Source organism: Toxorhynchites rutilus, chromosome 2 (genome assembly GCF_029784135.1).
Source record: "Toxorhynchites rutilus septentrionalis strain SRP chromosome 2, ASM2978413v1, whole genome shotgun sequence".
NCBI lineage: Eukaryota > Metazoa > Arthropoda > Insecta > Diptera > Culicidae > Toxorhynchites > Toxorhynchites rutilus.
Genome location: NC_073745.1, coordinates 192,142,983 through 192,215,071, shown reverse-complemented (window position 1 = coordinate 192,215,071; position 72,089 = coordinate 192,142,983). Strand labels below are relative to the sequence as shown.

General features: G+C 37.6%; 4 protein-coding genes across 6 annotated transcripts; all 4 read right to left on the bottom strand.

Moving 5' to 3' along the window:
• Nucleotides 1-9,028: 9,028 nt before the first annotated feature.
• Nucleotides 9,029-17,687, bottom strand: LOC129767842 (uncharacterized). 2 transcript variants are annotated; one of them, XM_055769081.1, is made up of 4 exons: nt 17,555-17,687; nt 17,058-17,160; nt 9,184-9,437; nt 9,029-9,122 (listed from the first exon to the last, which is right to left on the bottom strand). In XM_055769081.1, the coding sequence occupies exons 1-4, from the start codon at nt 17,567-17,569 to the stop codon at nt 9,072-9,074; spliced, it is 423 nt and encodes a 140-aa protein (XP_055625056.1). In that variant the 5' UTR covers nt 17,570-17,687; the 3' UTR covers nt 9,029-9,071. The 2 variants fall into 2 exon arrangements, with proteins under 2 accessions (XP_055625056.1, XP_055625057.1); XM_055769082.1 differs by having other exon boundaries at nt 17,091-17,160.
• Nucleotides 17,688-23,618: 5,931 nt separating this feature from the next.
• On the bottom strand, nt 23,619-24,603 carry LOC129770271 (uncharacterized). The gene is made up of 3 exons (XM_055772989.1): nt 24,365-24,603; nt 23,879-24,020; nt 23,619-23,820 (listed from the first exon to the last, which is right to left on the bottom strand). The coding sequence occupies exons 1-3, from the start codon at nt 24,380-24,382 to the stop codon at nt 23,702-23,704; spliced, it is 279 nt and encodes a 92-aa protein (XP_055628964.1). The 5' UTR covers nt 24,383-24,603; the 3' UTR covers nt 23,619-23,701.
• A 10,066-nt stretch (nt 24,604-34,669) lies between these two features.
• Nucleotides 34,670-36,929, bottom strand: LOC129769353 (uncharacterized). The gene is made up of 3 exons (XM_055771570.1): nt 36,764-36,929; nt 35,046-35,994; nt 34,670-34,969 (listed from the first exon to the last, which is right to left on the bottom strand). The coding sequence occupies exons 1-3, from the start codon at nt 36,779-36,781 to the stop codon at nt 34,956-34,958; spliced, it is 981 nt and encodes a 326-aa protein (XP_055627545.1). The 5' UTR covers nt 36,782-36,929; the 3' UTR covers nt 34,670-34,955.
• Nucleotides 36,930-38,238: 1,309 nt separating this feature from the next.
• On the bottom strand, nt 38,239-71,184 carry LOC129769352 (uncharacterized). Of its 2 annotated transcripts, none has more exons than XM_055771569.1 (6): nt 70,933-71,184; nt 70,512-70,567; nt 48,089-48,293; nt 46,976-48,019; nt 46,698-46,918; nt 38,239-40,724 (listed from the first exon to the last, which is right to left on the bottom strand). In XM_055771569.1, exons 4-6 carry the CDS (start codon nt 47,975-47,977, stop codon nt 38,513-38,515), a joined length of 3,435 nt encoding a protein of 1,144 aa, XP_055627544.1. In that variant the 5' UTR covers nt 47,978-48,019; nt 48,089-48,293; nt 70,512-70,567; nt 70,933-71,184; the 3' UTR covers nt 38,239-38,512. The 2 variants fall into 2 exon arrangements, with proteins under 2 accessions (XP_055627544.1, XP_055627543.1); XM_055771568.1 differs by having other exon boundaries at nt 38,240-40,724; nt 69,797-70,567.
• Nucleotides 71,185-72,089: the final 905 nt, after the last annotated feature.

The window sequence follows — 72,089 nt, the reverse complement described above, 5'->3', positions numbered from 1 at the left end:
GATTTCTCGATATTTTCCCATGTCTCTGAAACTGCGGTCTTGAGTTCATCAACCGTGGTGTATTGCTTTCCCTCAGCGTAGATCCTACGTACTAAGATCCCCCAAAGATTTTTAACAGGATTCAAGTCTGGAGAGCGAGCCGGTCAGTTTAATAAGTCGATGTTTTGTTCCTTAATCCATTGCTTAGTTTCCTCGCTGGTATCAACAGCGACATTGTCTTGATGGAATGGGAATTTTTTGCGACGATATCTACGCAAAAATGTATTTGAATTTGATTTTGAAGTATGTGAAATCTATCTTGAGTTTTCCAGTTGCACAGAATCCCGCCCAAACCATGCACAAAACTCCAGAAGACATTGAATCAATTGTAATCGATCAGAAAATAAAAGCCATCATTGAAGACGCACGCATCGTTTTTTTACGCTCTTCTAGGAAAGATTTCCAGAAGAAAAGTCGGAAAAGTTACCAAATTGTATCGCGTAAATTGAAGAGAAAGTGTCCTCCAAGTCGCCGTGAGCGAATAACTACTCCATTTTAGGTTTGTGAATAACAGAGTGTATGCTTCATTTTATAAGTGTGTGCTTGTAGTATGGTTTCTCTAAATTGATTTTGAATCAGTTCACAAAATGACAAAGCAAGAGAAGCATTGTTTGAGAATTTTGTTCGCACAACGTGAGAATCTAAGCTTTTTACACACGAAATTGGCAAAATCGCATTGACAAGCTTCTGAGATAAGAGTTTTACAACAATTGACATCTTCAAGATCATGTAGCTCTCGTAGGGCATTCCTTGAGGTAGATCTGCCCGTTTACAGTCTTTTTAGTCACGAACAGCACACTCCGTTTGTCATATGAGTAGATCACTTGCCAAATCATGTGTTCCTTGGCAAACTTGGCAAAGTTTCTGCGTCCTTACTTTCTCCGGAACGTCAAACTTCTGCTGGGCGGTGAAGAACAGTAGCTCCGGAAGCTGCTGGAAGTCCGCCTTGACGTAAGTCCATCATCCATGATGAGACAATGAGGCTTCGTGAGCATCTGATTGTACAGTTTCCGGACCCGTGACTTTCCTACCGTATTTTTGCGTTCGTCGCGATTTGGAGCCTTGTGTACATTGTACGTATGCAGTCCTTCCCGGTCTTTGGCTCTCTGAACGAAAGACTTGGACAGATTCAACCTTTTGGCCACATCCCTGACCGAAGCATTGGGATTTCGCTTAAACGCTTTCACAGCACGCTTGTGAACATTCATTCACACCGCATGTCTCCTTCCGTTTAATGCTCAAAGTTTTGTATTAACGTTTAATCACACGACTTACCGTTGACTGCACAAATCCGAGTTGTTTTCCGAAGTCCCGATGAGAGAGTTGGGGATTTTCCAGTAGCTTGCGCAAAATCAATTCGCGACATTGCTTTTTGGGTGACGCCATTTTTTCCAATTTTCAAAAATCTGACGACAACGATAAAAATACAGTGTAGACAATACACTCTGAATTATTTCTATCCAAATTTTCAAGAGAAATTACCCAATGGGTAATTTTCTACAGAGTTTTTTTTCCGTGATCTAATTTGATGTGGGACACTCTTTAAGCTACTGCGTGTTTTTTTTTTCATTAGGCTACCTGAGAATCCAAAACATCTTAACTTTGAAAAATTATAACTCTAAAACGGAAAAAATGCCTTTCTGGTCTTTAGATATGTTATGTAAAAAGCCCTCAACTTCCAAAAAATATAAAAAATAGAGCGCATTCCCGAGATCATGTAGACCATGAAAAACAAATATAATAAATAATTATGACAACCAAATAAATTTTTTTCGCTAGTGTAACAGTTTCTTTTAAAGAACACTAGCTCATTCAAATTGAAGTTCCGATCATCTAAATCAGTCTCGCAGCTCAAAAGTTATGACAAACTTTTTCACCCTAAAATGCAAATGGACACCCTAATAAGAAAATAAAAAATATGGGTCTAACATTTTGCGATAAGGAGAAAAACTACCACTTTTCACACGAAAATCACGAATCGGTTTGGCATGTAGGGTAACACGGGGTGAGTTGGACATACGGGGTGATTTGGCCCCTTTATCTCAAAAAGTACGGCTTAACTTGGATTTTTTATAATGTTATTTTCTTTTATTATTGAACCGTATGTAACTAACGTAAGAAAACTTTGGTAAAATTCTACAAGTGGAAGGAAACGGTAGCATGAACACAACAAGCGCTTTGATTGTCAAAAAATGTGAGTTTTCCGATCGTGGTTTTAAGGTTTTTCCCGCTGATTGAACAAACTTTCCTACAGAAAAGGAACAATTTGATGTAGCGACACTGTAAGTTTGATAACAATAAATGAAATTAATTGCATTTTAATTTTTGCATGTTGTGTGGGGTGACATGGGCACGTTTCTGTGGGGTGAATTGGTCCAACAGGTTTGAGACTTTTCATTGATCTAATTGATTCCAGATGTCACGGAATTACAAAAAGAGGATGGGCAGACAACGTTGGAAGAAAGAGGAGCTTGAAAGAGCAACTCAGGCCATCTAGAACGGATTTTCTTTGACCAACAACGTAAGTGTTTGAAAATGCTCGAACAACAGTGAAAAGATTCATGCAGAATTCGAGATGGTGTCAATCCAATTTTTCTGGTCTGGAATCTGGACGAGACACCTGGTATCGATCCCAGAAAACTGTTACTGATTGTTAAATTATCCCAGAATACTTTACATAAACAAAAGTATGTTTTTTTTTCTACGAAACACACAGTGGGCCAAATCACCCCGCATCAAATTTTAATGTCCAAAAATCATCTCTTTTATTTTATGATATATTTGGGAGTTTGAAGCTTGATATAATGTTCAAACATTATTGGTTGAGAGAAAACAAGTGTAGCTCAGTATACAATGTGAAATTTTTGATTCAGACCGTATTGGTTTGGAAATATTAGGCGATTTGCTTAGGTGGTCCAAATTCCCCCCTTTTCCCCTAATGGCTGAAACATAATATGTACCAATGTGTAACATGCGTTACGTCCCATAGAGCTGAGGCTTATTGTTTACGCCTGAAAGGCGATAGACTACCACGACAAGTAATTGTAACAGATTCAATATTATTATTCGTGATGACAGAGGAATAGTGTCGCCGTTTGGTGGCCATAATTTGGGTTCCAAACCCGTTAGTATGATCCCTATCAGATAAGAAGACACGAATCCACTTATAATACAGTAGAACCCCGATCATCTGCGAAATTGTCTGGCCAGGTCATCGCGGATAACGACTAAAAATGAGGTGTGCACACGAAATAAAGATATCTCAGCATGAAAACTGTTTCTTTATTTTTATAGAGACTTTGCCTGATGTGGCATTTGCCTCTAACTATGTTTTACCGATACAGAAATCACTGAACTATCTATCTGTAAGGTCGTGTGCACCAGTGGTCAGATAATATGAAAACCATGACCAAAACGAAAGAGCAAGCGCTTACGTCTCACTGACAAACTTTGGGAAGCTCTATAGAATTACTATGGAACTGGCTTTCGCGGATAATCGAGGTTCCACTGTATAAAGTTGTCTTCAAAAATAATTTTCGTACAAGATTAGCCTGACGGGGCCGGGAGTCCAATACTTTGACAATGTTTGTCTTAACATAGTTGTAAGACAAAAATTGTCAAAATATTGGACTCCCGGCCCCGTCAGGCTAACGCCACATGTGCCTTAATAAAATATATATTTTGGAAAAAAAAAGATTTTTTCGCACCTTAAAAAAAAGTTGAAGCAAAGTAGAATACTAATTTGGTCATTCATTTAATTTTAAAAATATGTTCATTCCGCCTGGAAATCAATCATTTGTTGACGCTCCCCTAAACTAGTAAACGAAGCTCAATGCCGTCAACGCGGATACAGGGAAAATTCCATCACTTGGGGTATGTGGGGGCAAGATGGACCATGGAGGGATTTAATAAAAATCCGATTGATTCGTATAGTCCGTTGTGAATGTAATGTAATTTTTACGGATCCGATATAAGGCATGTTTAGTGGTACAATTATAAAAGTAAAATTGGTTTATACTGGTTATAGAATTCATTTTTGGTTATATCATGGTATGTAAATTATCATCAAAGCGATATTAGGCATGTACCGAAAATTTGTCATAGGAAAATTTAAATTAAGATACACCGGGATAAGTTGAAACGGTTTTTACTTGAAAGTTGAAAGTTATCTTTGAAAAAACTTAAATATCTAAATTTAATTCTGGCAGATGACTTTCGATAAAAAAAAATGAGAAACACACTGCACAATGGCCCAGGAAGTTCATTTAAGTGGAAATTAGCATTCAGAGCTCGACAGTTTTTCTCTAGACAAAAACTGTTTTCGACAAAGTTGTTACATATGATAAAGCGCTTATTTTGATGTTGTCAAAAATAGAGTTATCAAAATTTTCGATGAAATAAAAATCTAACTTTCTTATCTTTTTAGATAGAGGTGGATATGGTTCGACAATGTTTTAGCCTCAGTTATTTTAAGCAAATGTGTAGAACAAAGTTTTTTTCTATCTCTTGAAATAACCTATATAGTTCGCTTTTTTTCTAAGTTGCGTTAGGGTCATCATGAAAAAAATGGTTTTTATGATCTAACTTTTGTATTGAAAATTTTACATGCAAACTGTCTGCAGAAGACTTTTAGAGCTTACTAAGACAAACATTTTGCGATGCAGAACTTGTCAATATCTCAATTCTGCTCAAAGTTAATGATATTTCTTCCCAAAAAATATGCTCTCTTCATTCGCTTGTCATTCTTTTTGGGGCAAACATGAAAAATGTTTGTTGATGGCATTTGAAAGAGCATACTCGAAACTATATAATGTGGCATTTCCAAAACTATGTTATTTTTTGTATTTGAGTAAACTAAAATTGAAATAATGAGTTTTTGGGCGAAAAAGATAATAACTTTAAGTAGGATTAAGATATTGACAAGTTCTGCATCGAAAAATATAAGCTCTAAAAGTCGTTACACTACAATTTCGCTGTAAGATTTGAAATATAAAAGTAAAAGCAAAAAATGTGTTCTTTCAAGGTCACCCTAACGAAACTTAGAATAAAAGCGCTATATTGGATATTTCAAGAGATACAATAAAACTTTGTTCTACAGAGCTGCTTAAAATAATGGAGGCTACAAAATGGTCGAACTATATTTGCCTCTATCCATAAAGACAAGAAAGTTAGATTTTTTATTTAATCGAAAATTTTAGTCACTCTATTTTTGATGACATAAAAATGAGGGCCCTATTTTTGATGACATAAAAAAGAGAGACCTATTTTTGGTCCTATCATATGTTACAACTTTGTCGAAGACAGTTTTTGTCTAGAGAAAGTTGTTTTCTATCTATGTTGCGTTAGAGTCACCATGAAAAAACGGGTTTTTTTGCTCTAGCTTTTATGTTTCAACCTCTACATAAAAATTGTCTTGGGACGACTTTTGGAGCTTATTGTGACCAACATTTAGCGATGCAGAACTTATCAATATCTTAATACTACTCAAAGTTATTGATGGATTTTCACCCAAAAACTCATGATTTCAATTTTAGTTTACTCAAATACAAAAAATAACATAATTTTGGAAATCCCACATTATGTAGAGTCAAGTATACTCTTTCAAATGCCGTCAACGAACATTTTTTTATGTTTGCCCCAAAAAGAGTGAAAGGCGAATGAAGAGAGTAGAGTTAAGATATTGACAAGTTCTGCATCGCAAAATGTTTGGCTTAGTAAACTCTAAAAGTCTTCTGGAGACAGTTTGCATTTAAAATTTGTAATATAAAAGTTAGAGCAAAACCGGTTTTTTTTTAATGGTAACCCTAACGCAACTTAGAAAAAAGCACTATATCGGTTATTTCAAGAGATAGGAAAAAAATTTGTTCTAAAAAGTTTTCTTAAATAACTAGGGCTATAACATTGTAGAACTATGTTAACCTCTATCTATCAAGATAAGAAAGCTAGAATTTTTATTTCATCGACAATTTTGGCCACCCTATTTTTGACAACATCAAAATAAGCGCTCTATCATTGCAACAACTTTGTCGAAAACAGTTTTTTGAAAATTGTCGAGCTCTAAATGCTAATTTACACTTAAATGCATATCCTGGACCATTGTGCACTGGGTACAAAGTACCAACTTTTAAAATGTTATTATGTAAATTATCTTTTGTTACGTGTCATGTAGTGAAGGGGGAGAAGGGAAATAGTAGAAATTTGCGTTACGTAATATAGTTGACCCGCGTATTCTAGAACTTGCCTCTCAGAATGCATTCAAGGCGTGTTATTTGGCATAGAAATTCCAATTAAGTACTAATGAAAATGAGTTCTTGATAGGGTTTTGATCTGGTAACCAAGTTGACTAGTCCACAATCTGGAGCCCCTATTCAATAAACCATGCCTTGACTTTCCGGATGTTATGAATTGATGCCAAATTACCCAATTATCATGGTGTTTTTGATGCGAAAACAGCAGTAAATGATTCTGAAGTATTTTATTGCACTTCTGACTGTACATTGGTGTTGGTTGGGAAAAGCTATCTGAACCAGGCCGTTTTGAAAATATTGCAATTCGGGGGTATTTTTGTTCGCACCGTGCTGTGTTTCCCTAACACGTACCTAGGGGGAATCCGCTTTGTCAAAACATGCAAGTCGGGGATATTTTTTTCCCACTGAGCTGTGTTTCCCTAACACGGGCTTCAAAATTAATGTGCCTTGGGGGAATCCGCTTTGCAAATAAGAGACGAATGAACTCTCAGATTTTAAAGTCTCTTTAATTCAAATACCTACCTACCTTTGCAAATACATGCGAGTCGGGGGTGTTTTTGGGTGTTGAGTACTTTTGTACACGCTTGTCGTTGTGCAGACCGGAATATGTTTCCCTAAAACGTACTTTTAAACTGAGAAGCCTGGGGAAATTGTCATTTCAGATACTAGAGTAGAATGAACTTTCGCGGTTCGAGAACTATGTAATCATGAGATGTGCAATAATTTCAGAGGGAAATGTAAAATACAATGATCGTTTGACAAACCTTCCGTTCACATATTTTGGTAGTACTAGGCATCATATCAAACGTAAAGGGACGTTCATCAAATCTATTTGTAACGAAGAACATAATCTATTACAAAAATTTCGATGCGTTCTAAAATAATATTCGCAATGGTGGATTGCATAATATAATTGCGTAGCTCTACGTCGAAAATATGCGGTCGTGTCCTAGATACAACCCTTTACAATTTTTATCAGAAAAGTTCTCCTGAAATAGTGAAACCCATGGGATTAGCTTCCACATTAGTTTTTGAACCCGCAGCTTTGGAGATGGGATTATTATGGTTTGGGGAGTATTTTCTCAAAAAGTCTTGGTTTAGGTATCTTACCATCAACACAAATGAACAGTCAGAAGTGCAACGAAGTACTTCAGAGTCATTCACTGCCGTTTTTATATCAAAAACAATGTGGTAATTGGGTATTTTGGCTTCAATTCATAAAATCCGGAAAGTTCCTCTAGGAATGTTAGCGCCATTTGAGAAGAAGAAAATAGTTGAGCCATAGTTTCAAAATTAACAAATTTGACTTATCTCATGTCTCTGTCGAGTACACATAAATTACATGGAGTATACGTCTTATATATTGAATTTATTATCATTCATGAGTACAGAAAACGTTTTCATAAGTTTCAGTAATAAAAATATCTTGAAAATAATGTCCGGCACTATTAATCGCTGTTTCAACTTACCCCTCTCTGTGCATCTCAACTTACCCCAGGCTTGTGAAAACATGGGATATGTTGAAATGCTCAGTGTTCTATATGGAAAAAAATTATCAGTTCAGTTTTCAGAATCATTACACTTGATTATTACTATTTGATTACCTGACGTAGAATTCTGAGGATATTTTTAATGAAAACCAGTTTTTTCCTGGACAGCCTAGGAGGCTAAAAGCCTCTCAAATAAAGAATAAACAAAAAGTCTTTTTCTGAATCGCCGAGGGACGATGAACCCATCTACCTTATTGCTCAATTGGAAATATGTTTTGTTTCTTACAGCAGTTTTTCTGTCATCATAAATAAAAAATCATTCGGGCGCTTTCGTTCATTTCAATTTTCGTCGTCAAATGAACTTCACGACATATTGAGATGACTCCTCTTTCAGTCTGAATTCTTTTCTCTCTCTAATTTGCAAATTGTGGATGAGTTACACCATGAATGGATGGATCGATTGTTTACCCACCAAGAAGAAATGTATCAAAAGTAAAGTTTCTCCTCATATGGACGATGTTTTCTTGTTTTCGAAAATGTTGGATCCTAGCTGATCAGACAAATGATGAGAGGGAGAGAGAGTGAAATTATTTATCTCGCGAGCGATAAACTTCTACACGTTTGTTTAATTTTTTTAACATAATAAATGACGTCCATGTTCTACGCTTTCACGATCCTAGACCATCACGATAAAATATATTTCAAAACGTACTCCCATCCCATTTCCATCGTTCCATCAGGTGCAATACGTTGGGCATCACATGCCTTGTAATGGCAACAAGTTCCGACATGCAGCACAGCGAATTTAATACACACATAGATAATTTTTTTTTTAATTTTCATCCCTTATTATAGTGACGTTCAACACTTTGGCTGGTTCGTCACATCACTTCCATTTCGGAAAAATGTCGGGAGTGAGAATTGAACTCGTGACCTTTAGCGTGAGGGGTACGGATGTTATTACTACGCCAACAATGTTTTTTACGTTTGACATTGATCCACTGATCAAGCAATGCTTTCAATTCAGCATCTTTGAAAGGATCTCTATCACGCGGTCATCAATATCGGTACGTTGGCGTTGTGCGTTGTGAATTACTGAAACTGTCAATGACAGTGTTAACCGAAGACAACTAAGGTGATGAAAAATTATCAGAAAGATGATAAGGGAAAGTAAATTAATCTTTCAATAACAGTTGACCTTGCTTTTTCCTTCAACACGGATAGTTCTATTTGAATAAAACATCATTACGATAACAGTGTGCATATCGTCTACAAAATTTATTAAGTCATATTTCTAGTATCCATGTTTCTTGTAACCACCATGGTCATGCCCGTGTCCATGTCCCTGAAAGCAAAAAAAAAGAGACATAAGTATTTTTTTCAGTATAACAGAAAATTCAACCAACCTGTCCACCGGCGCCATGTCCTTGTTGACCTTGAGTAAAACCATGACCCCCACCGTGTTGACCGTGTCCTCCTCCGAAACCGGACTGGCCGTGTCCTCCTCCGGTACCAGACTGCCCGTGTCCTCCTCCGAAGCCAGACTGTCCATGTCCTCCTCCTTGACCATTACCTCCTCCAAATCCGGATTGACCATGTCCTCCTCCAAATCCGGATTGACCATGACCTCCTTGCCCAAAACCTTGTTGTCCATGGCCACCTGAACATTGGAAACATTTTTTTTACAAACGTACCTCAAGGAATAGTACAATATTCCAACATAAAAGCTTATTACTATTCATCTCTATCGAGGTGATTTTGCGTTTGGTTTAAAAATTCCAGAAAAAGACGCAGGGAAATGGTAAAAAGTATAACATTTATTCTTGGGGGGTTGAAAATAAATTCTTGATATTTGTGTTTTAATGATTATTTTATGTAAATGTTGGCCACGACTACGTTTTAAGTGATTTTTTTCGAGTATATCGGCTGGCATCTCACCCATAACACGTGCGATATTGTCTTCTAGTGCTAGAATTGCGCAGAAAGTCCATCGTTTCGTGTGCTGTGTGGCATGGGCACCGTCTTGTTGAAATCACATGTCAACCAGATTTGTATTTTGAACAGTAAAAAGCTAAAAATCATTGCACGATAGCGATCACTGTTGACAGTTCTCATCTTCATCTTCAAACCAGTGATCCCCGAAAATCGTTCGATTAATCGATTCATCGAATACTTCCTACAGAAATCGATTATTAATCGAACGAATACTGCGCAACCAATAATCGAAGCGAACGATTAATCTACGTCGAATCAAATCGAATCAAAGTTTCTAGCATATCTGTCTACGAGAAGCTTTAAGCGTTTCAGTTTACCAATACACAGGGTTTTTTATAAACAGTAAACTGTTGAAAATTCATGGTAGTTATGCCTAGAATATCAACATAGGACAATTGAACTTGATATTGTTTTTTAATACTTTTAACACTGTAATACAGTGGAATTGCAGAAGCATCATCCCTAAAATAGATCAATTTAAATTTTTAGTTCATAGTTCTAACTGTGATGTATTTTGGCTGGAACCATACAAATGAAAGTGAGGAATACTCTGAACGTTGGATTTTCAAACTTGCAAGAAAGGTTTGTCCCGATTCCGTTCCTGCACAAAGCGTTGTACGCGACATTCCGCTCCAAGGCGATTATGAGAATTTTTCGATGGTAGAATTCTCAATTGCCCTCCTCTCATGTAACAATTCAGCTCCGGGGTCGGACAAGATTAAATTCAACTTGTTGAAGAATCTTCCTGACTTGGCGAAACAGCGTTTGCTAAACTTGTTCAACAAGTTTCTGGAGCTGAATATAGTTCCCCATGACTGGAGACAAGTGAAAGTGATAGCCATACGAAAACCCAACAAGACGGCTAGCGATCACAATTCGTATAGGCCGATTGCAATGTTATCCTGTATTCGTAAATTGTTAGAGAAAATGTATCTCTTTCGTTTGGACAAGTGGGTTGAAACGAACAATTTGCTGTCAAATACGCAGTTACCGCCGAGGTAAAGTGACGAACGATTGTCTCGCGCTGCTATCTTCGAAAAATCCAAATCGCATTTGCTCGCAAAGAACAAATGGCTTCCGTTTTCCTCGATATCAAAGGGGCATTTGATTCAGTTTCCATGGAAATTCTCTCAGAGAAACTCCATGATCGTGGACTTTCGCCAATTCTGAATAATTTCCTGCACAATTTACTGTCAGAAAAGCACATGTTTTTCAATCATGGCAGCTGGAAATCTTCTCGATACAGTTTTATGGGCCTACCACAAGGCTCCTGCCTAAGCCCCCCCTAGTTTTTACGTCAATGATATGGATGATTGTCTAACTAGAAACTGCAAGCTGAGACATCTTGCAGACGATGGAGTTATTTCCATCACGTGTACCGCCGTTCTGCAAAAATCCTTGCAAGATACCCTGAACAACCTGTTCACGTGGGCTCTCAAGCTGGGTATCGAATTCTCTATGGAGAAAACCAAAATGGTCGTTTTTTCTAGGAAGCACGAACCCGCCCAATTCCAGCATCACCTATCCGGCAAACCGATCAGGCACTCGATGTTTTTCAAATACCTTGGAGTATATTTTGATTCTAAATGTACCTGGGGAATACACATTGCGTATTTGAAACAGAAATTCCAGCAAAGAATCAATTTTCTCCAAACAATAACCATGGAACATGGTGGGGCGCCCATCCAGGAGACCTCATTCAGTTGTACAAAACAACGATATTATCAGTGTTAGAATATGGCAGTTTTTGCTTCCGATCAGCTGCCAGGATTCATATTCTCAAGCTGGACAGGATACAATATCGTTGCTTGCGTATAGCCATGGGGTGTTTGCATTCGACACATACGATGAGTCTCGAAGTCTTGGCAGGAGTACCCCCGCTTACTCTTCGGTTCACAAAATGATCCTACAGATTTCTCATCCGTTGCAAGATCATGAATACATTGGTGATTGATAACTTCGAAAATCTACTCCAACTGATTCCTCAGTCAAGTTTTATGTCTTTATACCATGAGTACCTTACCCATGAAGTGCACCCTTCACCAGGCATCTCCAACCAAGTTTGCTTCCCATACTTTTGCAATTTCTCTGTCATTTTTTATCTGTCCATGCGACAAAAAAATCCATGGAACCCCAGATCATCTAGGCTCCAATGTTATTCCGTCGATATTTTCGGAAAAATATGGGAAAGTTAGATCTGATAAAATGTTCTTTACTGACGGTTCATTCATAAACGGGTCCACTGGCTTCGGCATCTTCAATGAAAATTCGAGTGCTTCTTTCAAACTCAAAGATCCTTGTTCCGTGTATGTCGCTGAACTGGGTGCGATATACTACGCACTAGGGATCATTGAAACATTGCCTATCGACCATTATTTTATTTTTGACGTAAAACTACGTCTTTCAGGAAGGGTGCCAAATCAGAAAACAGGTCACGTTTTTATGAAATAAAGTTAACGTTAATAACTATTTTTGCCGCGAACGGATTTTGACGATTTACAAACTAAACGAATCGAAAATTCCGTAAGATTTGTTTATTATGCTATACATTAGAATCCCTTGGTTTGTAAATGGTTAAAATTCATGAAAACTTTAAGCGTTTCCATTTTCCCATACATTTGTTCTGTCCATTTATGTGCTTTCCCGAACAGAGCAGTCAATAACGAGCAACTTATCGACGACCAACGGAGGGGTAATCGTAGGATTTAAAGTCTCCGTGAACAAAGGAAAAGGTAGAAGAATGAAGGGGAATACTTGCCTAGAGTATAAACAGTGGATCTCGCTAAGGCAAACTTTCATTCGGCATCGGACTGTTGAGCAATCCAGTTCACTTTGCTTTCGCTGCGCTTCGATCTAAGATTGGACCCCACCAGTGGTAATCCAACTAGGATATCGTCGTTTGACTTTTCTATTCGTTTTTCGCGTTATTCGTATCGTGTGTTTTACTTCCCGCGTCATAAATTGGACGCTTCGCTTAGTGTATGATGAGTAAGAAGAAGAGGAAGGCAGGCTCGAGCCCTGCAAAAAACGAACGCATTTCCAGGGGCAATAAAATTTCGAGGCAAGCGTCATCTGATAATGCACGCGATGTTGGTGCAGTGAAAAGCGCTCGCACTGAACCGAGCTTTCGCGAGTGTGACACCGCATCGAACAACAGCGAAGCAGGCGATTACGGCGCGTCGGTCGAAAATGTAAACGCCGTTACCCATGCAGCAACCAAAATCAAGCTCGCCCCGCTGGTGGTGAAGGCGGTCGCTCTTGACAAACTCATCAGCGAATTAGCATCGATGGGCAGAGTACAAACTGTGTGGCATAATTCAGTCTTTTTCCAAGAAGTTAACATTGTTTGTTTTCCGTCATCATAAGGGCTTCATTGGTGCCTTTGAGAATGCATCAATGCATTAAAATAAAGTTATGGCGAAGCAGGCGTTAAGTTTGTGTGCCCAAAAAATATTTGGGGAATACCAAACATCTTGAATGTCTTACTGGAATGTTATAAGTTATTTAGGTTCGCGTGCCAGTCGCAAAACTGCCTTCAACTAGGATTGCATTTGCGCTAATATTGATCATAATGAAGCATTGCTACTGTTTTCGAGGTTGTTATTAACAAAAAGAGTTTATTTCGCTTTTTTAGTCACCAAAAAAGTAAATGTCGTTCTGGAATTTTGTATGTCATTAGGTTTCGCTTGCCAGTAGCAAAACTTTCTCCACTAAGGGTGACAGTTGCGCTTCTCTCGAGCATGAGAAAGTAATGCAACTTTCAACGACAACGCAACAGTTGTTTCTAAAATTTCACAGCATTATAGAATAATATCCGAAGGTATAAATGAGCGATTTATATAAAATAACAGAGTTGTTCTACGTCAACAATGCGGTCGTACCTTGGACACAACCTCCTATAATTTTTTTCAGACAGTCTCAGCTCAATAGAGGATATCTGCTCAATGAAAGTTGATAAACGCTCATCTTATTTCTTAACAAGAATAAGACATCTATTGAGTGTTTTGGTCGAAAAATTATTCAAGATTACCTTAGCATGGGTTCCCTCTCATTGCTCGATTCGGGGAATGAGAAAGCGGACTCGCTAGCTAAAGTGGGCGCTTCAGATGGCACACTTTTTGAAAGGCAAATTACTTATAACGATTTTTTTCACATTCCTCGTCAGCACACACTCGTTAGTTGGCAGCGCATGTGGAGTGAAAATGAGTTCGGTCGTTGGTTACACACGATTATCCCTAAGGTCTCGACGAGTGGATGGTTCAAGGGATTCAATGTAGGTCGTGATTTCATTCGCGTGATATCTCGGCTTATGTCCAATCACTACAACCTAAACGCGCATCTCTATCGCATTGTGCTCGCAGCAAACAATCTTTGTGATTGTGGCGATGGCTACCACGACATCGAGCATGTTGTCTGGTCGTGTATCCGGTTCCATGCTGCTCGCTCTCAGCTCTCTAGAGCACTGAGAGCACAAGGCAGACAATCGGATATCCCCGTCCGGGATAGCTTAGGTAGCTGTGATCCTGATCTTCTGCTTCATCTATACCTGTTCCTCAGAAACGCCGATGTCAACGTTTAATGATGTTTCCTGTGAGGCCCCAAACTCCAGACGGAAAATCACCTGGCGCATCAGAGTGCTTATTCACTGCACACGTCTACACATCTTGCCTCGAGGTCGGTCTGAGATCGAGTGAGTGTGCTATGTAACAACATGACAGATCTTCTCCCCACGGTGACGTGTTGCCAGTATCGATTATGAATACACTTCTTGAGATGATGGGAACTTCTTAGTGAGCTCCTTTTATCGAGGGGTATATTGAGCACACTCACATTTCCTTCGTTGTGTCCCTGTTTCATATCCCTCCTATCCGATCTATAAACTTTTACTTAGTCGAGGCAATACATACACACACTCTTTACAGATACACGGGCCAAAGGTTGTGCAGTCCACTGATCATTCAACAAGAGCCAAAGGTTGTACCGCTCATGACAACTCCACACGAGCTGATACTAACCTCGAGCCAACCGCGAGTAATCGGTTACATATTACTGACATAGTTGTAAGGCAAACATTGTCGAAATATTGAAATATTGATTATCATGAAAACATCAAACATCAACGCATAGATTGATCTGCAGTACTTTTGCAGAAAATAAATCTCATTGTTATTAGGCATTCACGAACAAGAAGTACATGTGTTCTATTAAACTTTTTTTTTATTTGTATGAGAATTAGTTCGTTCTTCCAAACTAGAAATGAGTGCATTAGCCGTGCTTAACGCGTGACATAAAATTCCCGTTCTTGAACCAATTAATTTATTATGGACTTACAAAAAAACATGGTGGGACAGCTATGCCCCGAATATCAACATAAGACAATTGAGCTTGATGTTGTTTTTTTCGAAAGCTGGGAACAAACAATAAGTTTTTTCGTGCTTTTCCGAAAGATTATGGTAAAAACATCGTTTTATGAAGAAAAGTGAAAATTGTCAAAAAGTAACATGGTACAATTATGCGTAGAACGACAGTATGTAGCATCATATCAATGATGAGAATAATGACGCGAATAAGAATTCACTCGCTGTCGAAGACATGACACTTTATCAACACTCAAGATGATTAAAAGAAGTTCAAACAAGCCATTAAGAGATTTAGTGTGTAGAAAATGACTCCATCTATGATGTTGCTTCTAAGAGTCTACATGGCATCTTCTTGGATGACACTAACGTTCCAGTGGAACGGCTAATGTGTAATAGATATAAATGTGTATCGATGAGATAGCAATACTCTTACGTCTAAATGGCTACTGTGTAATACACAACATGAGAAAAATGTACACGATAAATTCGGCTCTGTTACAGCTGAATTGCGAGATGAGCCTAGTGATAAAAATAAACAGATGGGATAAAAAAACACGCCTTGAATGTAGAGGTTGTGGGGGCAAATTGGTCATGGGGAGCAAAGTGGTCACCCGCTTGTTTGGTAGTATAACTATTGACTATAGATGCAGTATTAGACAAATCATCAGTTTGGACGACTGTTCACATATTCTAGGAGAGGTGAACAGATATTTTGTTTAATATCAGCGATAAATTAGCATAGAAATGTGTTTGATGTTTGGGGGCAAAGTGGACATAGGTGAATAACAACTCACAATGTTCTGTTTACTAAAGCTGATATACATCATCACATTCTGCTCTTAAAGAGGTTCCTTTTGAGGCTTTGACCCTGAAAGAATATGCCACTCCATCTAAACCATGCCTTATTATGCAGAACGTTATGGGTTTCTTACTACGTTTTTGTATGCATGAGAAAATTCAAATTGAGAAATTGAGACTCTAGGTGAATAGACCAAGCTTATTTCATACATGTACTATATCAAACGCATGAATCTATCCCATTTAGCTTGATATGTGCGGGTGACCACTTTGTCCCCACTAGGTGACCACTTTACCTCCAAGCAAAAAAAGTTCGATTTTTCACCTTTTTTTCTTATGATGAAAAGTATACTATTTTGAATTTTTGTAGTAAAAGCCGTTTGCAATCTTGAGCAACAATGAGTTGAACTATAATATTCTTCGAGAAACGGGAATTGAAACGGTATGTGGACGCTGGAAATGGGCATATTCCTTATGGTGACCACTATGTCCTCACTTCCCCTACTCTGGAGTGGCAAACTCTAGAATACCGTGACCACAGTTCAAGACGGAAGAATTTTATTTGACGAAAAATCCCAGGCTAGAACGGGAATCGAACCCGAGCCCCCGGCATGATAGTGTGGGACGCTAACCACTCGGCCAAGGGAGCACCAAAAACATAACATCTACTGCCGTCTAATATCAAGTGTTATATCATCCCTTATAATGATGAAACTACGGTCGAAACAATCAGTAGCCAATAGTCGAACGCTGTAAGTTACATGAAAGTTTCACACATCAGCTTGACGGGTTTTGTTGAAGGCAAAAAACCTCTTGTCACGCCTATACATAGAATGAGAGTAAATGCTGAGTTGAAGAACCACATATGTATTGCAAAGATGGTAGTTTTTTTTTCAAATATCTTTACATGACACGAAAAATTTCTTCAACATGATATGCACATATTTTGTTTCTAGAAAACCGCTCACTTGACGAAATATCACAATTTCGATCAAAAACCACAAATCTTATGCCAGGATAAAGACATTATTTTGTTTAAAACGATATAACGATTCCTTTATGGTGCATCGAAGTCTACAAGCTACCATGTTAGTGACACAATTTCCAACAAATCATGATTTACAGACCTCCACCTTCATTCTTTACGTAGGGACTTTTACCATGACTTCCGCTAGGGCCTCCCGATGAACCAGCCGACGTCACTGTCAGGATAGCGAAAATCGTCAATATCTGAATATGATAAAGAAAAATGTATGAGAAAACACTTGATACATGAAATTGAAACTGAACGACGTTATCAGGTTAACATTCCACCATGAAACATTAAATGTAACACAGAATAAACACGATCGAGATTAAATGTAACATTATGCTCCAATTGCATGGGGCACAACATGATTCACTTCAATCTCTTTAATCCTTTTGCTCATGTGCTTGCATAAGCTCCGATTTTCCTAGGAAATTTATTGTTTTTCACTTTATTTTTATCACCGTTTCATTGTGGTCACTTTAATCTTCGATTCAAGTTCTCAATTCAACACATTTATTGTTTCATTATGGTGAAGTTTTAAAGTCCCTGATTTCGCCACACTATTAGCCAACTACAACATGATGCACTTCCTACCAACAACTTAGTCATTCTGCTTAATGTTACTGGATGCTGAGAGAAATTAACTCCGAATTACTGCGACGAGGTTTGAACGGTCGATTTTCTTGTGCAACTAAACTGATCAATACCGATCGGTGATGGTTTTTATAGGAAATGCAATCTGGAACACTGTTGTACTTTTTAATCTGTTCGGGGATTCTAGCACCAATACCACCGTCATATTTTGCTTTAAATTCATTATTAGCGATAGGAATACTTATTTGGAAAATATGCACCAATAAAAAGGAAGGTGATTGGGCAAAATGCTCATTGGGATAGTTGGTCCTATTTTTGGGTTAACAAAATCTTTGTTGGTAAGATGGACAAAAACTTTAAATTAAGAACACATGTTCAGAGACAGAAGTTAAATTACCAGTATACGTACACCTCAAAAAAGTTTTGGACTACATCTTATCCTCAATCCAGCAAACCAGCAATTCTGGATTTGGTACATGCTTAATTTTATGGCGGTATGGTGTACCGTGGACACTCTGGACACTCTGTACCTACAATAAGCCACCAAGAGTGCAACAAGCCACCAAGATGCATGTTCCGCACTACTGAGAACGGAAATGATCACGTTATGCGAAGCTCTAATTGTTCAGTCTTCAAGATAAACCCAGATAAACCTCAATCACTATAAAGCAGCTCAGAGACAGAAACCAGTGTGAGTCCTCTTCGAGCGTCGTCTATGCTTCGTGCCCGTAGAGAACAACCGGTCGAATTAGGGATTTGTACACGGTATACTTCGTACGGGGTCAGAGTTTGTTTGACCTTGAGAATTTGTTGAGCCCATAGTAAGCGCGACCCTATGACGAAGATGTGGTGCGTATGGACCTGATACACGCGGCACTTTTGAAGGTTCTGCCGAAGTGTATAATCCCGACTCCTGCTCAATCTGCTCGGAAGTTCGCTAGGAATCTCAATGTCAATCGAGAATCACTCCGATTACTCCTGCGGCGAGATATGCGACTCAAAGCATACAAAAAACGTTTGGTTCATGGTGTTTCGGAAGCTACAAAACAAGAGAGGTATCAAAGATCGAGAGAGTTGCTCGATTGGCGCGCAGATGATGTAATTTTTTTGATTTAATTATTTTTTTGGATGAAAAGATGAGTGAGCCTTAACGCACTTAATGCGTTTTGGTACGCACACGGTGTTTCGGTTGGCGATTTTTAAATAAAACTACCTACTTTCACTATTCGTTCTATTTTCTATTTTCGTTCCCTTTCTTTTTTAAATATGTTTTTTGGTAGTCACTTATTACAGGATGTACTTGCCCATAACAGAACGTGTCACGGTATCAAAATAAAACATCATCCATGGTTTGGGGAGCAGTATGTAAAAGAGGAAAATTTCCTCTTATTTTCATTGATAAAGGTGTGAAAATCAATGCAGCTTAATATCTTGATACAGGTTTGAAGCAAAACATTTTCAGCAGGATGGTGCTCCTTCCCATACATCAGAGGTGGTACAACGATGGTGCCTGATTCTTTTACCAAGGATGAATGGCCTCCATCTTCTCCAGATCTTAACCCACTTAATTGTTTTGTTTGGTCGTACATGCTTTCAAAGCTCAATGACTACAAAATTCTAATCCTCTTCCAATTTAAGAAAGTTATCTCCAAATTAAAAATTGGTTGGTAAACGACTGGGCTAAGCGTACCATCGGTACTTCGCGTACCTGCAGGCATAAAATAGACCCCATTCGTGGTCCTTAGCTTCCTCTCCAGTAATTCCTATCCCTACCTCGCCGTGGTGCCGGCTGGGGTACAAGTAACCACAGTGAAGATCAGGTAACCAACCCCGGTGGGATCTAGGTCGCATGCTGACAAGGAAGGGCGTCATGGAGTTCAAAACAGCGTCTATTCCCCATGTCATGGGCAGCTGATCACTGTCTTCATGCTAGCGGGGACTCTTAAATGAGCTGTGCACGTTGGTCCTCCGGCGAGACAGAAGGCTGGTGCAGGCCCTGCAAGCCATTCATAAAATTAAACGCACAGAAAATTCATCGTGATGGGGGAGAACCTGTGATTGGCTGGTAACTGATCAATGAAAAAATGTGCAGATTAAGGATGCGAGGCCACTTCTTCAACATCAGCATTATCAACGTCCACAGCCCCCATTTAGCTAAAACCGATGACTTTAAAGAAAAATTCTACGCGCTGCTAGAGCGTGAATACGATCGCTTCCCAAAACACGACATCAAAATCGTCATCGGTGGTTTGAACGCTCAGGTTGGCCGAGAGTAGGAGTTCAGACCGATAATTGGTTTTCACCTCAGAAAACAGAAACACACAAACACCGTTTTGATACTTCTCGGGTATCATCGACGTCAGAACCTATCGTGGCGCTGACATCGATGATGATGGTCAAACTGCGTTCCAAACTGTCATTCGTCAATAACATAAGATATCAGCGTTCACCACTGTACCACCTAGGAGAACTGCAGGAGCCGAACGTTGCTGCAACATACTCGCAGTGTCTTGAAGCTGCGTTACCGGAGGTAGACGAACTGGATGCTGCCACCTCGATGAATGCTGGAACATCTTGAAAGCAGTAATTAGCAGCACAGCAGAGCCCGTCATCGGGTATGAACAACGAGGACAAGGGAACGAATGGTTTGACGACGAGTGCCGAGCGCTCCTGAACGAGAAGGATGCAGCACGTGCAGCCATGCTGCAACGAGCGACTCGATAAAACGTGGAACGATGCAGACTGAAGCGAAGGCAGCAAACACATCTTTTTCGGGAAAAAAGGGCCGCCTGGAAGAGAAAGAGTGTGAGGAGATGAAGCTGCTTTATCGTTCTCGAGAATCGCGAAATTCTTCAAGGAACTAAACGCCTCACACAAAGGCTTCGTGCCGCGATCCGAAATGTGCAGGAACAAGGAAGGTGGCATTTTGAATAACGAACGCGAGGTGATCGAGGGGTCGAAGCAGCATTACGATGAACACCTGAACAGCGCGCAGACAAGAGACCAAGATGGCGTTGATGAGGACTACACCGGTGCAGTGAACAACAACGACGTACCACCCCCAACGATGGGTGAAGTTATGGAGGCCATTAATCAGCTAAAGAACCACAAAACAGCTGGTAAGGATAGCCTCGTAGCGGAGCTCTTCAAGGTAGGTCCGGCAAAACTTGTAGAGTGTATGGACCGGTTGATAGTCAGGATCCAGAGGAGTGGAAGGACGGGGTAATCTGCCCCATCCATAAAAAAGGTGATAAGCTGGATTGTGGGAACTAGCGTGCCATCACAAACCTGAATGATGCGTACAAAATTCTGGCTCAGATCCTCTTTCACCGTCTATCGCTAATATTAAGTCGATTTGTGGGAAGTTATCAGGCCGGATTCATTCAGGTTATTACTCTGCGGCAGATCCTTCAAAAGTACCGCGATTATCACGTCCCTATGCACCACATCTTCGTCGATTTCAAGGCCGCATACGATACAATCGACCAGGGAGACCAGCTATGGAGAACCATGGACGAAAACTGTTTGCTTTTCAACGTGGCACTGCAAGTTGTTATGCGGAGAGCGGGCTTCAACATATGTGACACGATTTTCAACAAGTCTAGTCAGTTTATCTGCTTCTCCGAAAACGTAAACATAATCGGAAGAACACATGCGACGGTAGCCGACTTGTATACCCGACTGAAACACGAAACAGGCCTGATTGGACTTGGGATCAATGCGCCTGAGACTAAATACATGCTAGCAGGAGGAACTGATCGCAACGAAATTCTTCTTGGTAGTAGTGTTGTGATCGACGGCGACGAGCTCGAGGTGGTAGAGGAATTTGTCTACCTTGGCTCGTTAATAATAATTGACAACAACAACCGTGAAATTCGAAGACGCATAGTCAATGGAAGACGTGCCTACTATGAGCTCCGCAAATACTTAAGGTCCAACAAACTCCGATGCCCTACGAAGTGTACCATGTACAAATCCCTAATTCGGCCGTTTGTTCTCTATGGGCACGAAGCATGGACGGTGCTTGAAGAGGACTCACAAGCACTTGGTGTTTTTGAATGCCGAGTGCTTGAAACAACGGTGGTGTACAGGAATACGGAGTTTGGAGAAGGAGAATGAACCACGAACTGGCGCAACTCTACGGCGAACCCAGCATTCAGAAAGTCGCCAAAGCTGGACGGGTGCGATGGGCAGGGCTTGTTGCCAGATTGCAAGACGGCAGCACTGCAAAGATGGTGTTCACATCGAATCCGGTAGGAACAAGAAGGAGAGGAGCCCAGCTGAAGCAGAACTTGGCAAGAATCGGTGCGGTCGGGAGTTGGAGAACTGCAGCCATGGATTGGGTTTATTGGTGAAAATTTGTGATGAAGATTTAATCTCTCAATGGGATGTAGTATCATTATGAATAAATATAAAAATGTATGTATATCGCCTCCATTTATGGAATTCTATACGATTGAATGTTTGCTGGGCAGCCTTCACGTTGAAAGTTACTTTGGATTTTTTCCCAGATCTTTCGTAAAATAAAATAATGAGTTTCATTCAATTTTTGAACGCATGATCAGCCTCTTCTCGTCCTTTGATGAGTCTGACTTGGGATGGAGATTTCGGCCCAAACATGAATACGATGAACTAGGCTCGGTAAAAGAAATAAGATAAGGTGGGAATGCACGGAATCTAGCTTTACATCTGTTTTTAGGGAATTTTTGGAGTTGTCTATATATTAGATTGGGGAAATAGAAATCCATCTGCGGGAAGTTAAAAGCTTTATTTGAGATGTTTCGGATTGTCCGATTTGGGTAAAATGGGCACCGTTTTGTTGTATAATTTGTTGCCATTTTAAATGTAGCTGCACAATGCCTCTCTCATAGAAGTCTTGGTCCTTATTGGCGAATACCTCCAGTAAACGATTTTCAGAATTTTTTCTTGATTTCAATTTTTTATCACTCAGGAAGTTTTACAATGTGAGAAAAAGATGATAATCGCTTAGTGCCAGTTCCGGATGCATACAAACTTACATTAAAACAACCAAGCTCCCGGAGTTTCTGACGAGTAACTACAGACGTGTGTGGTCTTTCGTTGTCCTGATAGAACACTATAGAATTAGAATTCTGAATAGAATAGAATAGAATTCTGAATAGAATAGAATTCTGGCCGTTTCTGGTCGATCGCTAGCTTCAAACGGTCTAGTTGTTGACAGTAGTGATTTGAATTCGGTGTTTGGCCATACGGAAGCAACTCATGGTGAATGATTCCTTTCAAGTCCCACCAAATACACAGTAGAACCTTCCTGCCCGTTAGTCCCGGATTGGCAACCGTTTGAGCTGCTTCAGCATGCTTTGACCACGATCGTTTTCGGACTATATTGTCGTATGTGACCCATTTCTCATCCCCAGTCATCATTCGCTGTTTAGAAACTTCCATATACTAGAGGGTATTATATATTTAAAATATACATAACAGGGAGAAGGATTAGAGCACCAGCAGTATCGCTCAAAATTGACTACATCACCGGGATTTACATTTCGGCTCGTATTATGACTATTCTCGAGCATCTGTCAGGGTTGTTGCGTTGGTGCGTTAGCGCCCTACCCTTGAATCCAACTTTCCTCGCGCTAAATAACACGGTAAGGGGTTAAAAACCAACCAATGACTCTCTACCAGATGGAAGTGGGGACTGTTGATATTTCTTGTGTGACTAATCAATATTTTGCTTTACGAATTATGTTTTATTATTTTGTTTTGATGTGCAACTCGAATGTGAAAACAACACGGATGATCAGGAATTAAGTGATCTGTACAGGAATGATTTGATCGATCGGTTCATTTTATTCGATACGTTGTTAGTGTGTGGAGTAACAAAGCGGCTGTGGATTGAATTACAACATACATTGTGGGGGTTTTTCTAAGGCAGCAATCGTATATTTGATGTCTTTTTAGAACGGAATTGAAGCGGCCGATGTGTCTGATAGGAGTTTCAAGATGGAATCGCTTCCAAGTTTTGAGAACGACGGAAAAATACCGGTGAAGTAAGGTGAAATTAGAAAAAACTGATAATGGAGATTTATTTGTAAATTTTATTTTTTTTTTATAAATAAACCAGGATTGTGTTGATAGTGTAGTCTTGAGTATTTTGGAAATTGTTTTTTAGTATCGACCATGTCCATGACCACGTCCCTGTCCGTGTCCTTGTCCGTGTCCACCATGACCGAAGTTCTGTTGTTGACGACCATGACTACCTGCTCCTCCATGTCCTCCATGACCACCTGAAAACAATGGTATGATGTTCAAAGATAATGCCTTGCATGGTCATTGTCTACAAACCTCCATATGCTTGAGCACCATGAGCTCCGAAGCCTGGTCCTACACCGGCATGTCCGCCATGTCCACCACCGTGTATTTGTCCTTGTCCACGGCCATGTTGTGCGCTAACCATGGCGACAAGTGCAACCAACAGGGCAAGGAGCTGTTGTACAATATAAATTGTTTTTGTTAAACATCTGGGTTCTCAGATTACAATCAGTCACCAAAAACCATTAACGGTTATAATCAATGCACAAAAATAAAACTTGAATTCACTTTAAAATTTGTTAATATCCTGTTTATTTCTTTAATTGGAATGCGGTTCACGGGAAAACTTCACATGATCAATGAACAAATTTATATCGAAAAAAAATAACCACATTCGCACTAACAAAATCAACCTTGGGATGTAGATACACACAATGCACAAAATATAGTAGAACTATCCCGTTTACAGTTTTCACTTCCATTCTACACTATGCAACTATCAGCGTAATGTGAACCTACCATAACAATTTTGGCCATCTTATTTGATCTTCTTTCTATTTGAAATTTAAAATCCACACTATCACTTCAGCTATCCGTGAAACGTTTATGCGTACTGATGCTGCCATTATGTATTTCACCAGCTTTTATACTGCTTACTAATTTTTTCCTCGATTTTGGACGGTTCTACGGAAACGGTTTGTAAATCATCGACCGGCAGGTCGGATGCTGTAGGAAACATCGCAATAAATAATAATGTTAAGAACTTCTAAAAATCACCGTCTGCCATTTACGCAACCCGTTCAGACTGACTGCGGTCAAGTGTTATCAACAAAAAAGTTGATCGTCACCAACAAAAACAACACAGGGGATCCAAAACATCAATGCGTCATTTTCGTTGAATCATGGAATGGTTTTTTTTTGTATGAATGAGACTGTTTTTTTTATTTGATCTTTGAGCCCTAAGGAGCATCCTTCAGTTTGATGCTCAAATCCTGATTATTGTGTTATTTCTAGAATAATACGCTATGTGTTATTATTTTAATAGGATTGTTTATTTGCGTAGATCAAACGCACTTGCAATTTTTTCATATTGTGATGAGATTGACTCACTATATGCGTATGATTTGATTTTGCAATCCGAAACATATCATTCATAGCGAATTTTTATCTATGCGTTGGAGTATAATTCGCAGCCGGCAAATCCGGTTCATCGGCATAAAGTTTATTTAATGTATTTTGTTGGCTTTGCTTTATCGAGAAACGTGGCATGATAAATAACCTGAGAGTAAATTATATCGGGAATATGGTTAAACGAGAATATCAGATTATATAAAATTATGTCAAAATTATATGAAAATCACTTTTGGCTACTAATCACTGACAATGTTTTGGAAATGCTAATCAGAACATGGTTATGGTAATCCGAACTTGTTGATCAGATATATGCTACATCGTGGACAATGTGTTCTCATACAAGTTCAAATTTTTTTTTTATATCTGTATTATAGTGATTTTCAGCTCAATTTGGCTGGTTCGTCACTTTTACTTCCATTTTTGGAAGAATGTCGGGAGTGAGAATTGAACTCGTGACCTTTAGCGTGAGAGGCATGGATGTTACCACTACGCCAGATCGCCTCCATACAAGTTCAAATGTTATAATGTATTATTAAATTCATTATTTACTAGCTGTACCCTGCCACGCTTTGCTGTGGCACATTGTGGTTGCATGGTTGAGTTGAATTTTTCCTTTTTTTATGTTGTAACAACAATCCTAGATGTGTTTGGTTGTTTTGTATATTGTATTATAATTTGAGCTCAGTCGTATATCGTATGTCGTACAGTATATATAGAGACAGATGAGGGGAATCGATAAATTTCAAATCACTTCGGAACACTATTTCAGTTCATGATTTTGTCAAACACGTGGAAAAAAATGTTTCCTTCACATAGAACACATATTCATTACTGAATAGTCGATTTTCATTAGAAGCTCAATTTCAGACACGCACTCTGGTCATATATAAAATCATCTTTCTTCCAATTTTCCAATTTTTTATGCCATAACAACACTCCTTGAAGTGGATTGTATATTGTGTACAACTTTGAGCTCAATCGGTTCCGTACTTTTCGAGTTTTTGACGGCGAGGAGGGGGGTGTTGTATGATGTTTTATGGGTGGAGAAGGGTGAGTGTCATGGTCGAACATGATTTTGATATGTGCTGATTGATTCTTGGCACCCAGATGTGAGAACGGGCCATGGTAATTTTTGGGAGAGAGGAGACTGACAATATAGAATATCTGAAAATATCCAACATTTGAAACAGAATTATTATTACTAACAAATCAAGTTTGTAAATACATAGTTACCTTCACTTGATTAATTGAAACTCATTGTTGCAAAAAAAAACAATATTTAAACAATATTTAAGTTCATTGTGTAACATAAAACATGAACGAAACATATCCGTTATTGAATTGAATGCATGGTGAAAATAAAAACATTTTTCATTTGAAATTAATTTTGAATTATTTTGAAGCAATTGTTTATTTTTATTTCTCATCTTGGATTTCCGAGGATTCCGAAGCACTGGCTTGGAGTGCTGTTGCTTCGTTGCGCTGTTGTGGGGTTCGAAGAGGTAGACGATGTTTCCTCATGAAGCTAGAAGCCCAGTCCCTTCCTGTCAGTTTTGCAACTTGGATGAATTCGTGCTGGAGGTTGCTGGCTTCCGCAAAATCAAACGCCAGGAGCCGTAAATCCTAGAGAGTCATACCGTACAAAGCTTTGTTCAGTGCTTTGCAATGATTCGCCAGATCCTCAGACTGCTCACTCGTAAATAATGGTCTGAACAACCCTAGATGCTTGCTAAGATTCAAATCATAAATCACTTACTGATATGAGCCTCTTTCTCAAAGCTGATTCAAAAAAATAAAAAAAAACGAGTTCCGCCGTAATCCGACGCTTTGAGACTCCCTTCCGGTGTCTCATTCCATTTCGAGCATTGTGGAGTGCATTTCTTCAAATTAGTTTTCTTCTTGTGGGTCCTTTTGAAAAATTTGTTGAAAACATTTTATAATTTTTTTTTGAGAACAAAACGCTGGTGCGAACTTTTGCCCCACAAGCAATTTTACAACTAATTGAATTTCTAAAAAAACTGAACTTTTTCACAGAAACGAATACGTTCTATTATCTACTATAGAATGAAGGTTTCCTCGACAATGTAGTTTCGAACATTCCAGTTATTTTAGGCGATTTATCGTCATTCCCAAAATAGAAAAAAATAGATCACAACAACGCACAACTCTTTTTAGCTCATAACTTTTTGCCACTTTCATGAAATGTATTTTGTTTATATGTGTCAGCTGCTGGTATTATATTGTGTCAAACAAATACAGTAGAACCTCGATTATCCGCCATGCGGATTATCCGCGAAAGCGAATTCCCTAGTAATTCTGTAGACCTTCCCGAAAATTGTCATTGAGTGGTAGCGTCTTGCGTTTTTGTTGTGGTCATTACTTTCACATTATCTGAACATTGGTGTACACGACCTGATGGATAGTTTAATGCTCTCTGTATTGAGGAAACAAAGTTTTCATGCTAAAACAACTTTTTCAACAACAAAAACCTCATTTTTAATCCTTCATTGCGTTATCCGCGATTTTCGTTATACGCGGTGGCCTAGCCCGACTATTTCGCGGAGAATCGGGGTTTTACTGTACACTGTTGCTGATTTTTTTATCATTTTCAAACATTTCTCAAATCCTTCATATGCAACTGTACTTTCGAAACACATTTTTTAAATAAATCTACATCTAGTGTCATCCACTCTCAAGAGCAGATGCGATAAATCGAAATTATCCTTAGAATAGATTTGATAAACCAAGAGATTATTCATCAAATTTTCTCAATATTTGTTCTGAACGAAACTTGTATACATAATTCGATTACGTTTCTCCAAAATTTTCGATTTGTAATATAAAAGTTGTACCGTTTAAAATCCGCACATACTCAAATTTATTTATTTATTTATTATTGCTTATTGCTCTAACCTTTATTTTTTTAATTTTGCGTAGGTATAGTTTAATGTGTATTGTTTACACACCGTGAGATCAATTCATCAGGCGCGCAAAAGTTTTCAAAATGGCGACAAAAGAATGTTTCGAATGAATGAATATTTCGAATAAAATACATAGTGAAACAAAAAAAAATTTACCGTTTTAACGGTGTACATCACAGACTTTTTACAGACACAGACTCGATTTCAGATCAAAAATTTACCTACGATCAGTATCTTGTAACTCGGCTCATTATTGTGTAAAAGAGTCAACCTTCTGCATTGTGATAATTGGATCGAATTCGGATGGATTCTGGACATCAAATGCTCTCTGATATTTTTCAAAACTCTAATATTCTCCAGTAACCGTCTAGCCGGATGGGACAAACTCTACTATAATTCGATATGGTTTGAGTCCCGAAACATCATTGACACCTTATGTAATACTATAGACATATATTGCAGTGATGTTCATGATTTGTTTTCTCGTCTATGGCGTATAGAAAATCAGCTGTGCCAATATGTATGTTAATGGGATCCGTTTATTTGGATTTGCCCCAAGCAAAAACCGATAAGCTTCTTCAGAGGGTAGCAGGTCAACTTCAGCGATAACACTGCAAAGTTTTTGTTATTGATACAAAAAGTATTATTTTAGAATATTTTCGTTATCAAATAGTCTGTTGCCTGTGTGCGAGAACTCACTATATTTGATCATTCTCTACGAGCCTTTGTCCGTCCTCCCACAACATTTTTTGTAATAGTAATTATATGAGCATACATATTTGAACAAAAACGTACTTTCAAAATCAACTGGCATTAGTATTTGCCAATCTAGCCAAACTGTTATTGTACCGTTCATGTGAGGAAAAAAGTCATGAGTTAGATTACATTTTAGAAATTGAAACTCATTATCAACATGAGTTCTTATTTATGACATGTATTGATAAACACAGATTTTGATGTTATTTCGCTCTATCACGGTCACTACTGATTTAATTACTGACATTGTTCGTGGTACTGAGATTCTGATATTTTCGTAGTCTCCCCATACAACAAATTGCACCAAACAGCAATTCACTCCGTGTATTAACCCTTTGCGGTCGGAATTATTTATACTTGATAAAGCAGTATAACTTGTTAGATTATAGACTTTTTTTTTATTTTAATGTAAACTTCGAATAAGTATTTACTAAAAAATGTGTTTTAATCCTTTGCGGTCGGAATAAATTTCCCTTGAAAGAGATTCTCTTATCTTTCCGCGCTAATAATATTCTGTTTATACCGAGTACCGCTACCTATTGTTCATAGAAGCTCCGTATACATTCTTGAAAAAGTTCAGTAGACATTAAAATTCGTACATAGTGATTTATCTTGTTTACTACGGGTCAGATGTAGTGTAACTGTGACGCGCAACCGAAATATAGTTGTTCCCAGCTGGTTAATGTCAATACAAATAGGATTTGTTTTATAGATTAAAAAATGCTCTGCTATGAAAGAATCAGAAAACCCCTGCACTAGACATTAAAATTCTTTTAGAAAAAGTGTGAACTGATATATTCTTGCATAAAGTACAATATTAGTATACTTCCGTGCTGTGGTGGCTGAGAGCAGACAAACGACCGCAAAGGCTTAAATTAAGTAATCGTAGAATATTTTGTCCTGCTCCCGTGGCCAAGTGGTCACACATATCATGCCGTTTCGGGTTTGATTCCTGTTCTGACTGGTCGGAGAATTTATCATCAAATACATTTCTTCCCACTTGCAATTGCACTACGCATTTTCTAGAGCTTGCCATTCAGAATAAACCTTCAAAGCGTGTTCTTTGGAATTTTTATGTATTTACAATGATTCTACATCCCATTGAAAGATTAAATCTGATTCATAACTTTTCGTCAATCAACCCGATCCATGGCTGCAGTTTTCTAACTCCCGGCTGCACCGATTCTTGCCAAGTCCTGCTCCATCTGGTTCAACCACCTCGCTCGCTGGGCTCCTCTCCTTCTTGTTCCTACAGGATTCGATGCGAACACCATCTTTGCAGAGCTGTTGTCCGGCAATCTTGCCACATGCTCTGCCCATCGCACTCGACCACCTGGATGTTGAGTTCGCCGTAGAGTTGCGCCAGTTCGTGGTTCATTCTCCTTCTCCATACTCCGTTTTCTTTTACACCACCCTATATTGTTCTGAACACTCGGCGTTTAAAAATACCAAGCGCTTGTGAATCCTCTTCAAGCATCGTCCATGCTTCGTGCCCATAGAGAACAACCAATCGATTTAGTTGTTCTTCTCCCAAAACTCCGGAATATTTTCAGCAAGCCATTTGTGGGTTTTCTTGGTATTATGAGCAGGTGCTTCGTCTTGTTGAAAGATGAAATGACGGTCAACAGCAACCTTCTGGGTCCACGAGACAACAACATCCTGCAGAACCGGATTGAGAAGTCCGAGCACCAGATTTCCCGAGCCATGGACCTCATTGATCTTGCTAGATTCTTTTTAATCATTCTTTCTACTTTTTTACCATTTACCCATTTTTTTGCTTCGTTCAGCGGTATTGGAACGGTACTTTTATTTCTTACGGGTCGGAGCGTATGATAGTTTATTACTTTCCCAAGCCTTCTCTTCTACGCTTGCCCCGGCGTGCAATAAAACGACGACGACTGACCGATTACTCTCTTGTTTCGACATCTTAACGTTTACTCAACACTGTTTGTTTACATCTGACACTTAGCAGTATAAGCTATTCAGTGCTGCCAGATATATCTGAATCTTGTTCCGCAAGCATGAGAAATTGCTATTTGGAATTTACTGCAAATATTCGTCACGCTACCTGTAGTATTGTTGTACGAGTTTTTTTCGAAACCATGTTTTTTCAGCTGGTGGTTGTTTGATATATCAGGATCTACTCAACCGATTTGGCTGATTTTTTTATGAGTATGTAAAAATAAGTTATTTAAAGCATAACATAACCGTTTTTTGATATCCAATTTTTTTCGATTTTTATGAGCTTATAAACAGCGAATTTTCATGAAACAAAACTCATTTTTGACCAAAATGGCCGTCATTTTCGTAATTTTTCGAAAATTTCTATATAACGCTTTAGGTATTGTCCTAAAGTTTCAAAATATTCATCGAAATTCGTTCTGTGATACCCTGTTGCTTCAGAACCGATACCACCAGTAAGGTACCGATTCCAGCTGACAACAGCGTAATAATCATTATTTATGCACTCAAATGGAAAATGCATCTTCAAAACTACCTTAAACAATAACTAAAATACCTGAACACTTCACTTTATGCCTAACGTCCGAAAAAAAAAGAATTATTGTTCGACCTACCAGACAAGGGTCCCTCCTTAAGTCCTCAGCATCATTAGAGAGTAAAAATGAGGTAGTCGTTGTACTCGACATTGCGAGTAATAAAATGATGGAGCAAATGCCACATGAAGTGCGAGTGGATAGAAGTCAGAATGAATGAAGAGGCAACTTTGTATGCATTAGTCACGTCAATAAGTATAACCATTCTCTAGAACGTTCATCAGTGTCAATACCAATCATGTTGACGGCGAATGCCGAGGAAGTCCTAGTCGAAGCGAAGCTACTGAGAGGAGAGTTGATTTTCATTTTTCATCTTCGAATATTTCGGGCTCTGCTCGTAACACAACTTATGCAGTATCTTGAAAGTTTCAGATATGAACTTGTGTTCATTAATAGGGGACCATTTCTAGACCTCGTCGACCCCGAAAAACAGTTCTCGTTTATGTCGACCCCGAGGAATATCAACCTTTGAGATCAGGGGTTCTAGAGTAACGAGTGGCAACTAAAATTTTGGAATTTCTTTCTCAAATGTCTATTTTTGGAAACAATTAGAGAAACGGTCCGTAATCGACTGTTCGGCGATGCTTCCGTTTGGTGTCAGAACAAGAGCGTTGTACGACTTCATGTCAAGTTTACGAATGCATCACTTGATTCTACCGATGCACTGTTTGCAATTCATGGCTCTCCAGTTATTTTTGTACCTCAAGGAGCTCAAAATCCCGAAAAAATCTTCGATTGAGCGACACTGAGGCAGATTGGACGGGTTAAGGTTTTTGGGTACAAGTAGGATCGAAATTAGGAACGATTGTTTTTTTTTGCGTAATGCGATGACGTTTATCCGGCCAAAACAAGTATTGTCCATCTGCATGATGTATTTGTTGGAACGGGATCAAAATTCTGGTACACATCTTGATTGATATCCAAACCAGAGAGCTTGAACCATAGCCTAGAAATACCTCTCTCGGAAATGGCAATGTACAGTATCACTTGCTGTTCAAACTTATGCTTCAACTTATGTTTTATGATCGGAGAAGCAGTAGAACTATCCATGAAATAGTATAGATCGTTTTTGGGAATGTTCGTCTTCGTCTTTTACATAGTTTAGGGGCCAAGGGTGCTATATATTTTTTTTCTTGACAGCTTACATAACATATCCGGAAATCGAAGATGTGATTTTTATCGTTTTTGAGCTATGATTTTTTTATAGATTTTTTCTTCAGAAATGAAAATTCACAACTTTTGAACTACTGGACTGATTCAAATTCATGACCTGTAATTGGACATATCAACAAACACAACACAATGTAAAAAAAGGTAAAATAGGAAAATCATTGGAGATCGAACAAATAACCATTAGAATAGTGTGCAAAATACATAATCTAGGTTGAAAACACACTCCTAAAAATTTATCATGTTGTAGAAACTTGCGCAAAGGATGTTTACAAAAATGTCCAATTAGAGGCGAAAATGTCCAATTATTCGTGTCGCATTATATATTTATGCAATTAGCCAGATGTCCAATTAAAGGCGAATCTCTATATCAATTAAAAAAAACCTGCGTCTGTGACCGTTTACAGTTGAAGTTGAAATTTCCAACCAATCATAAGATCCAAATAATTGAATGACATAGCATGAACTAATGGAATATTATGAAATATTTTGCACGCATCGAATGTGTAGTACAAAACTTAAGGGGGTATTCTAGTGTAGAGATACGAATTTCAACGTTTTTTCGAGTTTCGTAAGAATAAAACAAAGAACATTTTTACTACCCATTATATCATCATTTGTTCATTTATCTTTTAACAATAAAACAAAAAATGAACGGAGAAAAAATATTCATAACTAGAATAGTCAAGAGCTGATGAAGTGAGAGGGTTAAAAAAAATAGTGTCATGGCGTACACGATTCCAGCCCTTCTGATTGTCTGAAACAAAAAAAAATCGAACAGATTCTGAATAAGTAAGGATGCCGCTATCCCATGAACCTCGGAGAAGTGAAAAACATATTTTTTGACAAAATGGCGGTCTCTTACGTTTTCCGATTTTTAAAAATAGTAAAATTTAAAAACTAATATTTTTAGTGGTTCATGAGATAGAGAGATGCCTGCAGATTGTGTCCATATAAATTCGACATGAAGCAGTTCAGTAGAACTTGAGATATCGTGTACGCCAGTTTGAAAAAGTTTCGAGAAAAACGCGTTTGAAGTTCATTGTTATGGCCGTACCAGGTAAGATACCGCATCACTAAAATGGTTCTAACACGGTAAATAATAGGATTTTCAGTCCATTCTAGGGTATATTCTTGAATGTCTAAACTACAGAAATATGAAGGAAATTTTTTTTTCAAATTTTTGGACTAGAATACTGCCTTAACGCAGCGTGCCTCCAAAGGTTTCCAACGACAACTTGTACCGAGCCTTCAGGCATTTTAGCTGGTTTACAAAACTATCACAATGATTTCTATCCAAACAGTACGCATAAACATGCATGGAAGTACCATTCAAAAGTTAGTCAGTGCTATCGCAAAGTTTGAACAGTGCAGTTATGACCATTCGATTGTTGATTGTGATTTCTATCTTCACGTTCCTCGCCAATGTGTCACATGGTTCGGTCATTAGCGGTGCAATTGAAGCGCAGAAAGCGTTGATCGCCCGAGAAGAAGCCCTCGTCGAGCGAATAAAAAATGCGGCTACAGATAGAGTATATCTTACGTTGGATTCTTTCAGAAATGGAATGTTAAATGTGGCCGAACAGATGCACTACTTGGTGACGTATCCAATCCGTGTGAGCAATCAGATAACTGAAGGATTTGGTATGATGGTTGATAACGTGCGGACAGGATTGCTTCAGTATTCTCCATTATAATCAATTTGGAGTGAAGCTGGGAATATGGAAGAAAGTGCACAAAATCGCAAGCCTTCGTTGGGACAAATGTGCAAGTGGACCAAACATAGCAATGTTCAATGTAATGTATTCAGAAAAGAACTGATGAAATTTATGAATCCATTCGAATATGTGTATTTATTGTTCATCACATTAATCGTTCATCGTTCATTGAAAAATTATCCGCGGTTTTTATCAAATCAATTTCAGTGAAGTATATATTGGCGTTTTTAATTTACAATCTTTCGCCATTATCGGGTAATTACATAATGTTAGGAACATTATAAATATAACCATCTGTGGAACACAGATTAATATAACCATCTGTGTAGAACTTCTGAGGTTTAACAGCGAAAACCCGTTTCAAGTAATTTCGACGGTTCTTATGCTTATCTTCTTAGCAACTGTTAATCACTTGTTTTCGCCTAAATTTACAATGAAATGATTGATTGAAATGAAATAAAAAGAAAACCCACAAAAATCGATAGAATATAACGTAAATCATTCTGAGGAATTGATTGTATTCAATGAATTTTGAAGTCAGGTTTAAGAGATACTTCTCTCTTCTCTTCTCTGGCCTTTGTGACCACCATTTATCAGCACCCCAAGAGTTTATGATTAGCTCATTTATCTATTTTGCAAACATGAAGACGTGATTCCAATATTTACACATTATTTTATTTCTCATATTTCTTGTACACACACAACGCATCCCAAATTTCAAAACGATTCACACATAACCTTTGCAAGCCTTGTCTCTTCTAACTTCAATGCCATATCGATTATCACCTTCTCTAACCGGTCAAGTTGGTCCTAGTGCCATTTCGAGCAAAATCAACACTGCCAACGCGAACTTTCTTTAAGCCCTGTTGCCTGTAGACGAAAAGTGGACGGAAAATTATAGCACGTTTAGATCGATTTCGTTGCATTATTTGAGTAAAATTACTACCATAATTGGATCGTATACTTAAGTGATGTAGCGCATCTGTCGTTGGATCTCGCGGAATTGGAACTTTTTGACCAGTAATCCATGGGTCAAATCGTTTCAGTTCCGTTACAAAGCTGCTGTACGAGGGGTCCGCGGCTGGATTTTTCGGAGTTCTATCACTGAATTCAGAAGCGAAGGTTTCCTTCTCACTTATTACGGATCTACGGAAAAGTTTATGCTGGCCATTCGTCGCATCCGTGCCCGTGACCCAGGGGTCAAACCGAGTTAGTTCTTTCACGTAATCATTATAACGCTGGTTCGGTAGTTCTTTTGGTGGATGATCGCCAAAGCCAACGAAACGTTGTGCTTCAGTTTCGACTCCAGCGTTTTGGTTGACTTGGTTATCATTACCGTAATCCTGGTGTAGCGCATCAGTCGCTGGATCTGCAGGAATAGGAACCTTTAGCCCGGTTATCCATGGGTCGAACCGCGTCAACACATCCACATATTGTTTGTAGGCTGTACTGGTAGGGTTTGCAACCGGTTTTGGATCATTGAATTCATCATCCGGAAGAACATCTTGGGGACCTCGAATGTGAGGGTGGCCGGTAGCCCAATCATCGAAACGTATCAGCTCGCTAACGTAGTTGTTATACTGCTGATTATTGGGATTGATTTGTGGTTTCGGATCATTGAACTCAAAGTCGGGAAGTATCTCTTGAGCATTACGAACGTGCGTGTGTCCGGTCACCCAATCATCGAATCGTGTTAATACATTAACATAGTCCTTATACTGCTCATTGTAAACATCTGCATCAGGCTTTCTATCATCAAAAGCTCCGTTCGGATACTGTTGAAGAATGTTAGATAACTCTCCATTATCTGGTGTTTGTCGTGTTTGAAGATGGTGCAGAAGTTTGGAGTCGATTGTGCACAGATGAATGACCAACAGTCCACAGGAGAATGTTATCTGAATGTTTTTCAAAAGGAAGTGTTACATTGATTAAATATATTTTGGTCTAAAAGGCTTGTACATTAGATTATAACCTAAACGATAATTTTTGCTTCAATTAATTCAGTTATTTATGCCATGAAATGAACGATTTGATCAATGACTTATCATAAGAGAGGAAAAACACAAAACAGAAATGAATACATTCTAAAACATTATGTTATGTTCCGCATTATGCAGATCACTGTCGGTGCCAATTCTACCTTATCATAGATGAATACCTTATTAGCATATATTTCATATTCTGGTTAAAAGGTCATCCAACGGAAATCAAATGCGTGAAATTCTAGCTTATCAGCACCTTTGTGATGCTGATGGATAAACTGATTTCTTGTGATGCATGAGTCTATTTCATCTCACATTCATAACTGCGAGTGCGATATTAGCCGAATAACAATACTCGAAATGACTTCGTCATATTTATCCCACAACGCATAGGTTTCATTTAATCTTCGGATACATCAGAGCATCTACGTATTGTAATTTGTGTATTTCATTTTTATGTAATTTATTCTTCAACTAAAGATGATAAAAAATGATTAAAAAAATATATGAAACCAATAATTCTCATGCCAAAGGAAAATAAAAGTTTGTTCATCAATATAATTCTTGTTTCAGCAGGAATATAAAAGGCCAACTTGAAGGCTTTGGAAAAAAAAATTTAAAAGACTTTCTTCATGAATTTTATGACCGAAAGCAGTAAAGTAACATATAACACTAGACCTACCTTCACGAGCCAATCCATTCGGGTAATCCTTTTTGCAAACAAAAACAAACGGTGGTACGATATAATTCACAACACTATGCAAATCAACCGTTTTGCACAGTCTTATATCTGTTCACACCACTGTCTTGGGGATCTTTCGGACGCAGCGTTTTAACGCGAACTGAAGATGAGTGTCGAATTGGTGACAAATTTTAATATGTTTCTCATGGACAATCGAGAAAGACTTTTTCACACATATCGATGTATTGCTAGCTTATCAGCACCTTTGTGATGCTGATGGATAAACTGATTTCTTGTGATGCATGAGCCTATTTCATCTCACATTCATAACTGCGAGTGCGATATTAGCCGAATAACAACAACTCGAAATGACTTCGTCATATTTATCCCACAACGCATAGGTTTCATTTAATCTTCGGATACATCAGAGCATCTACGTATTGTAATTTGTGTATTTCATTTTTATGTAATTTATTCTTCAACTAAAGATGATAAAAATTGATTCATAGGATAATTAATAGGTTATATTTTTCTGAAATGCATAAGTAAGATTCCAGAAATAACACGAACTATACTGATGGATGATCGAACACAGAATAGTTTTATATTTCACTAGCTGACCCGGCAAACTTCGTCCCGCCCAAAATTTTTTTTTGACATCCGGCGATCCTTTTTTTGGTATAGATAGAAGAAGATATGGGAGTGCGTTTCATCACATTAAAATCCATTTCCAGTTTCGAACAAAGATCAATTTCGCTAGCGCAAACATCAAATTAACTAACAGCACTTGTCACTATGTAATTGTAGAACATATGGTAATTTAATTTTCCGAATTTTCCCTTTTTCCTTCAGAGTTTACCGAAAATTTTCAATTGTCATGTTTGGAGAGGTGTCATACCATCATAGAAACATTTCTCATACCCAAAAACCCTCACATCCCAAATTGTGCTTGATTAGTTCTCGAGTTATGCAGAAGTTTGTGTTGTGTTACCCTCCTTAGAGAGGGGGGTTGAGTGTATTCACCATAGAAACGTTTCGTGCCCCGTAAAACCTTCACATGCCAAATTTGGCTCCATTCGCTTGATTAGTTTTCGAGTAATGCAGAAATTTGTGTTTCATTTGTATGGCAACCCCCCCCCCCCCCCCCTTAGAGAGGGGAGTGGAGAGTCTTACCACCATAGAAACATTTATTGCACTCTAATATCTCAATATGCCCAATTTGGTTTCATTTGCTTGAATAATTCTCGAGTAATGCAGAAATTTGTGTTTCATTTGTATGGCAGTCCCCCCGGCACTCACCGCGTTATAGGAGGGTTGACTGTAATCATAGGTACCATGAACCATTTTTACATCATTACATCGATTTACAGGAAAAATAATTCGCTTCACGGATTGTCATCACAATAGAAATAATAATTAATAGATATTAGCATTTAAAAAAAAAATCTTTAAATATTGTATGCTTTTTGGTTTTTGTTATTTTATATACCAAGTAATACTATTTAGTTCAATTCTACCGAAGAACCTGTTTACAAAATACTATCTAAGATGATTGAGGTAAATTTGCTACCTCTTGTAACTTAAAGCTGTCTGATCAGGAGAATTCACAGTATGCACACAACACAAGAATACGCTATTATCAATTCGTTCAGCTAATTCAGATCCCCTCAATGCGTCCATTGATTTGTCCTTAAATTATTATCACAGATAAATCTGCTCACCTATCTATACTAGACTCACAACTCAGTGTTACCGGAACTGTATCCCGTACCGCTTAGTTACCTCTGGAGAATGTATCGATGCAACGGATAACAGTAACGGCATGTCATTGGCAGTGATGTCCAAAGCCGCTGTTATCGAACCAATCGTACAAAAATCGGTGGCCAATAAGAAGCTAGCTATAGTTTCCGACTGCAGATAAAACTCACGTAATTTGGACTCGATGAAGGCCATGCACTGGAAGGAGGATAAACCGGAGGACCACATAGCATGTACTGTTTCCAGCATAGAGGAAACGAGTTGAGACATGCCTACCAAGTCCCCATTCGGATTTGATGGAGGCAGTGAGGACATATGGGACGAAACTACCCGAACGTCGTGGGTCTCCAAATTAGCTACAACGGCAAGATTCTCTACTGGATATTGTTCTACCAGAGCAAATCGAGAAGCGAACAGCAGTTCCTTATTCAACTGTTTGTCCCAGGTGGCTGGTGGAGCAGTCGTTCCCTGGAGGATCATATCAGGCATATAGCGATCGCACACAAGCGAGAACAACGAAGGTACGAATCCAACTGCGTCTGGAAATTTGCTTACTTTATCAGTCTTGTCATTGTTGTTCTCATCATTCAAATTTACGGGGTTCACAAATTTTGACAAGGGAATATCCACAAGCTTAAGAATACTATCTGGATGTTTGATTTTAAGTTCAGCGTTTTCTTCTAGAGTTGCCATGGCTTTCGTTAAGGCTCTCGGAATGTTATCATGAGGATGATTTCCTGAGTAATTACGGAGTTCCTCTTCAATGCTGGATCTACTTGTAGATGCATGTGAAGAGCTGAAATCACTTTCTTCGTTGAGATCACTGGAAAATTCCAGCTCAGATGCGTTGGTAGGAGTCTGCAACGAGAACAGAGACGCATTTTTACAAACATCACACTCCTCCTCGGCAGGATCAGGAAATGATGAAAATTCTGTTTCCGGATTAAATTTTAGAGCCATCTCAAGTTTCATTCCTTTCTCCAGGAAATCATATTCAGTGAGATCCAGATTTTGACTCTTCAAATAATTCTCAAACACTTTTGGATAACGATCGAAGTCGAATATGACGGAATGTTTACGAAGTTTGCTATGAGAACATGGCTTCTTACCACCGACCGCTCCGAGTTCGTTTGCTTTGCTGTGATGTTTAGTGTGACCTGTCTGACCCGTATGTTTGATATTGACCAGCTGTTCGTCGTCGCCAAGCACAAAAACTACATCTTCTTTCGGTTTATTTTCCATCAATACCTTGTAATCACCACGCAGTCCATCAATATATTTCAGTTGTTCGAGAGAAATTCCTTCTTTAACACGTTCCAATCCCCAAAGTAACTTTTGCCTTCTTTCACTTTCACCAATATTGTTTTCAGTTATAAGCTTGGACAACCTAACTGATTGAACATCGTCTGTATCGTTGTCGTCCAGTTCTATAGCTTCTTGACCCGTTTCATCCGGCTGCGTGAGAGTCATCCTTATTGCGGAACCATCGCTGCCCTTCTTAATGTGATAAATCATCTCCAAGAATTGTTTCTCCTTGGCGTTCATACGGAGCTCCGTATCCATACATTTGTTACCTATTCTAAGCTCCTGTTGCACAAAACGTGAATCACGATAAACCAGCACATTGGGGATGTCATTCATTACATTCTTCTTCAGCAACGCGGACAGTTCGCCATCCATTGGGGCCACTGCATCGTTATTCAATGCGGTCAAATCTTTCGTTCTAGTTGCCGACCGTATCAAACCAGATCCAGTTCTTCTCAATTTTGTTGGCTTGATTTCGGTTCGTGTATTCCCTACTTTGTGTAGTTCACAAGAATTTACATTTTTTTGCGTAGCAAAAGCTTCATTAACCGAATTCTCCTCGAACACTTCAATGTGAACAGTTCTCTTGATTTCGCTACATCTTATAAAATACGATAAAACATTAAGAATCTTCTCTATTGTATTGCTCAGCTGAGAACTGCCACAAATTATTGTTTTCGACAGTTTCACGGGATGTCCAACGGCTCCATATAAATCACCCAATTGAGCCCATAATACATTGTATGGTTTATTTGCTGTTATTTTGGACAGTTCAGCTTTCTTCCGCTGTATCGTATCAGAATGTCTGTCATCTGCCGTTGAACCAGTCATTGGCGCAATCGTGCTGACCCAACCCAAATGATGAGTCAATACTGCCGTTAGAAGTGTGCTGATGAATCTGGAAGTGTAGAAATTTTAATGAGTTTCGATATTTTTTGTTATTCAAATGATCCGATTCCAGATGTTGCATAATTCAATCAGTGGTTTCGGAAATGAAAGGGGTCGGGGTGTCGGATGTCGACTCAAAACTCGAAAAAAAAATCCCCGATAATCTAGATGTTCACAAGTAATCTAATTTTCTACTAGTTCTTTAGTTTTAGTGCTTAAAACATTTTATTAGTTGAAACAATGAAATGTATAAAGACCTATCGATATTTTTACATAGAGCAATTTCACACCAAATCGACAAAAAAACTGAAAATTTTGACCCGACCCTCTCCGTTTTTTTGTAACTATAAAAATCACAATTTTCATTGTCATATGACCAATTGAAACTACGACTGATTTTTCAAAAGAACATGCTCATCAATCAATCAATGATTTGATCTTTCCTTCAAAAAATCGTAACTCAAAATCCAGATGTCTGATTAAAATACGACGTTCGATAGAGTTGTTGGAAAATCAATGAACTATTTACGAAACATAACATTTTAAACACACTGTTAAAAATCTTACTCAAAAAGTGTATTTAATTCAACTTCCCCCTTCGAAATTTTTTTTGTATATTTTTATTTAAAAAACACTGTTTGACGTGTAGTAATTCTTATGGTGAAAATAATGTTAGTAAAATGTTGGATCCTCAGTCGTAGTGTCGAGCAGCAGTATGTATTTTCAAATATCTAACGAGCATGATTTGAATTATATTCTTCTTCTTCTTCTTCAATGGCACTAACGTTCCTAGAGGAACTTCGCCGTCTCAACGTAGTATTACTTGCGTCATTTTTATTAGTACTTAGTTGAGATTTCTATGCCAAATAACACGCCTTGAATGCATTCTTCTGAGTGGCAAGCTCTTAAATACGCGTGATCACAGTGCAAGTCGGAGGAAATTTCTTTGACGAAAAAATCCCCCGACCAGAACGGGAATCGAACCCGAACACCCGGCATGTTAGTTATGACGCTAACCACTCGGCCAAGGGAGCACAATTATATTAAATTGGTTATATCTTGAGAACGGTCAGTCCTATGTTAAAACATTAAATACAGTTTTCTTATTGAATTACATGTAGATCAAACTTCTATCGAGACTCCTAAAAAACAATGTTTTACTCGGGTGACCTGTTGGAAATTGTATGGGCTATTCATATCTATTTTTTCAGTATTTAAAAAAACATGTTTTCGAGAAAAATTAATTTTAATTTCCGAATATTTTTTTCCAATATTTTATTTTAATTTGTTCGTTATTTTTTTATGAAAACATCAATAATTTCTCACATCTCATTCTTTGACTAAAATTTTGTAGGTCTGATAGATGTGAGAAATTTTTCGAAATTTATGGTTTTTTCAACTTTTTTTTTGAAAAATTTTGATTTAAAAACTATAAGATCTACAAAATGTTGGTCAAAGAATAAAACGAAGGGAATTATTTAGGTTTTCATTAAAAAAAATATCAAACAAAATAAAAAAAAATCATTGTTTTTTTTAGAATTCAAATTCCTTTTTCTCGAAAATATGTGTTTTTAAAATTCTGAAAAATTATATATAAACAGTCCTTACAATTTCCAACAAGTCACCCATACATCGGAAGATGGGCACCTTTACAGGGAAAAAGTTTTTCTGACAACTTGTTCATGTATTCTTTGAAAAATTACTAATTATGTTATGTTTTTTATCCCATTTATTTATTTATTCAGACTCATTAGCTGCCGTTCTACGCATAGTTGTCTCATGTTCCAAAATCAGCAACTGAGAAAAACGCAATCTAAATTTTCTAGCATATTTGACTACCAGAAGCTTTAAGCATTTCAGTTTCGCAATACTATTGAATCAATCAAGCTTGATTATGGGTTTAGAAAAAATACATGGTGGGACAGTTATGCCTAGAATATCTACATAGGACAATTGTGTCGCCTAGTGGCAAGACCGGTCAACTCCACAAGTTTGAGAAATCGGTTTTTCCTGTTTTTAGACCTTAGATACATTTTTCCACTTATTGGTAGTGAGAAACAGCACCAATATCGATCAATTCCCTATAAAACAAGCGTTTGAAAATCATGGTATGCTGCAAAACAGGTGGCATGATGCTACAGAAAATCGTCTTCCCTTGTAAAATTTTTAATTTTTTGGAGTTGGCCGGTTTTGCAACTAGGCGACACATTTGAACTTGATGTTGTTTTTTAAAATACTGGAAACCAACAATTTTCCGAGAGATTATGCATAAAAACATCGTTTTATGAAAAAGGGACTGATTTGTAAAACCTTTGCAGTAGAGAAATATCTTTGTTATTTGCTAACAAGGTGTACACGTGTTCTGTTCAACTTTTTTTTATTTGTTTGAGAATTAGGTCGTTTTCCAAACCAGAAATGAGTGTATAAGTCCTGTTGATAGCGTGACATGAAATTCTTGTACTTGAACCGATTCATTTATTATAGATCTACAAAGAATACATGATGGGACTTTTTTGCCTATAACATAAACATGGGACAATTGAGTTTGATGTTGTTTTGTCAAAAGCTGGGGACAAACACTCACTTTTTTGTGTTTTTTCGGAAGATTAGGCATAAAAACATCGGTTTATGAAGAAAAGTGAAAATTGTTTAAAAGTAACATGGAGCTACTATGCGTAAAACGGCAATTAGGATTTTAGCTGTAACAGAGCTAGATTTTATTCGTGTACATGTTACATGTTTTATCGTATCTATAAATTTACATTACACAGTAGCCATTTTTAGGCGTAGAAGTATTCCTTCTGTTCTTCCATTGTTCAGTTAGACCACCGGACAGCGGAGTTCATTTATAGCACAATAACCCAATGTTTTTGTAAAGCAGAGCAGATGTATGGATGAATCGATCTTTATTCGACCGTTGATCGATCTCCATCGCTGATGATTGTTGCGTGGATGTAGTTATTCTATAACAACACAGAGATGATCAATTGAGAGCCCTGAGTTTTGAACTCACGATCGATCGCTCGGTAAGCGAACGCGCAACCAATGTGGCTACGAAGACCCCCTATTAATGTTTAACTCGTAACATTTTTATGTATAAATTATCACGATTTACATGTTCTCTATTTTTTTCTATTTAGAAACTTGTCAAGAACATGGTAAACGCGAGAGTATCAGACAAAAATGTTACGAGTTAAACATTATATTTTCAGGAGTCTTAATACAAAAATGCCTTATACTCCAGAAACTATAAAAGATAGAAAGTTGACGTCTACGACAAAAGTTCATATTTTAATGAGGTCTAAAACTTTGTCGAACAAACTATATCGCTATCTTGACTTCAACCAAAATTAATTTTGTAATTTTTTTCAAAGAAAACATGAACTAGTTGTTGCTTTGCTAGTTGCTTCTTCTCTGTTAAAGTGCCCATCTCCTGATGTATGGACGACTTGTTGGAAATTGTAAGAGCTATTCATATAATTTTTTGAGAATTAAAAATAATCGTTTTTGAGAAAAATGAGTTTTAATTTTTCTAAATCATTTTTTTTCAGCGATTTTTTTAAATTTTTCTATATTGTTTTAAGAAAATTTAAAAGTTTTCCTACATTTCATCCTTTGACCAGAATTTTGCTCTTTTCAAAAAATAGTCTAACTCTTTTTTGAAGATTTCAAGTATGCAAAGTTGCTTAAAAGACCCATTTCTTTACACCCACATTTCACTGCTATCAGAGATGGTGCTGCCAACTCCTAAGAAGACCATGCGAAAGAGAGATTCATACAGATTGTATTCATATAATTTCGATATAAATCAGCATAACATAAATCGACTTGAGATATCGTGTACGCCAGTTAGAAAAAAACTAGTTTCGAGAATAACGCGTTTGAAGCCAATTTTTATGGCCGTACTATATTAGATACCGCAGCATTAAAATGGTTATAACTCGGTAAATAACTCGGTAAATATGCCTAAACTTTAGAAATATGAAGGAAAAAAATTGGAATTTTTTTCAAGTTTCTAGACTAGAATACTGTCTTAAACGACGACTGAGAAATGTCGTAAAAGATAAGAAATTGGTTTATTCATACATATATTTTATTTTTTATTTTATTTCATCTACAATTTTGGTTATCCTATTTTTGATATCATAAAAAAGCGCTCTATCATATGCAATAACTTTGTCGAAGGCAGTTTTTGTCTAGAGAATAAATATCTCCCACAAAGTTGTTTTTAACGCTTTCTATCTAAGTTGTAACCATAAAAAACGGGTTTTTCAACTCTAACTTTTATGTAAAATTCTACATCAAAATTGTCTTCGTATGACTTTTAGAGCTTATCAAGACCAACATTTTGTGATGCTGAACTTAATGCTAAGCTTAATCCTGCTCAAAATTATTGATGGGTTTTCACCCAAGAACTCATGATTTCAATTTCAATTTACTCAAACACAAAAAATAACATAGTTTTGAAAATCACATATTATATAGAGTGAAATTTGTTCTTTCAAATTCCACATTCCTAATACCCTAACGCAACTTAGAATAAAGACGCTATATCGATTATTTCAAGAGATAGAAAAAAAACTTTGTTCTACTAAGATTTCTCAATCAACTGGGGCTACAACATTGTAGAACTATATTTACTACTATATTTTCTATAAAGCTAAAAATTCGATTTTTTTATTTCATCTACAATTTTGGTCACCCTATTTTTGATAACATAAAAATGAGAGCTTTATCATATGTAACAACTTTGTCGAAGACAGTTTTTATCTAGAGAATAACTGACGAGCTCTAAATGCTAATTTCTACATAAATGCATCTCCTGGACCATTGTGCATTGTTGATTGAAGATGTAGCTAACTTGGTCACGCGTCGCCTCTGGTGTGCAGCTACGCGTTTAAGCAGAATAAAGAGCGAAAATAAACATTCAAATCATTGGCAAACAAATGACATTCAAACCAAAATCAAATGAGCCGGATGAGCTATCCTTCTTGACTACGAATGGGAGAATGAAAATAGCATATTTTCACCGCTCTTCTGTATACGTTCGATTGAAAGAGAGAACAATTAAACATTCAAGTGACGGTCGTGTTCGCGACTGTGCATTTATTTCTGATGTGACTGCTGAAGCCGACGCAATGCACTTGTGGTCACGTTCACAGTACATATTGAGCCATAACTTTCGAGCAAGGGCAGTATATGATGGTCATCAAAAATGTCGACCGTTCAAGACTGGTTGCAATACAATCTTGAGGTGCCTGGGAAACTCTTGGTATGAATACGGTACACTACTCCTGACGAGAACTCCGAATCTTGGAGGATGGTTTTACCTGCCAATTCGTATTTAGCACTGTTATGATTCCTATGTTACAGACAATAGTAAAATTGTCTGTAACATAGGAAGCAGTTTGCAAAAAACGGTGAAAATTGCCAAAACTTCATACTTTCGCTTTCGTTAACGAACGGAATAACAGACAATTTTATGGGTGAAATATTGATTATTGGCGTTACATAAACCCCAATCTTCAAGAATTATTTTTTCCGTTCTTCAGTTTTCCGGAAAATGACAAAAAATCAAAAAAGGGCCAAACAAAAAAAATTGTTAAAACCTACATTTTTGGTCCTGTAGGAGGTTCAGTTTGATGGGTTTTTTTTCCTACATCAGAATGTGTGATCTTTTTTCAAAGTAATGCCAAAACCTTACCATATGTTTGCTTTCCAAAGCTATGCAAAATTATCGAAGTTGCTGTTCGATTTTTCGGACGCTTGCCATAAAACGGGTTAAAATTCTAATCAGCGGAAATGCAATCTTTCCCTGATTGGTGACGAAATTCGTGACGGAAACGATGGTTGAATTCCCTGATATTCTATGATTTTCAACGTTTTTCCCTGATCGTCAACACCCTGGTCTTAGTAACATCGTTGTATAGATTTACAAAACCTTCAATGCCTTTACGATTAAGCATACATGTGTGGTACTTACAAGTTAGTGTCCTTGGTGTCCGCCAACGACAACAGCGAACAAAGATCGTTCATGAAGTTGTTCGCAATGGCAAGAGTCGTACGATTAGAGTGTGTACTGTTCTGAGCTCCTGTAGCACCAGGGCTACTACTCAAAGTTATCCAAACTGGATGTACCAGGCGAGGTGTTGTGAAGAAATCCATCAACCATTGCTGTGTAAAGTGCCACGCAGCGAGCATAATCTAAGCAAAGGATGCATGAGAAATTGTCTGGCTATCTATAGTCGTACGTTGATATACCTGTAGAAATTGGGGCCACTTATGGCAAGCTTTCTCCGCAGATACTCTGAGTCGACACAGCATCGATTCGAATATGGTAATATGTTCCGAGCAAAACGTTTCCATCTCTTGCATTGCGATGCCATTGATTTGGATACACAACGCAACACCCAAACGTGCCTTTTTGCTCGGTGGTTTTCCATGATAATTCGTTGTTGTTGAAAGGACTTCTCCACTAAACGCTTTCCGACGCGTTAACTCCATTGTTTCACTATTTCTTCGATGTTTACCGCCAACGCAACTATCACTCGCTGCAACCTGACTACTAGTACTGGTGGATCCAACTTGATTCAACTCGTCAACATGACCTACATGATCTGCCACAGTCGTTCTGTTTTCAAATGATGTCGAAACATTTTTCGAAAAACGTCTATGTAAACTACCATATTCACTACAGTCTTCTAAACTAGTGCCAAACATAGCCGGAGGAATATCAAAAGTAGTATCGATACTCAGTCTTCGAAAGCACTCAAAGTCACTACAAATAGACGCTAAACTGCTGCGATGTGAAGACAACGGATGTCGGGAGCTGTTAGTCGATAAACCCCATGGATCGGTGCCACCGTATCCCGAATCTACACCACTATTGGAGGAAAGTCTTGGACCCATCAGTCGATCCACATGGCCGAACTCAAGCGGTAACGGCGGTCTTTGGCGATGGTTATACGAGGTGTCATGTTGTGTTGAAGTTGAGGATGTTACGGTGAACGAGCGAAGTGAACTAGTATCCATTGAACTTAGATCACTGCCTGACGGATGATGGTTGTAGTACGACGACCCGTTGTATCCGGTGCCCAACAAGTCTGATTGATGCTTCCACTGGGGATTGCTGCTACCTCCATTGGCGCTATTTTGTACCGGAGCAGAAAACACATGAGAATACATCACAGTCCTCGACGCCTTCAACCAATGCACTTTCAAACTGCTGCCCTGAAATGCGATGGGAGCCGACCCGAACATCATCTCTGCTATCGATTTGATGTCACTTTTGAGATTTGTGCTATGCTGTAGATTATTTGAAAGGAAAAAAATTTTAGCATCAATTATACGAACGTTTCGACGGCGTTAACTAACCTGATACAATGCTTTGCAGTGGTCACATTTCTGGATATGTGGTATCGATTTGTAATTTGTGGAGTCATTGGATGGCGATGGAGATGTTGGAGGTAGGTCTGGAATTTTTTCCACTGCGCTAGAATCAAACAAAAGCTTCCGTCCTCTGATGTCGCACTCACGAAAAAGAATAACACGCACTTGGTCGACCGTAAATGGAAATAGTCTGCAAACGAGACGGGACAAAATGTGTATTAAATAAGAATCCTTGAATAGAAAATACTATCTAATTATATTTTACGTCGAGTAAATTATCACCAATCTTAAAAATGCACACAATTCCTGAAAATACGAGGAAATTTACTGCCGTTCTAAGCATAGTTATCCCATGTGAATTTTTTGACAATTTTCACTTTTCTCCATAAAACGATGTTTTTATGCCTAGTCTTCCGGAAAAACACAAAAAAAACTATAGTTTGTTCCCAGCTTTTAAAAAACAAAATCAAGCTCAATTGTTCCCTGATGATATTCTATTCATAACTGTCCCACTGTATATTTTTTGTAGATCCATATCAAATAAATCGGTTCAAGTACAAGAATTTTATGTCACGCCTTCAGCAGGGCTAATGTACTCATTTCTGGTTTGGAAGAACGAACTAATTCTCAAACAGCTGAAAACAGAAAACGTGTGCACCTTGTTTGTGAATGCCTAATAACAATGAGATTTATATTCTGCCAAGAATTACAGATCACTCCCTTCTGCATAAAACGATGTTTTTGCATAATCTTTCGGAAAAACACAAAAAAAACTTATTGTTTGTTCCCAGTATTTCAAAAAACAACATCAAGTTCGTTTGTCCCATGTTGATATTCTAGGCATAACTGTGTCCCACTATGAATTTTTAAGCCCGTAACCAGGATTGATTGATTCAAATGAGGGGATTTTTTCAAATTACATTAAACAATTGTTTTCTGCTTATAAGAAAACCAGTGTATTGCCAAACCGATAGACAAATATGCTAGAAAACTTTTAATGCGTTATTCTCAGTTACTGATTTTGGGACATGGGACAACTATGCGTAGAACGGCAGTGTATGCATCGAAAGAATAATTTTTTTTGTTGATTTTTTTTATTGAGTGCGCAACTAAGTTCTCGATGTTATTTTATTTAAAATGCAACATTATTGTGAGAAAAAAAAGGTTGCAAATAAATAATTCAGAATGTTGCCCATCGCTAACTATAACTATTTTCCATCATTCTGGCCGAGCAATCCAAAAAAAATCCACGAATCAAACAGTCTTCATATCAGTGGAGCTGTTGATCAGCCTGACCATGTGTCATCGAACGGAACAAGTGATAATCGGACGAATCTGGGGAATATAGCGGGTGGGTAGGATTTCATATTCGCGTGCTTCCAAGAAGGTTTTAACAGGTTGGGCAACGTGAGGCTAAGCATTTTCATGTCATTGAATCACTTTTTTTATCTGAGACTTCACTCGCAGTGCTCGCACATATTATCACTTAGAGCAGCACCTCTGTTATCTTTTGGAACTTCGGATACGCGTCGGTCGACGTTTTCATCGAATAAATGAACGATACCAACACTCCTCGCAAACTACGATTATTTGAAACAAAATGAGAGTTGACCAAGGTATTCTGAATTGGTCTTTTCAATGCCAGAAGCTAGAGCTGTGGACAGAAAACCAAGGTTCTCGTCGCAAACAAGAAATGAACTCGAAAATGTATAGGGAAGAATACCTGCGGAAACGTCTCCTTCCGTCCTCAACGCAAAGGTCCAGTGAAGTTTTGACCAACTTTGTCAAACTACCACTACGGTCGAGAGATACTTCAGTCGTACCGTTACAATGGGGTCGATTACATTGAAAAACATATCAATCCAATTGCCCTCAATTCCGCACAATCGAAAAATGTTGTCGAGTAGAAATTGAAGAAGGGCGTCAAACTAACTCGGGATGCTGCAGACATGAAGCATCGTGGAATGAGATGGCGGCGTAGGTTGACCAACCGAGAACCCGAACTTTTTGCAATATTTGTGCAATATTTTTCTGAAAAGAACAATAAATATCAGACGTTTTCGATAGCTGGAACGAGTACCGCAAGATTCTCCATAGTTGTTTTCAGTCGATCGTATCATACAAGGATGTGGTGCGCAGCAAGTTGATACTTGAGGTCAGCCAAGGAGTAAATATAGGATCCTTCATCGAATAACCCGCTTTTCAGGTATTATTTTAGAATGCATCTTGATTCAAGAAATAACTCTTTAGTAGAAAATTTCAATAAACAAAATTCCTTACTCTTAAAAATGAAAAAAAATTATATTGTGACGTTAGTTAAAAATAGATTTTCGAAACCCGAATTGCGAAAATATTTTTACTTTATTGTTTCCAAGCCCCGCATGTGACACAAAATTGGACGGTGTGTTTCTCAGCCACAGATTTTGGATTGGATGCAAGGTTCAGGAGATACGGACGGGATTGTTTCTGGAATAAATGCACCTAGAATCTGGAGCGCTTTAAATTGTATCAGATCCACCCCACCTTTACTTACTCAGAATTCAGAAAGGGGAATTTATAAGAATAAATTACCAGAACCTCATTGATCATTGATCACTAACTTTCGGATACTTTATATGATCAGTACCTGAGTTGCAAAAAAATGCGACTCTTCTATGCTATCGGAATTCTACAATTCATTCGATGGAAGTCAGATTCAGTAATTAAGTTACTTTAATCAAATCTCATCCGCATGCCTGAACAATCAGAATAAAAAATTAAGCATTCATACTGGGTATATGGGTATGTGGGTATGTGGATTTGTTCAGCTTTTTATTTAAAGTAATAACCCGTACTTGATTATTTCACGCCGTACGAAATATTAGGACATCTTTATAGGAAACTTTGGTGGAGTCCCTTGCTGCTTTGATTGCGAATTTCGTTACAAATCTGATTTCAATACTTCCAGATAGATTGATTTTTGTGAGTTCAAGTTCAACAAGTAATTCGGATTCCACTTTCAGTCTTTCGGACTTCATTTTTTCCATAACAGCTCTGACAAGTCCGGTAAGGTCATCGAAAAGGAAAGGAACCATCGGTGCCTCTGTCTGATATTCATGCGTAAACAATTTAACTGTCGATGCTGTCGTAACAAAAACAATCAATTTCGGTCCCAGCAACCTATCATCCACAGCATTGGTGACAATCTGGAATACCTTTGACCGGTAAACTGATGCAACACTCCGTCTAAAGGTTGGATGGTTTCCTTAAGCTTATTCTCCTCTTGTTTCCTTACCTCGCCGACCAACCATCTGAGGAGTGGTAACATTTGAGCTGCATGTCCCGCAACACGCAAAAGCTAGAATATTTATCAATGGTATGAAAGTATCTAAAATAAACATTCTTGGAAACATTACTAGGTACCGTTTTTTCGACCATTCCTCATTTTCCCGTCTTTTTATCAATCTGTACCGTATGTTGAGTATAAAGAGAAAAAAATATGTCGATTTGTTCAAAAACGCAACTATGGTTGCTTTCTACCAGAGATCGGATAATAACCTTTCAGACATTATTCGGCTTTGTTAGAAGAATCAATATTGTTGAAGTTGTTTGTATTTTGACGTGGGACTACGTATATATGGGAGGTTAAATGAAAACCTAAACACAGAACATGCTGGAAAAAATTAAATGCTTAATTCGAATGCTTATAACTTATAACTTCCTTAGATAAGCAATTGAATAACTGTAAAATGTCAAGCGCTATCTAAACGCCCCTAACTGCCCCGTTTTGATTAGCCCGATTTACGGTTTCCCTAACACAGCCATCAAAACCAAGGTGCCTGCCATTGCAAATACATGTAAGTTGCGAGAACTTTTGTTCCCACCGAAATCTGTTCCCTAACACAGCCATCAAAACCAAGGTGTTCTTTATTTCTTAACCATTTCAATTTTCATTTAGTAACGCATAAAACAACAAAATGTGCATGTCATGTACACATATAGGAGCACTCTCGTCAGACGGCATGAAAGCCGATCGGACACCGGGTCGCCATCGAACAAAATTATACCACTGTTTGCTTTTTCTTCCATGTTTCCTATGCATCGTGAAAAATCTCTCTAAAACCCAGTGGGTCCTATGCGGCCATCTTTTTGTAGCCACCATAGAAAATTATGAGCATGGAAATCATAACCTGAAATAAAAAAAAGTGCTCCGCGCCATCCTTCAGCAGTGATCTTAATTGCAAATCGCCAAGAAAGCTTCCGGATGGGTATCCAAACATCGCTTGCCAAAGGAAATTATTGGCAACATTGGCAAGCGTAATCAAATGTTGAACGTATATGACTCCAAACAGTAAACAATACGTGAGCCTCCTGAGCGCGAGCCCTGTTTATGCGGCCTACGCTCAATTTGTTTTATTTGGGATAGGGCTTCCAGAGCCCCGATAAAACTTCTCAACATCAGGAAAATAAATGCTTCCAATTTTCATTAATTCGAAACCTGTGAGGATTAGAGATTCACAATGTATACATGTATACATCAAACATATCTTAGAATATTTATTGTGATAATTTTTAATTTGATAATTCGATTGGTACTTCATAAAATCGTTTCTGATTTGGCACCCTAACTGAAAGTTGTAGTTCTAAATAAAAAAAAATGGTACAGGGTCGCGACAAAACGTCTGTTTTGGCTTGGAATTACTCTATATTTTGGTAATACTGCATATCTGTTTTCGTTTGAACGAAATGTGGAAAACGGAAAAGTCCGTGACTCAATGTTGAAACCATGAAAGTTATGATAATGAATCTTCATCTTCAACTGAATCTACAAAACCACGCAAACCAGCGACCCCTTCCAGGATCATCAAAATATTCCACTGAAGAGATATTTATAAAATTTCGATGCATTTTAAATTATTATCCAATGTGATAAACAAGAATCTCAACCCAAACACGAGAGGTGCTCGATAAATTTTCAAGTAAAATGTAAAATAAGTTTGTGTTTTTATTCGGCTTTATGCGTTCTTTTGATAAATCTTGAAGTATTTTTTACCAAATAATGCGGAATAGCCTAATGTTCGGCGATATTCAATATGTTGTAGTGGAACTATTGTCTAAAAATGTCACAATGATACAGTTGTATATTTACTACATAAGCGACAAAATAACATATTAAACAGAAGGTGATTGAATAAATCGATGTGATAATCCGAACACATAAATATGAATTATTATTTTTATTATAATATAAAAAGAATCGTCATCGTCATTGAATCGAGTCAAGAGATATTGCTATTAGTTATAAATAAAAAAAACTATTCGTGTTCGTTTGAATTTTTGGAATGTTTTATAATGTCTCATTCAACTAAAACCTAATAATGAACTGTTCAGTGATGTTCTTATAATTAAAATTGATAACCTAAAAACGTCTATAAAACTATTATATTTTTGTATATTGATCATCCACTCAGATTTTTCATAATCAAATAAGTCCGTGTCTCTACAACCGGATCTGCTTTAATACCAGCCCTAGTTCACTTCGTCGCCGGAGGGTGTTTAATCCACCCCTTAGATACAGGAACTACACACAGCACGAACCGACAACTAGATTCATGCGTGAGTTTATCGTGCTACAAGATGTGGTTTCTGTGAGTATGACAACAGAAGAGATTCGAAGGAAATTAAGAATATTTTTAAGGAACCAACTAAATGTAAATATGTTTTAAATGTGTATTTTATGTTTTCATGTTAATTTTAAGAAGGGTAACGGGCTTACAGCCTATAATCCAATAAACAAATAAACAAAGATGCGTTCTTTGCACAAACAGCGGAAATGTTCAGTCCAAAAGCAAAAATAAACATCCCATTGCAGCAGCAGAAAAACACTGCAGAACACGGTTTTTCGCGTAATGCTTCACATCGAAAAGTCCACTACGCGTCAGAGATATATCACAAGACTATTTCACCCTAACCACGTTATGTGTATCGTGAAAATGAAATTCTCATGTCTGGTGACGAATCCGCCAACAGCCATGTAAATACCATCAAAGGGAACAGAATATATCTATATCGCACTAGAGTCTCCCCCATTTTGCGCAAGGTAATGGTTCCGCCCCCTAAACACTCGAGACAAGAGTCACATGCTTTCGCAAAACGTAAGAGCCGAAATGTTTACGGAAAGTTGACGTTGTATTATCAGCTCGGCGATTTCGGCGCGATACAAAGTATCTTTCAACTGGTTTGAAGCACAGCACGCGTTGGTTGCTCATTTACAAGATTTGCTAATTTTAGCGAAGCTTGTAACTGATTGCCACGAAGGGCGTCGAAACATACGTTAAAATTTAATGACGTTGGTTTTAGTTTTGACCAACCCCGCAAGCAACGCAAGACGACCATTCATTGATAGATTTTGTTTTTTTTTCTCATGAGTGAAACCGAATCAACAATGAGGAGTCATTTAGTTCATAGTAAGCGCATCCCACTTGAACCTAACATCAGCTGCTTTCGAGCAACGTTCGCTCCCTCTGTAACGATTGACGAGTCACCAACAGCACGTGGGGGGACGAGGGTCGATAACATGAGTACGTGCTACCGGGAAGCTTGTCCAAATTTCGATGTACATTCAAATTATCACCGGCTCTCTGAAACCTCACATAACATTTACATCGAATTTTAATTCAAATTAAAATATGAAGATTTATCTCTGATGTATGCATTTTAATCAAAAAGGGTGTTGCGATCAAACTTTTATAAAACAAGAATGTGTGTAAATTGATGAAAAAATATTATAAAATAAAAAAAAATATTTTTGGGTTCAACTTCTGTAGAATACAGAACCAAACCAAATTGCCGGGCTTATCGTTGAACTCTTGCCATCAGATACGGTCACCCACTTTGTTCGTCTCAAAACGTTCGTTTACCTTAAACTGCACTGTACTGAACCTTTTCTTCAGGTTCCGCTTGACGATATGTGCCCGGCGTTGGAGCTTGGGCAGCAACTGCACGATATTGGCGGTATACCGTTCCACCCAAGTACGCGCCTTTCAGGTGCTGTCAACTTCAATATAATGCCAACAGCACAACATTCAACGAATTTAAGAAATCCGTAAAGTCATAACTATACACTTCGTATTTTACCAGTGCTCCGAGTTACCTGTCGATGGTCAGACGTTTTCCAAATATTTCCAGACCAGTTCTGCCAGCTCATGAGCAGATTTTCATCCCGAGTGTGCAGGATCGATTCGAGACGTGCTTGTTTCGGTGACGCCATGATGTAAACAAATGAACTTATTCTGTCAACAAACGCGTACTGTGAATCTAAAAACTCTAAACGTAATTCAGTGAACTTTTCACTTTCTCTATTCAATAAATAAATGAATAGTAGCATTTTTCCGGATTTTTTTCGTGATACGGATTATCCGCAAAACGAGTTTCATAGTATAGGCCTTCCCGAAAGTTGCCAGCGGATGGTTGATTCTTGCTTTTTTGTATTGGTCATGGCCTTCACTTTGTCTGACCATTGATGTACACAACCTTACAAATAAATAACTTATTGATTTCCGTATGGATAACATAACATATCTTACCAATCAATTCCGCGAATACTCGAGGTTCTACTGTATCTGGAAGACATTCAGATGAAAGAGCGGTGTTGCTTTTTCGTCCGATCGAGGGATAACAGATTCACTACCGCTTTCACTATTTGCAATGCGCCATTCGCATTGTTAAAATTGAAGATAAATTGATTTTATTGATACATATAATACTATTGCTATTGATTCTTTTAGACCAAAACGACGCTTACTATTTCCGTTTTTCATTTGCTTTTATGCGCTGTCGACACCTCAATACATATCGACGATTGTCACCTAGAAATCCCAGTTCATGTGACAATCGTCACGTAGATTTGAAAGCGAGAATACGGCGAGAGTTCATTCAAGTGATATTTCTCACGTCATACGCCTGGTGGAATCGTGTGACAATGGTAATCTCACCTCACACGCCACGCAAAATCATGCCGAAAGTATCAAAGTACCATAAAAGATAGCTGAGTACATCATAGTTGTAAATTATTTCATTTGACAAATGTTTAATGTTGAAATTCAATGGGAAAAGTGGAACCAGTGATAGGCAATACTTCCAGTGACATTTTTTCTATGATTTTCGACGTAGGACTACGTCTTTCAGTAAAGATTCCAAATCAGAAAACGGTTACATTTTTATGAAATATGGTTAATATTGCTCTAGCAAACGAGGGTAAACAATTCTCTGAATTTTAAACACGATAATTTTAAATCGCACGGTTTAAATTTCCTGTAATTTTTTACAATCCATATTAAGTTTTAATAAAACATAATTTTCTTACGTTTCGTGGTTACTCGTTAGTTTTACCCGGATCGGGAATATTCCTGTTCTATATCCTACTAAGCCTGTATGAATTAATTTTCTATAATCGTTTGAATAATTCGTTTTGTATTAATTTGAATTACTTTCACCTTTTTTGTTTATCGAATTTCAATATTTAATTTATATCATTTCAGGTCCGCAAACTGACGCTCGGAACAACTTGTATTTAAATTCAATTTACTACAATTGATGATACGTCAGTAAATTATCGAGATCATTTAATTCATAAATTCATACCTGATCTACCAATTCGAAGTCTTATCATCAGTAAATTCTGTTGTTCGCAAATTCAAATGAAATGCACTAAATTTTAAATTCAAATGATTTTCACTTCACTACTACTTCAGGAATAATCTAGAAATGTATCTTTTTTCTCTTCCTATTAGTTGACGTTTCCATATGTTGTCAACTTCACTCCGTTAGACATAGTCTTCTAATAATAGGTCTCTCATTTATTACGATACAATAGTAGATTTGGCGTCGCGTAAGAGGCGCACGCAACAGTTAACGTTAGTTATATTAATGAACTATTTTCATTACGAACCAATTTTAATGATTTAAATATTAATCGAATCGTAAAATAGATTCATCTTATTTAGTTTTAATTCATGATTATCTAATTTTATCCTGAGGTTCAGATAGCATATATATATTATGATTCCCGAATCCATGAACGATTTAAATTGATGAAAATTGGAATCATTACCATTACCATTAATTTTTTTTTTCAATTTTGAGGGGCTTAGAATGTAAGGGGTGTAAGTGACTTGATCGATTTCTCTTCATCAACTTTTTCTTTAGTTCACAACTCAATTGCAAAAACGTTCCAATTTAAGTTTGCTAGAATCCGATAGATTAGGTGCTGTCCTATCTTCCACATTGTCAAATACAAGAGAGAGAGTCGATGTAGAGAAATCTATCAAATCACATACACCCCTTTCATTCTAAGCCCCTCAATTATAAAAATCAAGTTCCTACATGCTTGAAATGCGACTATGGACAAGGTGAAGAAAATAAATATTGCGATCTAAGCTCCGCCATTCGCTATTTCAACTTCAAACCCAACAGTCTCAATCCAGCTAACGAGTAGACAACGGTAGAACGCAAACAACGATGCAATTTTGTTCGATGGGAGTATCACATCGATTTTAATACCGTCTGGTGGAGAATGCTTCTGTGTGTTTGCATTACTTACACATCATCGCTGCTTTCATGCGTTGTCAAAAATATTAAAAAATATCGAACCAAAGCAAAAAAACAGGTATGTAACATCTCCTGTGAGATACACACGCGTTGTTCGGCGTTGTGAAGATTTTTAAATTTTTTTTTGCTTTTCCCCCATTACATGAACAAAGCCAGCCGGGTGACGTCTTTAGAGAACTCCCATTGAACTGACAGGAGCCAACATATCGGGTATCCCACTGACATTTTCCCCTTGTTTTCATATGAACTGACAGTTCTGCTTGAGATTTTGCTAACGATCCTAGCATCAATCATAGCACCCGGCTGAACAAAGCATGGATTAATATACCTGTCATTTATTGTTTACATTGAAATTGAAGTTGTTAAAAATGTAGAATAATGATGTTGATGGAAAAAATTCTGTGACCGAGAGTGTGTCAACTGCGAAGAAAACTATGGATGGGTTATACCTATGATATAACCGCAAGGTTGACGTAGGACTGCCGTTGGCTTAGTAATCATTTGTGTTTTTTCAATTAGCAATAATCGCACTTCGAATGTCCCTCATTTTTTACGATATCGCCGCTGCGCAAAGCTGTTGATTAAATTATTGATGAATGTGAATGAAACAGTTGCAAACAAATCCCAATTTAGGTCAATTCATGCATTATGGTAGTGATTATCGCAGCAAATAGTTATCAACATTTTGCCTAATCAAACGGTATGCGTATAAGTTCAGTGAGCTGGCGACATGAAGGGGCATGCAGTCTTGAATAACCCAGCCAAAGCGTTGCATTTGTACCCGCTTTTGTAGATCGTGTTAGCAAAACGCATTCCGGAGTATAAAAATGCATAGGGATATAAAAAGTACTGTCGAGATCAGGAATGCCGATTTTCCCAACTTATTGGTTTCGGAATCTGTGTTGGGAAAACACATTCCGGTTTGAAAAAACGCAAGCGAGTACAAAAGTACTAGTAGCTTCCATCTTTTTTGCAATGCCAATTTTCCCAGACTTCATGGTTTTGAAGTCTGTGTTAGGGAAGCATCCCGATTTGCAAAAACGCAAACGAGTACCAAAGTACCCGCTGCTTGTATCTATTTTGAAATGCCGATTTCCCTTGGCTCCATGGTTTTGAAGTCTGTGTTAGGGAAACATTCCAATTTTCAGAAACGCAAACGAGTAAAAAAGTACCCGCTGCTTGTATCTATTTTGAAATACCGATTTCCCCTGACTCCATGGTTTTGAAGTTTGTGTTAGGAAAACATTCCAATTTGTAAAAGCGCGAACGAGTACAAATGTACTCGCTGCTTGCATCTCTTTTGCAATGCCAGTTTCTCCAGACTGCATGGTTTTGAAGTCTGTGTTAGGGAAATATTCCGATTTGCAAAAGCGCAAACGAGTACCAAAGTATCCGCTGCTTGTATCCATTTTGCAATGCCGATTTCCCTAGGCTCCTTGATTTTGAAGTCTGTGTTAGGGAAACATCATTCATTCCTACGATGGGACCTCAATCGCTGTTCAATTATAACTGAGTGGATTTCCGAGCGGCACTCGCTTATATACCGATTGGTGATTTCAATAGCCTGTTTTGAAAGCAATTTAAAGCTATTGAAACAAGTTTTTGGATCAAAATGTAATAAGTATATAACGCGTAGACATTTTATCTTTCGAATGAAGTGTTTATCATACCATTTCGTTCAGTTATTTAGGAGCTATTAACGCTCAAAATCTCGGTCTTCGGCGTAACGCTTTCGTTTTCGAAATTTTGATTTTACACCCCGGTATAGAAATGAAAGACGTAGTCCTACGTCAAAAATCGCCGCGATAGCGGTCGCGAAGAATATTCAGTGCAATGATTGAATTAACATAACTAAATAAATGGCGACGTATGGCCAGCTTGTGTATTGATATCGCGTGGACAATAATGAATCATCGAACAACCATCTTTAACTGCTTCTACGAAACCATACAAAACATCGACCCTTTCATACAATTAGATGGGGAATGTTAGTGTATGAATGAATCACACCTAAGCATTGTTGATTTATACATTGTCAAAAATAATAGTTGTGGTGGAACAAATATAAAATCGAGAGAGTGTGTCTAGAAGAAGGTACCGAGTTTATTACGTGCATTGTCGAGGAACACAAATCTCGACATAAGACCAGCTTGTGCATTGTTCTCGCGAGAACAAGAATAAATCATATATCAACCATCTTCAGCTGCTTCTATAAAATCACAAAAACCATCGGCCATTTTCAGAATCACCAATACTTCCTACTAGAGAGTTATTTAGAAAAAACGATACATTCTGAAGCAATATCCGAAGTAATGAGAAGGGAATTGAATTCAATATTTTTTCCAGGAGACTACTTGTGTGCATTTAGAAGTGTGTTCGGACTAACAGCTCGACTGAAAAGTTCATAAGATTGACGTCTAGATGGCGCCTCTTGCAAAAATCTACTTGACTATCACCATCTTTCAATGGGTAAATGTCAAAATTTTACAGCAATCGGTCGATTGGTTCGTGAGTTACAGCATTGAGAGTGAAGCAACTTGTGTTATTGTGAAAGAAATGGAAAAATCATAAATCAATAAACCGATGGCAAAATTGCATGAATTGGGCTTCGAATTGCTTCCGCATCCACCGTATTCTCCAGATCTGGCCCCCAGCAATTATTTTCTGTTCGCAGACCTGAAGAGAATGCTCGCTGGCAAGAAACTTAAGACCGATGATGAAGTGATTACCGAAACTGAAGCCTATTTTGGAAAAACCGTAGTACTATAAAAATGGTATCGAAAAGTTGCAAGATCGCTATAATCACTGTATCGCCATCGAAGGCAATTATGTTGAATAATAAAATTGAATTTTGCAAAAAACAAATATAGGAAAAATATATTTCTCTGACACGTTTCTATGATTTTTTTCAAACAAAGCATTACTTTTGAAGAAAAAAATCTCGTCCTGAACGGGAGACTACCTGCCCACGGGAGTCATAATTCATCTTTTAATCGACATGAACTATTTGAAATCAATTTCACAATTGTCAGCCAGTTAATGACCGCACTCGACCAATACATAATTCACAGTCGAGACAGGAATTGAAATTTTCATAGATGGTTTTGATAACAACAACATAAACGGGGGCAACATCCGAGAATTCCTGTGTTCAGGCTGGGGGATTTTTCAACGAAGAAATTCCTTCCGACTCACTCTGGTGCACGCGTATTCTTGAGGTTACCATTGAAAATACATTGAAGGCGTTATAGAAATTTTATATACTATGTCGAGAGGGCCTGGTTCCTCTCTAAGCGTTAGTTCCATTGATGAAGGAGATACGTTTTCGAAATGATATGCAGATCAAATGCATGCATACTACATGATTTCAATGGAAAGGTTTGTTCCACGAATTAATTGGTTCACATTTCAAACCTAGAGTAACAGCAAATCTGTATTTCGGCGACGGTTGGTATAAAATGCTTTTCCTTGCTTCGAAACCACCGACAAAAAATCGTTTACTAATAAACAACGATATGATAACCAAACACAGCTCGCAACATTACACATTTCTTCGAACCATTCCACCCAACACACATCTGTCTCTCAACACACACATTTTAGCTTATTTCGCGCGTTTAAATTCGCAACCAAGGGGCTAAATATAAAAGCAAAATAAAATCGAACCTTCGGCGATAAAGGGGACATGGGCATATGGGGGTGCAAAAAGCTGTTTATACGTCCATAGCACGTGATTTCGCGCGCATCAACGGGAAAATAACTGCGGTGGATTCCACAATATGCTGATCTCGCGCACCGGGTTACCAAATGTGTGTTTGGTGGACTCAAAATAAATTCTTAACGCAACGAACGGAACAGTTGCAGGAGCGTACCAACATATCCAACAATCGTGACGTCGTTGAAAACAAATTGGGATATCATAATGAATATTTTGAAACTCATGTTCTTACTAAACATTTACACGTTCTCGGTAATTTAGTCGAACACATAACGGTTTCTTGGTTGCATTTTTTTGTAATCAACTTTAATTTATTTACAGCGGAAGATTTTTTTTATAATTACTTGGAACAGACATAAAGGCGGCAGCCCTATAAGTCTTATTCACTTTCATTCACGGATGTTGATCGATTCGTGCCTCGGCAGAGATTTTCGAATAATAACGAACGAAGCGACGAGAATGTATACATACTCTGTGAGGGGGTCGTCTGTGTGATGACAAAGAGAACTGGTTTTGGAGTTTTGTTTGTACATCAGGAAATGCGTATCCTCCGTTCGATAGCGGTAAGATACGCTAATATTAACAGCTGAGCTGAGAATGTCTTTCTTCTTCTAGGGATGTTGTATTCATTTTGCATAGCGATATCCGTTTCTTCTCAGCGATATCATTCCGTTGAAAAAAATCCCCGTAACGTATTTGCGTTATTTTTATTGAGTACTTTGTATTCTCCGAAATAACGCTCTATGTGAAATAATTTAGACGGGGATATATTTCAAGGCGATTACATTTTACAAAGCATTCTGACATTCTTGCTGAGTATTCCTGCTTAGTATTAATTGACAAATTATGATGTAAAAAGTTTGCCTTATTCATGAAAATTCGTCTTATAGTTTGAAAATATATAGTAGACTAGCCGACCCGGCAAACTTCGTCCCGCCCAAAATTTATTTTTCGTTATCACATTCACGTTTTTTTTACTAAGCGCACGTTCATAGGTCCAATCGCAGAACTGTTCATTGATTGATTTCCTAATATACGCTTTAAAATTACCTTTTACTATAAAATTCCTAGTACTTCTACCAAAACTCGTCACTATAATATCCGTTACAATGAATAAATGTTTGATACAGAAAATATGATAGAATAAAGACAGCCCTAAATCGGACAATTCCTTTCTCGAGTTTTGCCTTTATCAACACATTCGGTGATCCATTTTTATTTACATAGATAGAAGAAGATATAGGAGTGCGTTTTATTACATTAAAAAAAAATTCAATTGTTATGTTTGGTTGGAATATGTTTGGTTGAAATATGTGTATTATCTTTAAGGGACCCCCTCTCCATTTCAGAGGAGGAAGGGGTTTTTTTATTCTTTATTATAGAGACTTTCCGCCGTAGACTGGTTCATCTCTTAGGAGGAAGGGGTGTCATACCATCATAGAAACATTTCTCATATTCAAACGCCTTCACATGCCAAATTTGGTTTCATATGCTTGATTAACTCTCGAGTAATGCAGAAATTTGTGTTTCATTTGGCATTTTCTTTTTGACAAATTTTTGCCAATTTTTGGAAAAAAAATCAAGATTTATAAGCCTATTGGGAGCGTAAACAAGGTCGTTCCGTTTTTTGTTTAAACATGCCTCTGTTCCAGAACAGAAATATTAAAATTGATAAATTACCTGATTCCTCCGTCACTGGGTACTACCACTTTTTATTGATTTTTAACAAATTTTACTTGTAGTACCTCTGAAGAAACAAAAATAGAGTCAACCAAAATAGATATAACCGAGCGCACAAATAGAATCATACAAATTATTTGGTAAGAGATGTGGCTAAAAGGTTAAATCCATTCATTACGTCTAGAGATGGAAGAGTCGAGCTAAATTACACACTAACAGGACCCGAAAAAACCCACACTCGGGTCAATGGACCTGGTGTACCAGTTAAGTTTCTCTGTGGTGCAAGCATGTGTGCATTACTTTTTCGCCATGATGACTGTAACTGTACCTTAGTATTTTTCACGCGAAAAATGATTGTTTTTTCCCCCTTGTTTATTTCTTTAGGCTCATTAGCATTTTTAGCTGTTACATGTTTCGTCGTATCTATATAAATTGTAAGTTACACAGTAGCCATTTAGGCACAAGAGTATTCTTTATGTTCTTCCGTTGCACTATGGTCCAGGAGATGCATTTAAGTGGAAATTAGCATCTAGAGCTCGACAGTGATTCTCTAGACAAAAACTGTCTTCGACAAAGTTGTTACATATAATAGAGCGCTCATTTTTATGTTATCAAAAATAGGGTGACCAAAATTGTCGATGAAATGAAAAATCTAACATTCTTATCTTTATAGATAGAGGTAAACATAGTTCGACAATATTGTAGCCCTGGTTATTTTAAGTAACTTTGTGGAACAACATTTCTTTCTATCTCTTCAAATAACCGATATAGCGCTTTTTCTCTAGGTTGAGTTAGGGTTACCAGAAAAAAAGGTTTTTTTGCTCTAACTTTTATATGTAAAATTTTACATCAAAACTGTCTTCGAATGACTTTTAGAGCTTTCCAATCCACGCATTTTACGGTGCATAACTTGTATGCATCTTAATTCTACTCAAAGTTATTGATGTTTTTCCCCGAAAACACGACCTTTTCATTTGCCAGTCGTTCTTTTTGGGGCAAACATAATAAAAAATTATTGATGGCATTTTAAAGAGCACATTTGATTTTACATAAGGTGTAACTTCCAAAAGAGTGTTATTTCTTGTATTTGAGTAAATTAAATTTGAAATTATGAGTTTTTGCATATAAATGAACAAGTTGCAAATTTTAAATGCATATAGTAAGCGTAGACTTTAAAGCAGCATCACTTCAGTTCAGTCTTATAGCCACTCAACATGGAGGTTCAAAGAAGAAACATTTTTGTTTTTGTTTTCGGTGGACGAAATATAGAAGACGTTACACAATTATTACGAGAAAAATGCCAAGATAGAGTGCCAGAAAGTACCTGAAATGCCAAATGCTGAGCCAAAGGATGAAGCGTAACCGTGTTCGGGAGATTACAGAAAAAATTTCTGCTGAAGAACTGGGCTTCGCAACAGCTTCGGATCCAGTATTATCTCTTAGTAATAGGCAAACACCAGAGTATTCCGATCTGCTGATTCCGGAAAATGCTAAGCATTTGATTTTGTAGTTTTTTATTTGTATGATTTTTATTTATTACTATGAATTTAATTTCCATTATAACAACTAAAACAGGTTAATATGTACATACGGAAGATTATAAAAATAAATTTGAATAAAACAATAGGAACAACAAAAGTTTGGTAAAATAATGTCATCAATCAACTCATCGCCAGTAAAATATGTCAATATATTACTAAAAAATAACACGTCGAGCCCCGAGTTGTTCTTTATACGGTTTCTATTCAGGAAGCATTTGATAATTTGTCGGTCCCCGCTTTTCTTTTTATACAATAAATATATTTTATTGTAGAAAAAGAAAATAGTCAGAAATATTTCTCGTAATAATTGTATAACGTCTTCTATATTTCGTCCACCGGAAAAGGAAATCAACAATGTGTCTTCTTTGAACCTTCATGTTGAGTGGCTATAAGACTGAACTGAAGTGATGCTGCTTTAAAGTCTACGCTTACTATATGCATTTAAAAATTGCAACTTGTTCATTTATATCCAATAACTCATAATTTCAAATTTAATTTACTCAAATACAAAAAATAACACTCTTTTGAAAGTTTCACCTTATGTAGAGTCAAATGTGCTCTTTAAAATGCTATCAATAATTTTTTATTATGTTTGCCCCAAAAAGAACGACAAGCAAATGAAAAGGTCGTGTTTTCGGGGAAAAAACATCAATAATTTTGAGTAGCATTAAGATACATACAAGTTATGCACCGTAAAATGCGTGGATTGGAAAGCTCTAAAGATCATTCAAAGACAGTTTTGATGTAGAATTTTACATATAAAAGATAGAGCAAAAAAACCTTTTTTTTCATGGTAACCCTAACTCAACCTAGAGAAAAGACGTTATATCGGTTATTTGAAGAGATAGAAAGAAATATTGTTCCACAAAGTTACTTAAAATAACCAGAGCTATAATATTGTCGAACTATGTTTACCTCTATCTATAAAGATAAGAAAGTTAGATTTTTTATTTCATCGTAAATTTTGGTCACCCTATTTTTGATAACATAAAAATAAGCACTCTATTATATGTAACAACTTTGTCGAAGACAGTTTTTGTCTAGAGAATCACTGTCGAGCTCTAGATGCTAATTTCCACTTAAATGCACCTCCTGGACCATAGTGCATTGTACAGTTAGACCGGACAGTTGAGACAGTTGATATGATCATTGTTGTGTTATTCATAGCACAACAGCCCGATGTTTCTAGCAGAGCAGAGCAGTTTCGAACAGAACTTGCATGGATGTAGAGAGGCCAGGACTCCGTCCGTGAATTAATCTCAATCGCTGATGATTGTTGCGTGGACGTAGTTATTCTATAACAACACAAAGACGGTCAATTGAGGACCCTGAAATTTGAACTCACGATCGATCGCTTAGTAAAGCAAAAATATTGTTGAAATAAAATTGTACGCTTTATTTATTTTTTTTTGACGTAGGAGTACGTCTAACCGGAAGATATAGGGGTAAAATGAAAATCTATACACTGAACAAGTAGAACGCTTATAACCCCAACATTTTGTAATATATCGCAAAAAAAGTTTGCATCAATTGATAGGAAATATTTCTACGCGTCTATCACAATGAATAATATTTATTTTTCGTGGGATAAACAATTGAATAATTGAGAAATGTTCAAACGTTATCCAAACGCGCTATGTGCCTCGTTTTGATTGGTTCAATTTGTGCTCCTCAAATTGTTCCGACTAAAAGGAGCAACTAGAGCAGTGATTTTCAACCGGTGGGGAATTCCCCCCTAGTGGGGAATTTGGTCATCAAAAGGGGAGAATAGTGCATGAGAATATTGCATATTTATTTGTTATTTATAAGATGACAATGATTAGCAAAAACTGCTACAAAACCTTCTTGGATATGGTAAAATTTGCGATTCTCGGCAAACATTTCCAAATTTGAAATGTAATGTTCAATTGAATAATTTCACAATGTTTAAAAGACTTTCTTCAGTGATGATGAGGGAACAGACGACAAAACAGTACAGAAGACCATTAAAAAGTAAATTTTACAGCATTTGTCTAGATTTTTTACAACAAGTTAAACTTAAAACATATTTTCCTTATATCAAAGAACGCCGATTTGGACAAGGTTTGGAATCCCTTCCGACTTGACAAGGTTTGAAATCCCTTCCGACTGGCAGTGACGAAAGTTTCGGACCGATTTCAGAACAAACTCATCGATCTACAAATGGTCAATTTTCATCCTGATATGCGGAATAAGCGTTACGAGCGTTGTTGTCTTTTGCGTAGTATTTATGTGGATTTCCTACAATGTTGCTAATGGAAACACCATAACAGATTAACGCGGTTCTTGTACGATGTACGCATCCCCCGCATAAAAAAAAAACCTGCATTGGAAAAAAGTGACCTTCGATTTTTCAAACGGATCTTTTTTTGGAAATGATGATTCTCACGAAAACTATCTTATGCAACATTGAGTTTTTTGAAAACCAAAAAATCACCCAAGGGGAAGGAGGAGGGGTTTGGTTTAACATGAAATCGGGGTTTTCGAAAAAAATATTATGATGCCAAATGTCTTGAAATTGCGTTATGCATATTTCACATAGGTTATTTTATCGTACAAATCAACATAGATTTCGACGTTCGGTTTTCAAAAACAGCTTAAACTTTGACGGCTGTGCGACACTAATAAATGAAGATTTAGCCCTATGACAAGGCAGTTTTTCGTGGGAATCAACATTTTTAGGAAAGTTCCGTTTGAAAATTCGAGTTTACCATTTTCATTGGCACTCTAATGTACATATTTTTCATATACGTTTGACCTGCTGTTATGGTGTACGTCGGGATATACTGCCTTATGTAGTTGTACCGCGCATAGCATATTCGCGTTGACGGCGGAATGGTGTCGACATCTGGATACGATATTAGTTTGAATGAGGCCAACTATTCTCTATCAGATTAGTCGGCCCAAGACAGTTTTAAATTGCTAAAATTTGAATGATTTTTTTTCTTGGGGTCACTTACCTACTAGAAGTACATTGTTCTGACCCCAATTTAAACTATATTCTATGAATTTTCAGATACTCTCACCAAATCTTAACATTATAATATAAAATTATCTTTAGATACAATTTTTGTATGATATTTTTTCACTACTTGTAATCAAAAGTGATTTTCATTTACATAGAGTACTCCCCCATTTCGTAATACGAAGCTCAATGCCGTCAACGCGGGTTGAATTTCGAGAAGGAGGGAGAGACTTGTATGGGAAAAAGTGAAGGAATGAAAAACGAATGTAACTTTATTAGGGGAAGTGGGGGCATAGTGGTCACCCTAAGAAATATGCCCATTTCCAGCGTCCACATACTGCTTCAATTCTCGTTTCTCGAAGAATATTATATATATTATATATTGCTTGGAGGTAAAGTGGTCACCTAGTGGGGGCAAAGTGGTCACTCGCTCATATCAAGCTAAATGGGATAGATTTATGCGTTTTTTTCGTCCAAATTTGTTCATATCATATTCGACCTATTCACCTAGAGTCTCAATTTGAATTTTCTCATGAATACACAAACGTAGTAAGAAACATATAAAGTTCCGTATAATGCGGCTTGGTTTAGTTGGAGTGGCATATTTATCCAAGGTCAAAACCACAAAAGGATCCTCTTCAAGAGCAGAATCTATGATTGCGCCGGCTAGTGACCATTCTATCCTGGATTCCTCGAGTCGAGAAAGACGCACCACGCTAGATATGGGGTACAGACTAGGGGGGCGTTGCTGATTAATGGTCAGCTGCATCCCAATACGAAGTATCCCGTGTCGGGCACACGTACAGAGCATCGAAGACTGCAACATACCAATTAGCGAGTAATCGGTTACATATTACTAACATAGTTGTAAGCAAACATTGTCGAAATGTTGAACTCCCGGCCCCGTTAGGCTGACGCCATATGAGCCTTAATAAAAATATATATTTTGGAAAAAAAAGAGCAGAATCTGATGCGGTATATCAGCTTTAGTAAACAGAACATTGTATGTCGTTATTCACCTATGACCACTTTGCCTCCAAACATCAATGTGATTTCTATGCTAATTAATCGCTGGGATTAAGCAAAATATTTGTTCACTTCTTCTAGAATATGTGAACAGTCGTCCAAACTGATGAATTGTTCAATATATCAGATTGAATAAATTAAATTTTACAAAAAATTCCTTAGATACCATGCGCACAGAACTACGGCCGAATGGCTATCGGGAGAGTAATTTGTGTTTTTATTTATATTTTGACATGCGATAGCTCTACTGAAGTACAGGGTGACTCAAAAGTCATTACATTTTTCAAACATAAGGTGGCTAGCAATACGGCATCTATAGTCAATCGTTATACTACCAAACAAGTGCACCCGAAGCCGAGTGGTTAGCGTCTCACATTATCATACCGGGTGTTCGGGTTCGAGCCCGAACATGGTTGAGATTCCTAGTCACGCGTATTCTAGAGCTTGCCCCTCGGAATACATTCAAGGCGTGTTATTTGGCTTAAGAAATCTCAACTAAGTATTAATAAATGACGCTAGTTAATGCATACGTTGAGACGGCAAAAGTTCCACATAGAACGTTAACGCCATTCAAGAACAAGAAGACTACCAAACATACAGGAGACCCCTTTGCCCCCATGACCAATTTGCCCCCACTCCCATAGATCTAGCTCCTGTTTCGTGCTATCGGTCGCGAACCTTGACCGGAATAGAGAAGAGGTTGATTTCCCAAATGATTTGCAGCTGTGCAATGGACTCGAAAATATATATTAAAGAGTGCCTGTAGGAACGTCACCCTCCGTTTATTAAGGCTCACAAAGGTCCGGTGAAGTTTCAACCAGATTTGGCAAGCTGTCACTCCAGTCGAGAATGTTTTGTACCTTTAACCAATCCCCGGATACATCCGGTTTTGTGATTCTGGATTCTAAACGAACCAAGTTTTAAAACGATTGATAACTGTCTCGAATGTTGCTTAAATTTTAAAATTGGAAAAACTTCCCTATATCAAAGAAGCGGATGAATTTGAATGCTCTGAAACGAATGGGTAGAACGAGTATCTGTTTACATGACCGAAAAAGATACACGAGCACCATGCGCAACAGTCTGAATGAACAATTATCTCAAATACTTTTACCGCTTACCACATGTTTAATGCTCAAGTTAAATGCTGCACTTACCCTGAGGTAGATTTTTGTGTAGTTGAATTAGTGCTCCGCTTCTTGTTGGTCGAAAAAAGTTTATTAAATAATGCCATTATATTTATAGTCAACTATATTCTCTAGCACCACTATCTGCTGGTCTCCGCACTTGATCAACGAACCGCATGGTTCACTCGCTTCCTATGTATGAAACATCTTTCTTTCTGATTGTCGCTGGTGGTGATGACGATGTGTACTCAATTACGTATTTGCCCGTGCCGAATCGAACAAATATATTATCGAACGGGCACTTATCTTACACTCAATACAACAAAATACCAAGAAATATTTTCTTCATTATTACACAACTTTCTTCTCTGAAGCACTTAAATATCTTGATCAACAACCGTTCACTGCACAATCAATTTCATTTTTATCATACCTCACGTCATTACTCAAGAACTATGTGCGCATATACCTTTTTGCTTCAGCTATCGCTTCTTAACTGATCAACAACAATTTGGAAAGTGTCGTCCAGTATAAATTTGCTAAAATTCGCACTTTTTGAATCCTTAATCGTTTGTAAACAACGTTTAATTAGGAGAACATTCACGAATGCGATCTCACATGCACTGACGTCTGATCGCAAATGATTCGCGTAACGTTAGCGCACCGTACTCAGTTACCACTGGTATGAATTTACATACTGCTGCAAAACCGGCTAAAATTGTACTGATAAATTGAAATCACTTACGCCGAGGTACAGCAAAAACGTTTGAACTCATTTCGTATCTATCGTGTTTGGGATAGCTAAGTGGGAAAAAGAAACAAAACAGAGTGGTCCATGATCAGTGAGGAACATTGCGCGTTGTAGAAAATGAAGAGATAAATTATTCTAAGTTTTATAGCGTGTAGAACTCATGCTCTCTGAATAATGATCATATTTTTTTCGAATGTTTGTTCACCCGCCTATTTGATATCAGTGAAAAGCTTACAGTGGGAAATCATAACACGGATAATTTGCAAAAATTCTTGTAAAATTGAGAATTTATTATACGTTAATACGAAGTATCATGTCAAATGTCAATGAAATATTGTTATGAGTTTCTATTTTTGCAATTAAATTTGTTTGAAACTTGAGGCATTCATTGATGCACACATTAAGCATTCCTCACCTTGTAGACTTAACACAATTGTTTCTGTTTACTGTTTGACAGAGTGAAATTCCTTTTCTCTTGCACAATAATACTATGATCCCACTATACCAGAAATGCAGAATGTTTTCTGGGAAGAAACGATTCCGAACACGATCCGTTGAACTTGGTGTTATTTGGAAACTTATAGAGATTTAATCAGTGACACCTGCAAATTGGCTTAGCTAAATCTTAGCACACAAAACAACGGAGCAACAAAAACAACCTTCGTGATTGACAAGCAAATAGTACGCAAAAGTTCGAAGCAGCAATACGCGATGTCAATGATCATACAGAGGTGGAGCTATGCGCGGAGTAGATCTGTATTCGTAAACGAAAAAAACAGAATCGCCACTCGTTGCACTGATTGAATTATCATGTACAAATTTATTATTACAATTTATGCAATGTTGAGTGAAATGCTCATAAAAGCAGAATTATCTTCAAAGTTTTGTTTTGTTTGGATGATAACTGTAATGTTACAAATTTTATCTTTTTAAGTGACCATATGTTGATTTGATCTCCAGAAGCAGTCACTTGTTGGGTGTAATTTTGCAAACTTATCGGTTCAACTATCGGTTTACTATGAACCTATAAAAAAATAACACCCATTATTCGACTTTCTTTTTAGGAGCCCAGGAAACGGTATCCAAATCAACCAAAAACTTTGTTTTTTCCTCGAAGAAGTAATTTTAATTTCTAAGTAAAATAAAGTTCATTGTTGAATCCTTATAGTTAAACAAATGATTCCACTCACATCTCGTGATTTTCTTTGAATTTAAACAATGAGCAATTCTCCTGAATACTCCAATTCACAAGCAAAATGACTACAATTTCCAATTGGTAAATTTAGTAATTTCTCATAATAATATCTCCAACTTATTTTTCCGCATGTTTACCAGAAAAAAAGTAATTAACTATTCAAACTTTGTTTTTGTCACTGTTTTATTGTCCCTCTTATCATTGCCGAGGGACTCATACCTTGCCATTCACCATTGAACCTGGTAATGTAATGAACATGAGACGAAGGAGCGCATACGCGAATAACGTAACCAGGGCCCGAAATCTTCGAAGGTGAAAAATGAAGACCAACTCTACGCTCAGAAGCTTCGCTTCGACTAGAATTGCTTCGGCAACAG

What these genes read in the sequence shown, in the direction of transcription:
- LOC129767842 (XM_055769081.1), bottom strand. An exon ending in CGTAAAGAATGAAGGTGGAG is followed by an intron (nt 9,438 to 17,057) that starts GTCTGTAAATCA and finishes TCCAATGTTCAG; the next exon opens with GTGGCCATGGACAACAAGGT. An exon ending in GACATGGCGCCGGTGGACAG is followed by an intron (nt 9,123 to 9,183) that starts GTTGGTTGAATT and finishes TTTTGCTTTCAG; the next exon opens with GGACATGGACACGGGCATGA.
- LOC129770271 (XM_055772989.1), bottom strand. An exon ending in TGGTGCTCAAGCATATGGAG is followed by an intron (nt 23,821 to 23,878) that starts GTTTGTAGACAA and finishes CATTGTTTTCAG; the next exon opens with GTGGTCATGGAGGACATGGA.
- LOC129769352 (XM_055771568.1), bottom strand. Translation starts at nt 69,873, where the DNA reads ATGGCATTATTTAATAAACTTTTTTCGACCAACAAGAAGCGGAGCACT. An exon ending in ACACAAAAATCTACCTCAGG is followed by an intron (nt 48,294 to 69,796) that starts GTAAGTGCAGCA and finishes TCTCGTTTGCAG; the next exon opens with ACTATTTCCATTTACGGTCG. An exon ending in GACACCAAGGACACTAACTT is followed by an intron (nt 40,725 to 46,697) that starts GTAAGTACCACA and finishes CTACACTTCCAG; the next exon opens with ATTCATCAGCACACTTCTAA.